A 53,223-nucleotide genomic window follows, 5' to 3' on the forward strand; every position below is an offset into this window, starting at 1 on the left:
CGAAATTTTTTTAGTTTTCATTTGATTGTTACTCTTTCTTAAATTGTCACAAGTGAAGCAAACAGTTCATAAAGAGCAAAATAAACATGTTGATGTAGTATATGATCTAAAAAGCTCTGTTTGAGCAGCCATCCAAGCATGAGAGGATAAAATGAAGGCGAATACGGAGTACATAACAGTGAACTTTTCTCTAGTCCCATAATATCTTCTACTCTCATACATGGGCATATGAACGTGAGTTGGTCACTGGTAAGAAATCACCAGTCTCAATTGGCTCGCTTAGCGTTTCACGTATTGGATTTGTTTCAGTTGCTTAGAAATTTCAATTTTATGGTTTTCAAGTTAGTTTGATCCGTCATGTCTTGCATCTGTTGTCAAAACCACGGGAATTTCTGCAAGAAGATGGTGTCCTTGTAATCAAGACTTGGAAAAAAACTTGAGAGTAGTTACTAAGTTGGTCAATTTTTTAGGCGTGTTTGCCAACATTATAAAATTCATCTTTGAAAAATTTACATTGAGACGAATGTTTTGTATAGCTATATTTTTCGCCAAGTATACTTCACAAAAGGAAGCTAAAATAAGTTATATTGGAAGTGTTCAAAGGCAAAACATATCAATTAATATAGAGGAATGTTTTGTGTTATTGAGTTACTCGTATTTCTTATCTGTTGTAAGTTTCAAAACAATACGAGAATTAGCATTATAAACTCTATACCAATGTTATTAAAATCGCGATTCGGATCGTAGAATCGTACGATTCTACGATCCTAATCCACCTAAACGATGTAAATCGCTGGTAGAATCGTTATGCTGTAGAATCGCTCGTAGAATCGATTAGAATCGGTGGAATCGGTACCGATTCTACGATTCTACGATTCTAACTGATTCTACCGATTCCACTCCTGCAAAAAACCTGATTTTTCGAAACCCATAACTTTTGATTCCGAAGTCGGAATTAGGCTTATAATATGTCATTGGAAAGCTCTTGAAGTCTACTTTCTAATAGAATTGGGTTCGGTACCTATATCATTTATATATTTTATGTTATAGATTAAAGAGTGTAAGGGTGTCATAGTTGAACCTAACTTTAGTCAATGACTTACATATTATTCAATCTAAATTATAATAAAGCTTATAAAACATCAATTTAAATAATTTTTAAGATTCTATCCAACCATTTAAATTTTGTGGGCATAAGAATGTATTCATGAGTCTCATGCACTCAACTTTGGGCATATAAAAAACACTTTTATAACATAAGTTTGTTGTAGTTGTCATTCTTTAGCTATCTCGTTAAATGAACTAACTTGACACTTAGTTTTCTATCATTATTGGATTTTTTTTTTTTTTTTTTTTTTTTTTTTTTTTTTTTTTAAATCATGCATGGGTCTAGGGAAAACAACTTTACGAGTCAACAACGTTATTTTTTTCATAATTTAACAACAATTGTCGTGTACTCTCATGGTTAAGAATGTGTACCAATAATCCGACTTTATAGTTTATAGTGTATTATTTGAGTTATGCGCGTGCGAAATTACTTGAAAAACTATTTTATGTTTGTATGTCAATATTATGTTATTAACAATATATATTATTATCATTCTCATTGCTATAAAATTATGTATGTAGTCATTTGTTACATTTTGAAGCCCAATTTTACATTTTGGTAGAATCGTACGATTCGATTTTACCGATTCGATTCTACCCCACTCACCGATTCAAAGTAGAATCCCGATTCTGATAACTTTGCTCTATACTGAAATAGAACGACGAATGATGTGCTATCTTGTTTGAGTGCCAAAATATCTTTCCTATTTGAGCCTTCAAGAATAAGCGTAAATGGGTAATCAACAGTAACTTGGATAACCCAAGTCAAGTTGGGTCTCGTTACATTAAGTGACACACAAAGGGCTCATTAAGTCATTATGTCTAAAGCTCTAGACCCACTCGTCAAAAGACATTTATGATTACTTTAAATCGTTATCAATAGGGCAATTCCTAGATACATTCAATTTAATTTAATTTCATCGGTGTGCAGGTTAAATGTAAAGTCTTTCAAAGACATTGTGAAATACCCCCTAATTTGGTGACTGTTTTTATACGCAAAACAATGTGGAATGTCAAGCCATAAGATACATTATATGATCACTATTATCCGCTAAGATTTGCTTTCACAATAAGACGCAAAACAATGTGGAATGTCAAGCCATAATATACATTATATGATCACTATTATCGGCTAAGATTTGCTTTCACAATAAGTGCCAGTGGACAAGTAACATCAATCTTTAGAGTTATAGATATACGTAGTATAAATCATGTTATATTGTTATGAAGTACGACTCTAAAGCCATGATACCAAGTGGACAAGTGGCTAGTGCTCACCCAATTTGCTTATATTTAGTTAGTGTATTTGTCATTGCACTGAATTTATGGTTAAAATGCCGAAAAATCAATTATTAAAGCTGATAGTCTGAAGGAGAATGTATTGAGGTAGGCAAAGCATAAAACAAAAAAAAAAACAAGAACAAGCTAAGTCAAAGGAGCTCATTTCACGCACGTTTCCATGTAACATTGTCACATAAATTAGGGCTAGACCTAATAAATTTGTGTGGGATAAGCGAATGACTAGCATGTTACTCAAACTCGGATACTTGTGTTATAGATAATTAAGTGTGCAAGTACGTAAATAAAACTTTACCCTTTTTGTTTACAAGTGTTAATTGAATGTCATGTAGTAAATTATCAAGAATTCGACATAGATACTTGGAATAAAGTTGGACCAACGTTGGAGCCTACATCCTAATCTTCAACATAGAATGCTTTAACCCAAAAAAGAAATGCTGATGGGAATCAGAGCAAAAGAAACATTGCTTTACACATGTTGGGAAATATGGTAATTGAAATGATGAAGTGTGATTTATTTTCATATTTCACACCCACCATTCCACCAAATTAAAGGAGGCCCCCTTTGTTTTGGCAGGCACGTCTTTAACGTTATTACACTTAGACAAATAGTACTGTAGTTAGTCCTAGATATACATAAAGAGTCCTACTGGCTACTGCACATAATATTTTGGCCCATAACATGTTATAATGTGGTACCTTCTGCTCTTACTTTGGCAGCATCCACTGCCCACTGCTTTATCAACCGTAGCTTGTTTATGAATGACTGTGCTACATTTTAATGCATTATAGCCTGTACTTCCTTAAGCTTACGGAAAACCCTAATTCCTCAGAGAAGAATTTATTTATTTTTTGTTCTGATAACAAAAGGGTGTGGAATGGATGAAGCTAAATATAGTTGTGGGCTCTGGTGGGTCATGTCTCATGTCAAGCCTACATGCCTTATGTCCGGTTAGGCTGGGCCCATAGCTAAGTTTACTCGCTATGTGCCCTTTGTTTGGCTTAGATCCGACTCAGGACCTAATAATAACGTGACATGCTTTTTTCATGCTGATCTGGCTCATGTCATCTTGAAGCTTGGACATTATTGATGATAGTGTAGATAGTAAAATAAACATAAGAGATATGATCGTTGCATGTGTGATATTGACATTTTAGTTTAGTATTGGCGGTGTTTAGATCATAATGATAAGTTTTTAAGTGCATTAAAGATTGTGGAATGATGTTATTAATATAAATCATCAATGTGTATAAAAGATGATTAGTATAAATTTGATATTAGATTTTAGCTTGCTATTAATTAGTGGTACTACTAATCATTTTTTATTTGCAATTCAATTTTATACTTCGTATGTGTTTTGAGAAAATCAAAAACCGGTAAAAGTAGAGATCTATTAAGATGTTTGGAGGTGCAATTCAACATTCCATATGCACTTAAACTTCCTCATGACTTTTTTTGATATCATATCTTGTTTTTTAAAGGTAACATTAGTAATATCTTTTTTTAGGCTTTCTCCAAGTTTCAATTGTTTAAACCTTTTAATAAATTAAGTTTGTTTCAAAAAAATAAAAAAATAAAAAAATTAAGTTTGTTATCAGAAATTACTTTCAATAATGAATTTCCTTGAATTTAATACTCTTTCAACCAAATTATATTTTTGAGAACCAAAAAGAGGGCTATTAGTCATAATATTTTACATGTAAATATGAATATCACGACGAAATTGACATTATGTTAATAAAAGGCCACATAAAAAGCAAAGGGAAATTGTTCCGTGTACTCCTGAGGTTTTGAAAAATACACCGTGCACCCTTGAAAACTTTCAAATGCACCATGTACCATTGAGGTTTGTAAAAAAATACACCACATACCCTGATCGTCTTACAAATGCACATATCATTGACTTATATTATGCCTACGTACACACTGACTCATTTTTAGTACTTAAACTTATGGAGTAAAACCGTCAAAAAGCAAAAATTACATCAAAATTTGAAATCCATCGATCATTCTAAATCCTAAAGTTTAAGGTGTTAGACTTTGATTTATCAATTAAGTTTGCTTGATAATTAAATGCTTTAGAATTATATACTAGCTTTACATTGTAACAATTTAATAGAATTTGATGCTTATAGCCTATATGGGGTCTCAATTTAACAGATTTATCATTTGTTATATGAGTCTAGGGGTATTTGGTACACGTTCTTACAAACCTTAGGGGTACACGGTGCATTTGAAAGTTTTCAGGGGTACACGGTGCATTTTTTAAAACCTTAATGCTACACGAAATAATAGAATAATAAAGTCTACCATGTTAAATGATCTAGCATAGAAAAGGAAACCTTTATCTTTCTAAGCCCAAAAAAAAAAAAAGTTGTGATTAGACATTGGTCGGTTCCTTTATTTCTATTAATTCTATAGCTACTCAATTATTTTTTTGAAGATTTAATTCACATAGCTATCAATAGAAATATAGATTATAGGCAGACTAATGAAGCATCAATAATTGATATCTTTTCTATTGCATTTTAAATTTATATTCCAGAAAACCAAGAATGTTATATTTTGGATATTAATAAATAATTTTTTTTACAAGATTGATTAAAAAGGTTTTTAAAATAAAAAATTATGGCATTGGAAGCAACTCTATATCAGAGCCAGGTTTCGATCCTGGGACCTGTGGGTTATGGGCCCACCACGCTTCCGCTGCGCCACTCTGATGTTGTTAGTAATTACCTTGAACTTTGAATATAAACCTTAACGAAAGTGCATTGAAAATATTTGGGCCGAGAACTAGTGTAATCTTGACTCCTTGGGCTTTTTTTTTTTTTTTTTTTTTTTTTTTTTTTTTTTTTTTTTTTTGAGGGAAACTCCTTGGGCTTTTGTATTCCTTTTGTCTTTTATCCTTTGTGAACATCAGTTCTAATAGACATCAGAATTTCAATTTGTATCATTTGAATTTAACATTACTTCTAATTTTCTGAACCCTCCAATAAAATTGATACTCATTAGTCATTACTCATTACTAAAGTTGGTATTTTCCGTACATAAAAGTTCTAGATGGAATTTAATATTTAAAGTGTTTATGAATTAAGATTGTAAAAAGGATGAATAAATAAATTGTCTAAAAAAAAAAAAACACAGAAGCCTTAGTCCCAAAATAATTCAAGGTCGATTAACATGAATCATCATAAGGAACAATACAAATTCAATTATTTATATAATTTTGTTATTACTGTTGGGGATTTTGTGATTACAAGGGCAACAAAGAAAATTACAAATGAAATTAACAAAAAAAATTTCGAGGCGTGAACGAGATCACTTTCCCAAAAGTATAATTGCGACCCTATACTACAACCGGGTATCACAGAAATTTACTCTAGAGATACAACGAAGAACAATTGCAATCACAAGTAGGATGATTAAAATACAATGTAGATAAGCTTTTGTGATTTGTGATGATGAACAATAACTTGCAAAAGGTTTCAAGAGAATGAGAATAAAACTCATTTCTTGAAGTTTTTTATCATCAATATAAACTCTCATATTTATATTAAGAGCAATAAACCAAGCATAATTGAAGAATAATCGTCAATATTGCCTCCCGCGCCCTGCTCGGCGAGAGAAATCAAGCAACCCAGAAAAATTTGGGTGCTCTCGCGCCCTATTGGGCGAGACTGGCTTGACTGGGCGGTGGCTCTTGCCCTGCCGGGCGACGATGGCCCTACCGGGCGGTGACAACGCTTAATTTGTCTTTGCTCTCGCGCCCTACCGGGCGGAGACCCGCCCGACCAGGCGGTGGCGAGCCCATTTAGAGTATTAAACTTGACTCATTGCAAAACATCATCATCACAAAACAATCTCATGCATAAATGAAAGTGTACAAAGACTTGAACTCCCACTTAGTGCAACATACAATTTAAGAATTTGTATCCATTCGGTATCGTAAAACGTTTGAACCAAAAGCAACACATATTGGATACTTGAAGATATTACACACACAAGATTAATTACTTAAATACAAATTTACTTGACACTTAAGCCATGTGTCCATATCTATTCATAAGTACATCAAAGCTATGCCCCTAATAGCTTCTTGAAGCGGCTAAACCTCGTACTTATATAGGTAGAATCCCAAACATGCTCCTGTGACAAAGCACAATATCAGGAATTCTATTAAGTTAAACAACCTCTTATACATCACAGTAAATCCGGAACTTTACCTTGGATGATTAAACAAGTTCCCAATTAGCAAATGAGGAAGTTAATCTTATTGAACTTAAGACCCAATGTCTTATTGGGCGTTAAGTTAAGACTCCCTCATTTGTAATTATTTAGGGCTCTAATCCGAAACCGATTGCCATCCTATTATTAACATCTCTTGCCAATGCCTTTGTGAAGCAATCGGCGAGATTAAGATTTATTCGAACATAATCAATAGTGATCACATTATCCTTGATAAGCCCTTGGATATAACTATGCCGTACTCCAATGTGCCTTGACTTACCATTATAAACTTGGCTGTAAGCCCTTGCCAATGTAGCATTGTTATCACAATGTATCACTATTGGTGATATTGGTTTTTGCAACAAAGGAATCTCAAACATGAGAAACTTCAACCATTTGGCTTCTTTACTTGCCGACTGCAAAGCAATGAATTCCGATGTCATTGTAGAGTTCGCAATACAAGTTTTCTTCTTAGAAGACCATGAAATGGCACCTCCCCCATATAGGAAAATCCATCCACTTGTGAAAGAATGATCTTTGTTAGAGATCCAACTTGCATCCGAATACCCTTCTACAACCGAAGGATATCCACTATAAGACAAACCAAACTCCTTGGTTTTCTTCAAGTACTTCAACAAGCGTCCAATCGCTTGCCAACAATTTTTTTCAATCAAAGGTCAAAGTCATTTGACAGTTGCCAAAAAGTCAAAATAATTCCCTTTATTTATTTATTTATTTTTTTATATATGAGGAAATGATACATTTATTGAAAAATAACGAAATAAGAAAATTTATTGTTCATTATTTTTAATAGCAATGTTCTCCATTGTCAATGTGGTAGTTCTGGTATACAACCCTCTTTATCTTATTTTGCAACAAGCTACTCAAAATCAAATTGGAACTGAACTTTATTGAACATGATACTAGAGTTGAGAATTGGACTTGGAACTACCGGTGACAGGTTCTAGTTTAGAATAACCTTGTCATCTTATGTAGTTAAATACTTCATAAATTGTTGTAAATTTATAATCACAAAAAGTGTGATTTGGGCTTAGATTGTTGTATGATTTGGGTGTAAATGGTTTTTCTATATATTTATTCAATTATTCTTCCATAAATGAACTTGGATTGATTTCTGATTTTGACTCGAATAACATTATTATACTTTGTGGGTCCACTAACTCGATATTAGAGCTGACGTTAACAAGGTATTCTAAAGTTTTCAATTTCAAAAATTGAAAATTGATACTGGAACATTGTAACAACCTATACATGTTTTGATTTTTGTTGCTCGAAATTATAAATTTCTAACAAATTCTGTTCCAATTACAAGTACATAGTATACATTTCACAAATCCTCTAATAAAATACAAGTACTATATTACTAGGGATGGCAATTTAATCCGAGTTCGATTCGAATCCGATCAGATCAGATCCGAAGAAAGAAATCCGATCTGAATCCGTTAAAAATTAGTCCGAATCCAAATCTAATAAAATAGATCCGAATCCGAGTAGGAGGCGGATCGGACTTGGACCCACGCAAAGTCCGATTGAGTCCGATCCGAGTCCGAAACCGAGAGTATGAGCATATGCTTTATAACTTGAGACAATTGTTTGCTTGTTTTGTAGCAAAATTTTGTTATGTAACTTAGTTTATAATTCAAATATGTTATGTTTATACTTTACTTGGTATGACAATACAAGCAATTATAGGTATAAAATGTCATTGCAAATGAAAAAAATAAAAAAAATTTCGGATTATTTCGAAGGTCCGTATAAACGGACTGGATTCGGATCCGAAAATTACGAGTCGGATCGGATTCGGATCGGACTTTTCGGATTCGGACTCGGATTCCGATCCAAGTCCAGGGTCCGTTTACTAAACGGATCGGATTCGAATTTAGCCATATCCGACCCGAATCCGATCCGTTACCATTCCTATATATTACTTTTGATAATCGATTCATTTAACTTTAACTATGTAATTGTTTAATTATTAAGAGTATTGGTGAAAAATATTCATGTGTTTGATTGAATTTCTTAGGTTAAGGTGTTGAAATTCAATTGAACAAGTAAATGAGAAATTTGTATCTTGGTTTAGAGAAATGTTCCTCCGCCCTGTAGTCCGCCCAGTGGCGCGCCCTGCAGGGCGAGCCACGGACAGTGTGTACAAGGCCCGGGAACGAATTCACCGCCGTATGGCTGACCGACGATTATTAGCGATTCCGACTTCATGCAGGCGAGTTGCAACCTGCAATCCGAATTGAGGACGGGTTTTTGGGGATAGCTCACCCTCGCGGGATCACGGCCCTTTGTCCCGGCCATTGTAGCACGTGTGTCACCCAGGGCATAAGGGGCATGATGAATACCTCCCGGTAGGGTGCGAGAGCAAAGGAAAATTAAGCGTTGTCACCGCCCAGTAGGGCCATCGTCGCCCGGCAGGGCGAGAGCCACCGCCCGGTAGGGCGCGAGAGCACCCAAATTTTTCTGGGTTGCTTGATTTCTTTCGCCCGACAGGTCGTGGGAGGCAATATTGACGGTTATTCTTCAGTTATGCTTGGTTTATTGCTCTTGATATAAATATTAGAGTTCATATTGATGATAAAAAAAAAACTTCAAGAAATGAGTTTTATTCTCATTCTCTTGAAACCTTTTGCAAGTTATTGTTCATCATCACAAATCACTAAAGCTTATCTACATTGTATTGTAATCATCCTATTTGTGATTGCAATTATTCTTCGTGGTATCTCTTGAGTAAATTTCCGTGATACTCGGTTCTAGTATAGGGTCGGAATTATACTTTTGGGAAAGTGCTCCTGTTCACGCCTCGAAGATTTTTCTGTTAATTTCATTTGCAATTTTCTTTGTGGCCCTTGTAATCACAAAATTCCCAACAATCCAAAAGTATAATCTTTACAAATATGGAAAATGTGAAGGAAATGATGACAAATTTCCAGAAATTGGACAAGTTCGAGGGTGTGGATTTTCGAAGATGGCAAAAGAAGATGCATTTTTTGTTGACATCACTCGGTGTGACTTACGTTCTCACATCTCCAAAGCCATTGGTTGAGGAAAATGAGACATTGGAGGCTCTACTAGAATGAAGAATAAATGGGACAATGACAATTACATATGTTGTGGTCATATCCTAAACGGTATGTCTAATGAATTGTTTGATGTTTATATCAATTTCATGAGTCCGCTAAATGTCTTTGGGATGACCTAGAGTCTAAGTACATGGCCGAGGATGCATCTAGCATGAAATTTCTTGTTAGTAAGTTTAATAATTTCAAAATGATTGATAGTAGGCCGGTTATGGAACAATTTCTTGAAATCCAAAGAATTTTAGGGAGTTTTAGACAACACAATATCAACCTTGATGAGACCTTTATTGTTTCTTCTATAATTGATAAACTACCATAATCTTGGAAGACTTTTAGAGATTCAATAAGAAATTAAAGATGACATTACTCTTGAGAGCTTGGCTTCTCATATTCGGATTGAGGAAGAAATCCGGGTGCAAGAGGGATAAAAGGATGTTAATCCTAGTTCTACTACGATAAATGTGGTGGAGGATGCTAAACCTAATGAGAGGAAGAGAGGAAATGACTCAAACAAGAACAAAGGCAAAAAGTCTAAAGTGGGAAGTGGTGGTCAAACATCATGAGCTTGTTGGGTTTGTGGAAAACTTGGGCATTTTAAGAAAGATTGTACCATTTAGAAGAAAAAGATGAGCAACAAGAAAGCTCAAGGTAGGAAAGGCGGTTCTAGCCAATCCCAAGAAAAGCAAGGTAATTCTTGTGCAAAAATTTCATCTAATTCTTCAATGAATTATTTGTGTGTGATTTCTGAAATCCTATGTGTGCATGGTGATACTTCTTGGTACATCAATTTGGGTGCATCGAGGCATGTTTGCAAGGATCGTTCGTTGTTTAAATTCTTCATTGAGGAGACCAATGGAGAGATTCTTTACATGGGGAACGATTCTACCGCAAAAGTGTTAGGCAAGGGGCAAGTTGAGTTAATATTTAGCTCGGGCAAATCTCTTATTTTAAGGGATGTGTTGTATGCTCCCGAGCTTAGGAGGAATTTAGTGTCCGGTGCAATCTTGAATCGTTTAGGTTTTAAAATGGTGTTTGAGTCGGATAAATTTGTACTGTCTAAAGGTGGTTTATTTGTAGGACTGGGTTACTTGTATGGAATGTTTAAGCTTAGTATTTCTAATGCTTTGAAAGACAACGTGTATGTTGTTAATGATTGCTCTTTTTTATGGCATGTAAGACTTGGACATGTGAATTATAAAAAGTTGTATTTTATGTCAAAGCATGATTTAATTCCGTCTTTTGATCCAAGGATAGAGAAGTGCAGGACATGCATGCTAACAAAAATCACATGGAAACCATTTTCTAAAGTTGTAGAAAAGAATAATACATTGCTTGATTTAGTGCATAGTGATCTATGTGATTTTCATAGCACACCTTCCTTAAGCAACAAAAAGTATTTAGCAACTTTCATTGATGATTATTCAAGATTTTTCTATGTTTATTTATTGCATTCTAAGGATGAGGACCTTGACAAATTTAAAATCTACAAGAATGAAGTAGAATTGCAAACAAACAGTAAAATCAAAAGATTAAGAACCGATAAAGGTGGTGAATATTTTAATCCAAGTTATTTCCAATCGATATGTATAGTACATGAAACTACCGCGGCATATACACCACAACAAAATGGTGTAGCGGAAAGGAAGAATAGGACTCTTGAAAAAATGGTAAATTCCATGTTGTCCTATTCGGGCTTGAGTGATGGATTTGGGGGGAAGCGGTATTAACCATTTGTTACATTTTAAACCAAGTTCCAATGAAAAGGAATGAGGTAACCCCATATGAGCTATGGTATAAAAGGAAACCAAACTTGAGTTATCTCAAAGTTTGGGGTTGTAGGGCAATTGTAAAAGTGCCGGAACCTAAACGTAAAAAGTTAGGTGAAAGAGGAGTGGAATGCATCTTTATAGGATATGCGGAACATAGCAAATCCTATAGGTTCTACGTGATTGAACAAAATGACTATTGGTCGGTTCATACCGCCATTGAGTCTAGAGATGCATTGTTTGATGAAAATAGATATTCATCAATTCCTAGACCAAAGGATATAACTCTAAATACCAATGCTCAAAGTTTTGACCAAATTGAATTTGATAAAGAAATTGATGACCAAACTCATTTAGAGGAGGCATCAATATCATCATCTCAACCTAGGAGAAGTAAGAGGGCAAGGAAAGAAAAATCTTTTGGCCGGACTTTCATGTGTACTTAATTTGAAGGATCAAGGGATTATGTTTCGACACAATTTTCATACATTTTTAATGTGAAAGATGATCCTTTGACCTATGATGAGGCTATGAGGTCTCGTGATGCTTCATTTTGGAAGGAAGCTATTAATGATGAGATGGAATCCATCATGGGAAACAACACTTGGGTGTTGGCTAACTTACTACCAAAATGTAAACCAATTGGGTGCAAATGGATCTTCAAAAAGAAATTGAAGATTGATGGAATGGTTGAAAAGTTCAAAGCCCGGTTAGTGGCACAATGCTTTACACAAAAGCCTGGTATCGATTATTTCGATACATATGCACTTGTTGCTAGAATCTCAACTATAAGGTTGTTGATTGCACTTGCGGCAATCCACAATCTTGTGATCCATCAAACGGATGTCAAGACATCATTCTTAAATGGAGATCTAGAGGAAGAAGTTTACATGCGACAACCGAAAAGGTTTGAAGTGGAAGGTCAAGAAGGAAAAGTTTGCAAGTTGATTAAGTCTTTGTATAGGCTAAAACAGGCACCTAAACAATGACATCAAAAGTTTGATGAGGTTGTGTTGTCTGATAGTTTCAAATTGAACAATTCAGACAAGTGTATTTATAGCAAATTTGATGACAACGGTCAAGGTGTCATAATTTGTCTATATGTAGATTACATGTCGATATTTGGAACGAATTTGTCACAAGTTGAAATGATTAAGTCTTTTCTTAGTTCAAAGTTTTCCATGAAAGACATGGGAGAAGCGGATGTCATCTCGGACATAAGGATAAAGAGGGAAAAAGTAAAGTTGATCTTGTCACAATCTCACTACATTGAGAAAGTGTCCAAGAAATTCAATGTGAGTGAAGACTCTACTTCTCTTTATTCAACACCTATGGATCCTAACATAAAATTAATACCTAATGAAGGTAATGCAATTTCACAACTTGAATATGCTAAAGTAATAGGTTTTTTGATGATATCATAGTCCAACTCAAGTTGCAAAGGTAGACATAAAAAAATAGTGTTTTATGCGAGAATAATAGTTGTCAGTTAGGACTTTAGAAGGGAAAACAAATCCACGAATTTTTCAGCAGCTTAAAAGATACTAATCAGATGGTCTCAGCAGCAACAGTTCTAAATCTTCAGTCGATTAAACCTATATTTCATGTATTGTTATACGATGTAAAATTTACAAATATTTTGAAAAGCTACGTATATAAATAATTGCAGGACAACTATCCACAAGACCTGCAGGGAACCTACATTTCTGCTTCCATCTGGATTACAGCCTACAACAGGGAAGAGAATACGACGGCAGAAAAGCTATTACAAAATACATGTTTACAAACATAGATCCACCAAGATTCCAATGATAGACCAAAAAAAATGCATTTCTACAGGCATATTTACAAGGCAGCAAAAGCTGCAGGTGTTCATTCTCTTAACGGACCAATAGCAAGCATGGGTAGCGGCCAAAAATTGTCTTTAAAAACTCATCTATCAAGCTCGCATCATCTGCACACCAGAAGCAAAACATAGGATTATGAGCGCGCTGACTAAACAAATTGTTTGGCGAGCACCATCCACAAGACCACCACTGTAGGAAAATGATCCTTAACCCAAATATAAAATGATGGGGCCATTAGGGCAACAAAACAGAGAGCGATGATAAAGTTAAAAATTCTTTCTAGATGCCTAGCTTATTTTGAATATGGTGATGGTATAATCAATCTACAATTAAACATCTTTGTGGAGTACAGAGGATTAATCACACCAACTGTTTAATTCAAAGCATGTGTTTCTACCATTTGGATCCAAATATGTTTGAAGAACTTTATTAATCAAATTCTACAAAGTGGGGCCTTCAGTTTCAATTAACCACTAAATCTACTTAAAATCTTCACTCCATTTAGTGTGGCCAAGTTTTAAGTCTAGTTTAACACTCCAACTGTGGTTTCAACAGCAGATTGGTAAGCCTTATGAAATATCACCGACCACAACTGATACATTCCACATAAAAGTGGTGAGAGTTCCACAATGAAAGGAAGACAAATGATTTCCTCAGCAGGCAGTTCTTACCACCTTAGGAGCGTTCCTTCCTCTAAGCATCTTTGCTGCTGCACTGGCAAGTGCTTGAGCTGCTTCCGCATCTGCTTCTGCTTCATCAGCTTCCCTTTCAGCATCTTCAGCTTCTGCTAAAGCAGTTTCAGCCTCAGTAACAGCACGAGAAGCAGCAGCTGCAGCATCTTGTGGGGTCATACTTCTCATCTTAGCAAGCTCTAGATCAATCTGAGATTTAAGCATAGATAGATCATCCCTATCCATTTTGGGTAAATTCACCTGCCTGATTTCTTGAGCCAACATAGGAAGATTTCTCCTCTTTTCCGGAAATGCAAAGGATGGCGATATTTGGTAATTCCGTTTAACCTGAAAGAGGTAGCTTAACATTGAAGAGTTCTAGGTACGTCTCAAATAAAAAACAAAGATGTGATGCAACACAATAGGCTTCCAAACATACATAAGTGTAGATAAAAAAGTAACATAGTATTCCAAATATAATCTCATACCAATTACATGTGTGTGCATGTGCAGTGTGTGTGTGTGTGGGTGTTATAACAAAAACTAATACCATGTGATCAACTATCCACAGAGAAGAAAAAAACAACTAGATCTTCACAGATGTAAGCTACTTAATGGGCACATGACTCAGTTGAGGGGGAATTTCTAAACAACTTCAAATGGATCTAGGTTCTCATAGTATATTCATGATTGGATTATGTTGTGTCACAACTCACAAGCTCACAGAGTCACAGCTGTCAGCTACTCAGTACTCAATATATGACAATGGTAAGAGGAAAAAAAAAAAAATCTGAGCCTTCCCTGCTAAAGTCTGAAACAAGGGGATCTATGTCCACTCTTTTGTTTGCTTTAGGCATGGATACCTTTATAAATGTATTTAATAAGTGTCAATGGGAAAAAGATAATGTTTACAGATATTCTCCTATATGTGCTAAAGTGCATCACACATAACAAATTTGCAGATGATTTTAGAATGTTTACAAAAAAAGAATATATTTTTGTTACAGTTTTTTCAAGTGTTTCTGAAGTTTTGTGAAGAACCAGGTTAGAGAGTGAATCCTTCAAAATCTAGGAGATTTAAAAGAATTTGGGTTTTCAGAAAGGTGATCTTCAAATTAGATACTTGGAGAGTGCGTCCATTGTTGATTGCAGATTATTGGTGGAGAAAATTACACATCAAAAACAAGTTCTGGTCATCCAGGCTGTAATACACTTATATGCAGTGTGCACAATGTATCAAATCTACATTGTTTGCCATTCAAGCAATTTAGGCTCATAATTTTGTAAATTTGTCAGTATTATAGCTCAATATTTTGTTTATTTTATTTTAGTATTTACTTTAATTATTTACTCAACTCGTATTTTGCAAACTTTACTTATGTCCTTTGATAATGTTTTCTCAAACCTTTTGTTATAGACTAAGTTTGCTGCTGTAAATATTGTGATTTGATTGTAAGATTAATAAGAAAGCTGAGTCTTTTTTTTTTTTTTTTTTTTTTTTGAAACTAGCAAATGCGTTACAAAGATAAATATAGCTTTAGGCTATAACTCTTGGTGGTAGCTTAATAAGGCTATGAATCTCACATTCAAAATGTCACTCAATTTCTGCCTACTCAATACATATATAACCCTACTTGCCTTATATACTCAAGCAACTACAATAACCCTAACATATATGTATTTTGGGCCCATTATACTGGAGTATCTCAGGTCTGCTAATTCACGTTGTTTTCTCTCCTAGTGGAATGTTAAATGCATTTGTCCCCTAGTGCATAGCTGTCTCCTAGAGGAATGTTAAAGCAGTTTGTCTTTCATTGTTGGTTCATCATACCTTTATGTTTTTACTCACATGTTTTCCCTCTCCTTTTCATCCCCTTACAACTCTTAAAACTCTTGTAATTTTTTTATTTTTATTTTTATTTTTTTATTTATTATTAACATTATTATATACTTCCTCTGTTTTTTTTTTTAATTGACACCTTTCTATCATCATGTTTGCCAACGCAAGTTTTTAACGATTAATATCTCTAATTATCAACATTGTAAAATCATAAAAAGTGAATATTAATAAAATATACATTGAAATGATTCAAACAAGATCCCACATGAATATGTTTTATCGTATCTATCAACCACAAAAGCGAGTCAAAGCATGTTGTGTAAATAGTGTAAAAATCTAACGGTGTCAACTAAAAAAAAACGGAGAAAGTATATATATACTCCTGCTTTTCATTTTACACACTTTTTTCCAACTTTTATTCAATTGATTATTATTTCTATGATTTATTCTCTTTTCGGGCGGTTCCTCATGACAATCCATGTTAGCCTGACCCTAAATCATTTTAAGACTAAGGCTTTGTTGTTGTTGTCATCACACATAAGACATTGAAAATATAGTAGCTTACTAAGGATGCATTCTAAATTTCTAACCAAAAGTTGGAGGGGGGGGGGGGGGGGGGAATAAAAGCAGTCTAGCGCATCTTTCTGCAGAGGCCAAAGAGCTGACAGCATCAAGAGCACACCCATCCAGATTGAAAAAAGAGTATTGAAAATGTGACAAAAGGGGATGATGAAGACAGAGACAAAGAGGAGCTGATCGAAGAGAGCAAAAGAGAGAACTGACTTGACCAGCAATCAGACATAATTGGCAAGTTGATGACCACAATTGCAAACCAATTTACAAATTAGTTGTTTTTATGGTTTTTGACATAAGGTTGAAATAGAAAATAAAACATGTTAATGATTGAGGTCATTTGCTCACACCGTAATTGGAAAGCCTGGATAATAATTAATATGATAAAATTATGCAGTTAGTAATTTTTTTTCCTTTGAATTAAACTCACATCTACTCTTCCCACATATCTCTATAGAAGAGGGCCCAGGCACATAGCCTTCCACCTTGGCTGGCCTTCTGGATAGAGGTGTCAAAAACTCACCTGGTCGACCCAATTCGAAAGTAACCAGATTCAGATTTCGGCTTGTATTTGCATCACGATTTAGCGTAACTCAATTTCAATCTAGACTTGACCCGATCCGACGCAACCGAACCTGACCCAGACACCCGAATTGACACCACTACATCTGGATTTTGCTACACCTTCCACTACCAAGGTGATTAAGCCTTGGATCACATTTTTAAACTAAGCCTAAAACAAAGTTCAGCTGGTTAACGACTAAAAGTTAATTGTGATCTCATAACCTCTAATGGCAGTTGGTCCAAAAGATGAAATGGCACAAAACCAACAGATAGCAGTACATACAATATACTTGTCCAAATCACACTAACATCTCAATATTCATTGTCATTTCATCACAACTTTAAGTCCATGGATTCACTATTCTGTAGAAAAACATATTAAAGGTACAATACACAAAAAAAAAAAAAAAAAAAAAAAAAAAAAAAAAAGCACAATACAATAATAAAAAAAAAATGTTAGACAACCAGATTAAAATCTTTCCAACCCAATAATTTTCAATAGCATGTCTAAACCAGCACATGCTTACACATTCAAAGGTACGATGGCTCAGTTCTCAAACATTAAGCAGCATTAAAAATAAACACTTTTTTATGTCAAATATGCACTTTTGTCATCAACTACCAGCTTTAAATATTTTTCGACAAAACTACCAAAATTTTAAGACTTTGAGTAGCACAACCTATTTGCGATTTCTGGCAAGAATCTCCGGTAAGAAGGGCCCACATTTTATTTTTCCTTCTAAATTTTGCTCTAACCCTTGTTTTTATAGCTGCCAACCTTCATTTCTCATCTTCTCTTAACAAAAACATCCACCATTTTTGGATGTTTGGTTTTTACTGTGAAGAGAAGATGAAAATGAAGGTTGGCAGGCATAAAGACGAGGGTTAGAACCAATTTTAAGAGAAAAATAAAAAGAGAGCCACACTTACCTGAGATTCTTGCCAAAATACAAATGGGTAGTGCTACTCATAGTTTTAAAAATTTTAGTGGCAGGTTTATTTGAATAAAATTTTAAGCAAGTAGTTGTGGCAAAAGTGCAAATTCAGTGGGTGGTTCCAGACAAATTTTCCCAAAAAAAAAAAGACAAAAAACCTCAGTTGGGGATGGGAGTATGGGAGAATGAAAAATAAGTATATGAGGTTTAATGGGCTCTAAAAGGGGTAATGCTGTGGTGGGTAAGTAGGATATATTAGTGGATATTTGTCCATCTGAAGGACGACCCATTTAAGGAGACATTGCGGTCATATTTTGAACTTAATAGATCGATTATACGAACAGACACAAAATCAAAGTTAGTCAAACATACTTCGTATAAAGCAATACATGGAATGCACTGCTTTTGTTATCCAACCAAATTAGGCTCTGCAGTAAATGCAATATTAATTTACCTTGATGAGCTTTCCACTTGATGTCAAAAACTTTAGTTTTGCAGACAGTACTCGTTTGAAATCTGGAGGTGCCCAATATTGATCCTACATATATATTAAACAATAATTATTAGAGCTTGTAATTTGAAGGTGGAAAACTGAAGATGGTTTCTAACAAAAAGAAGACACATGAATTGGAAAACATTCACCACACCAAGAAAGTGACAATAGCCTTCAAGTAGCAGTAAAATGCAAACACATATAATATTTCAGCTGCACATTATGTATATTAACGATGGAACTTTTTGCATTTCTGTTGAACTAAACTTAGGCCCTTGAATTTAGAAATTTCTGTATGTTTCCATAGCCATTTTAATAATACTCATAAAAATACTAACTAACTTAGTGCCACACAGAGTCCCACAGGGCTTACAACTGAGGGTTCAAGGATAGGGTTATAGGGGTGTCAGGCATACGCAGCCAAAATCCTTCATGAGCAGTTAAATGCTCATGGTCCACCCCTCCATATTTTTTTAAAAAAAAGGTAAGTCCATTTCCATCTAAAATGAACCCCAAATTCAATAATTCTTGCTCCTCACTGACATCACAATTTGTCATTTTATCACTCAACCATGTAAACCCACCACCTCCAACCAATGGCTACCACCACCAACCCAAACCCTACATGATAGGCAGTCCTACACCAGCAACCACCATGAATGGTTAAGGGAAAACAACAGCACCACATACTTTTAAACTCCCCGACATCCTTTCCCACCACTCTACCGTCTGATCTAAAATGAGGGGAAAAAAAATCTGAAGACATGAACACAACAGTGGCAGCAATGCCATTGTAACCAAGACCGCATGGTTAGTAAGGCTGTGATGATAGAAATTTCGGATTCTATTGGTGAGTTAGGTACACTTTATTTTATTTTTTGTTTGAATGCTACTCTCTCCATCCCTTATTTAGTGACATATTTGGGTTTTTTCACGGTGTGATGAATTTATTTTCTGATTTAATATTGCTAGTAAATAAAGATTAAAGCTTGAATATTGATTGAAAATGACAAAAGGTTTACAAAGGATAGGTTTAATAGCTTAAGGCTATCAATCTTCAATAGTGAGTTTAGCTCACAACTCTCCAAAATGGCTTTAGGCCATGACTCTCTCTAGGTTTCCCTAACAAATTTTTGCCTGCCTTCTTCTTTCTTCCCTCTCTCTATTTATACTAAGGTTACAAACCACTAACCTAATAATACTAGATTTCCCAAATTGCCCATACTACATTTGATAACTACTAACATACTAAACTGCCCATAATATCCTCCCCTAAGTCAGTTCATTACACACGAAAATTAAGAAAGTTGTATATAACTGAAGAGAAAGAGATAGGGAAAGTGTTAGAAAATGATGTCAAAAGTACCAAAAAAAAAAAACATGATGACAACTCATCAAAAAGAGTGCAGTCTTGTCAAAAAGTACTCTTTAAATAGAAATAGGCCACTAATTTTGGCTACCCAAAAATGAAATACAGGCCACTACATAAGGCACGGAGGGAGTATGTTGCATAGACTTGGATAAGGTTGCCGTCATTTCATAATATTTCCTATATGGCCACTATATATTTGGGTGTTGTATCGTGTCAAAGTGTGTGAACATCTGACACGCGACACCCTACATAGTTTGCGTGTGGTGGCTGCTAATGTTTTTAGGTTTAACAAAGGGAAGCAAGAGAGACAATGATGGTGGTGGTGAAAGCAAGAGAGACTAGTGGGTGGTCCAAACGCCTAAAGGTGGGGATGAGGGTAAAGGATGGACGAGTGGCAGAACTTGGACATAGCAGTGAATGCGATGCATTATGTGGATAGTCATTTTTTTCAACCAAATAATAAGCTTGGGAAACTGGAAAGAGACAGTGACAGTTGTGGTGGTGGTCCAAGTAGCTGCAAAGGAAGGGCATTAGGACAAAGAGAAAAGATTAAATATAGATCCCAGAGTATTTTCAAACGGACATGCAGGAGTGTACGATGGTGGGGGAAAGTGAAACTATTGATGGGGGCTGTAATGGAGGCGGTAGTGTCAGAAATTGAGAAGGGACAGGGTGATGGGAAGGGGATGACTCAAAGCCATCTCAAGCAATGACACCCAAGAATTTAGAGACAGTACTGACAAAAAAAGTAAAACGTTATCTTTTGTTGCACCAAATAGATGGTTGAAAGCGAGATGACATACTTTCCTATACATTTAAATCCCACTGAAGCTTCTCATAGGACTCATACAGCTCACTTGACCATGAATTATAATGATATAACAAGAAACCAGTCTCACGATAGTCAACCACCAGCAAGTTTTATTCAAGTTATTTCCATTTACTACTTTCCATACTATCTCATTCTTACTAAATAACATTTTTGACTTTCTTAAAACCAGCCTCCTCCTTCCTCGTGATTATCCAATAGCTATTACTCTTCTGTTCCCCCACTATCCTCTTAACAGCATGCTCCTCTCTCCACCCAAAAAGTGCAGATAGTAGCCTTGCCATGGCAAGTGACTAGCTCTAAATCATCATTCGTAAGAATTTTTATCATTGGAAAACTCTAACCCTGTATAAAGTTTTTTCACAACAATCACATCCATGAATGTTATTAATGAACTCATTTAAATTTAGTGTTGTTCCCCAATTAAACAAGGTGGGACACATGATGCATAATGACCTCAATTTCTAATAAGAGCCACTACATTGCAAATATTAAGACATCATCATAAATCTGTACTCCTACTTTGCTTTAGAAGCCTTACGCAAAAAATCGAGCACCATACAATATTGTTAAAGCGAGCATGCACACTCACACAATACAATTTTGGTGATTGATTACATTAACAAATATGATGTTAGTGATAAGAAGTGTATCACGTTGAAGAGATGTGTTTCACCAAGAATCCCAAATTTTAAAGCAAAGGGGAATGCTGAGTCATGGTTTATATATATATATATATATATATATATATATATATATATATATATGATAGGGGAAGACTCTCGTGAGAATTTTTCTTATGTGAGAACACTCTTTATGTTCTAAATTTTTAATCGTATGTTCTAAATTTTTCCACAAGTGTTCTAAATTGAATCAAATGTTCTAATTTAGTACTCACATGTTCTAAACCATAAATTAGTTAGGTTTGATATTATAAATTTTAAATAACTTGTTCCAAAACTTTAACTTATATGTTCAAAATTTTAAAAGGTGTGTTCTAAGATTTTTAATTATCTGTTTAGATTTTAAAGCATATGTTCTAATTTTTACTCGTATGTTCTAAATTTTTTTACTCACATTTTCTATATTTTATATTAGCTGTTCTAAATTTTTATTCACATGTTCATAATCTTAAATCATATGTTTTAAATTTTTTTATAAATTTTTAATCACTTGTTCTAATTCTTAAATTAGATGCTCTAAATTATTACTCATATGTTCTAAATTTTAGATCAGTTCTCATATAAGTGTGAATTCTCACATATGGACCTATTCTCACCGGATCCCTCCCTATATATATATATATATATATATATATATATATATATATATATATATATATATATATATATAACCTACAAATTATTACTCATATGTTCCTTCTCATTTTAATCCCAACTATAATATAACCTACAATAATCCCAATTCCCAACTATTAGGTGACCCTTCTCAAAATAGTCTTACTCATTTGTTAAACTACTGTTTAAGTAAAACAGTGATGTGTGAAGTTGGTATTGGTTAGTTCTTTTTTAATAATAATAAAAAAATTAAAAAAAAAAAACCCACCCTCTCTTTCTTCTTCTCTAATCACTACCCCCACATGGCCACATCTACTATCTCACGACAACTTCATTCCTTGCCATCAAAACCACTTTTTAGCCACCACAACCACCAAACCCACCATTTTATCCAAACCCAGCCATCGAAACCACCATTCTAGCAAAACCCAGCCACCGAAACCACCATTCTAGCCAAGCCTTGCCACCGGAGCATCGGAAACCACTGTTCATTATGCCCTACCGTTGAGAAACACCAGTCCATCCATACATGTCTAGCCACCGAAAAAGCAACCCAACCACTATTAGCCACTGTAACCACGGTTAAATCTTGAGACAAGGAGCATCAACAATTATCCAATTAAGGCTTAGAATTATTTAGAAGCAACCTAACCAATTAAATTATAAAAGTGATAACTTCTTTAATTATTTGTTTAATTTTGAAATGTAATTTATAAAAAAAAAAAAAAAAAAAAACGAGTACTCCATGGAGGAAAAGGTGCTATGGAGATAGTATGGATTGGGGAGTATTGAGAAAGGGAAAGTTACCTATTAAGGTCCATTAGTGATAGTAGGGAGATAAAGAAAGGTGAAAGATAAAAAGAGAAGAATGAAAAAAAAAGTACAACTAGTAACAGAGGTAATAGGTAAAAGAGAGTATTTTAAGAAGGATCACCTAATAATAGAGATTATTTTAAGTTAAATTGTAGTTGGGATTAAAATGAGAAGAAAGTCAATAGTTGGAATTATTTTTGTTAATTAATTAATTATATATATATATATATATATATATATATATATATATATATATATATATATATATATGAATTTTGTATGTTTTGTTTTATACTTTGCAGCTAATCATCCTAATTAATAAGGTTTGTGTTCACTATTCTATACTGGCAAAAGGATGTTCGAAACTAGAAACATGATCTGAAATTAAAAAATATTTAGACTCAAACTCTAGTTTTAAAACAAAAATTACCAAAAGAATACATTCAAATGGTGCAAGAAGCACTTTACTAAGGCTTTTAAACCTTGTCCCCAATGAACCGGTCAATCTTCCACTCCATTACTCAACAAGTTATCAACTTATTTTATTCAAGTCAACCCCACACAAGATTTCTTTTATTTCCATGTTTGCGATGGAAACCTGAACTTCATCTAAATTTTTGATAAAGCAAACGTAGTTGAGCAATGTTGCCTCGATGCTTGCGGAGACAAGTCACAATCAAGAGGATCATGGCCTTTTGCTAGCATCAGTGCAAATACTTCGTAGCTGGTCTAGACTAATTTATTTACATTTTCAAAAACTGGAAAAAACTTGCTGAAAGGCTCTTGGGTTATTCTTGTGAAGGACAACAGCTCGGCCCTTAGTCGGCAAGAACGTCCTAATGATCGCAATCATGGAAATATAAGATATCTCGTGCGAGATTAACTTGATTGAAATAGGTTAAAAACTTGTTGAGTAATGGAGTTGGAAGCTTGGCTGGTTCATTAGGGACAAGGTTTAAAAGCCTTAGTAAAATGCTTCCCGTAGCATTTGAATGTATTCTTTCAGTATTTTTTGTTTTAAAACTAAAGCCTGAGTCTAAATATTTTTTAATTTCAGACAATGTTTCTAGTTTCAAACATCTTTTTGTCCGTGCCATTCATGCAGAATAGTGAACACTGACCTTATTAATTAGGATGAATATTGTAAAACAAAACATAAAACATACAAAATTCATAAGTTATATATTCACATCTATTTTAAATTGGTTGCAAATATTATTTTTCTGTTTCCGGGATTCATTAGTAGAAGTTAGTGTATTCTATAGTGAATAACTTGTATTTAGTTGGAGAAGTGGTGTAGGTTAGTGGCCCATGTTTCCTAGCATTAGGTTATCAAGTGGCAATCCTATATATCAACAAACATAAGAACACACACCTTTGTTGAACAAAATGCCTGATGTCACCATAATAAGTTAGTAACTTAAATAAAATAGGTCAAAAACTTGTTGAGTAATGGAGTTGGAAGGTTGGCTGTACATTAGGGACAAGGTTTAAAAGCCTTAGTAAAGTGCTTCCCGCACCATTTGAATGTGCTCTCTTGGTAATTTTTGTTTTAAAACTAAAGTCTGAGTATAAATATTTTTTAATTTCAGACAATGTTTCTAGTTACGAACATCCTTTTGCCGGTGCCATTTCATGCAGAATAGTGAACACAAACCTTATTAAATAGGATGATTTGTTGTAAAACAAAACAAACAAAATTCATAAGTTATATATTGACATCTATTTTAAATTGATTTCAAATATTATTTTTCTGTTTCCAGGATTCATTAGTAGAAGTTTGTGTATTCTATAGTGAATAAATTGTATTTAGTTGGAGAAGTGGTGTAAGTTAGTGGCCAATGTTTCCCACACTAGCATTAAGTTATCAAGTGGCAAGCCTACATCTCAACAAACATAAGAACAGTCGCCTTTGTTGAACAAAATGACCATAAAAAGTTAGTAACTAACATATGACCTTACATAGGCTTACAATATCAATTTATATTAGCTAGGAAACAATCCCTTGATAATAAACAAAGATAGTATTACTGCATTAGTAATGGCCCTCTATCTCTCCCAATAACAGGGCTATAAATTGACCCACTACTTACTAGTTAATCCTTAAAATAAGTCTAACTACCAGAATTAGACCTCGTACATAGAATTACTACTAACTCAATAACGTTGTACTTCATAAACTAAAATTTTAAATATCCATTCCATCGAAAAAATTTGAAGCTAATCCCACATCTATTATGGACACATAGCTCAATCCACCCTCTTACTTCAAAAGTGAGCGGATTGTAACCATTAAAGCACAAGATTCGAGAGTCTAGCTCCTAATATGTATGATTAGCAGCCAATAATGGTGTAGATAGTGTTTAGGCTTTCTAACATAATTGTTTTAGATGTACTTGATGTGGATTTTAAAACTTGTTTTATGCCTACAAATAGTCACTAGTGACTTCTTAGCAGAAGAGATAGTGGGCCATTACTTCCCAGTTTCCACATTCTTTGTTATGCAGTTGTTTTCGGCTATTATCAATTGCATTGTGAGAATATTCAAAATCATTCATAGGTTCAAATAGTAAGATCATGACAAATTATTTATTTAACACGCCTTCATTGATGTTGCTAATGTTATACAGCAAAATAGGCAAAGAAGCACATTTCAAAAGAACGATTGCAATGCCCCATCTTGAATGAAATAGGAAAGGCAAACAAAAAAAAGGGGTGCATACACCATTACTCCCCTACAACTTTTTAAACATGTGCTCCCAGAAAAATAAAAAAGCCACTACTAAATACATTTATTGTTTTAACTCAACGCTACCTCCTAGTTAAAAATTTGTGAAAATTTCATGACGCACTTCTCTACAAGATAGAAACCCCTCAGCCATTAATAGGTGTCTGGAAACACGTTTCCAGCAAAACTTCATTGCAATACTGCAATAAAAAATAACTATCCTAGTTGTCTGCATTTGGATAATTCCACATTCATTTCTACTTTGCTACATCTACAATGCAATCTTGGACCATGACCTTGACCCACTTTAAGCAGCAATGCCTAGATATTCAGCTCAGTTGTTATTGTTAAATTACTCAATTTGGGAATAAGTACGAATAATGAATATACTCTAAAATACTTGTATACATCATGATTTAAAAATAAGGGCAGCTTATCTGATTGCTTCTTTTGGTTCTCAAGAAAAGCATTACCAACTATAAAAGGATACTGATTTGAAAACTCTGCTCAAATGTACAATTGGTTTAGGCTATTCAAGAATATAGAAAGAAAGTCTTTAATTAACAAGCTCGGTAAGTAGTATAATAAAATCAATTTTTAAGATCAAACAATCATCAACAAACTACATTTGAGGTCACGTACAAAGCCACAAATTCAAAGAATCCATATAAATATCCTAATAATGATATCTAATATCCTGGTAAGTTCCTGTATAAATACATCAATATGGACCTTACCCAAGAAGCTCTTAACCAGCATCCATCTTCATTGATCATATGCCTTAGTCCAGCTACATAGTAAATTGCTTGTTCAATTTCATAGATGCTAATTGTCCCCAGCACATAACTGAAAAGATCTTTCCAGCAGAACCACAAGAAATAGAATGAAAAACCATCTCAGATAGATTACTATGTTAGCATCCTTATCAACATACCATTTTTATACTCAGCCCTTTAAGTTTCCTCTGAATTCCATTGCTCTATTTGTACTTTCACCAAAATATCAAGTGATAAAGTTCTTATCATAAATCTACCATGCAGTTCTGGTGGCAGCAATCAGAAACAACAAAATGATCAGATGAGTGTCCGTTACTGACCCAAAAATCATTATAACCATGCACATCACCTCCTTAAACACATAAGCTGCCTACAAATCCAACTCCATAGAGTAAGCTATATCATCCAACCCAAGTCCATCTGTCCCTGCACCATCTTCCTGGTAACTGCTACATCCTCCAAGCCATAGCACATCCTTGACTAGGAAACCAGACTGCTGTTATAGCTTTTAAGCACAACAAAAGCATTTATGTTAAAAGCCTAGCCTTTGTCCCTTTTTTCAAACCTCAACCAAAGATCAAACTATACACAAGTACGAAGTATGAGGAATCCTAACCCGAGAAATTCAAAAAGCTCCATCACGAATTCATTACAAAAATGAGATGAAAAAACTTCCACTAAAGTACATACCTACCTAATGCTTATATGTCCTTGCATCACCGTCGTAACAATTGCTACATCCTCCAAGCAAAAGCACTTGTCTAGGTTACCAGAACGCTTTGATTATAGTTAAGCACAACAAAGCATTTATGTTAAAAGCCTAGCCTTTGTCCCCTTTTCAAACCTCAACCAAAGATCATCAAGCAATATATGAGCTCCAACATAAATTCATTTTAATAAATGAGATTAAAAAAAAAAAAAAAAAACCCTTCCACTTAAGTAAATAGCTAGCTAATGCCTATGCATCCTTGCATCATCTTCCTAGTGTTTGAGAAGGCACGCCTAGACGCAAGGCATAGGGTTCATGCGCTTTTTGTGGTCTATAGGTGAGGCAATTTTGATGAGGCGTGCGTGAGGCACACAAAGATTTTTTCAGAATCTTTTTTACTTATTTTATATTTCAATACGGCATACTGAGGCGCAAGGAACTCTGAAATGGCTTTTAATACATTGCATCTTCCTAATAATGGCTACATCCATTAAGAAAAAGCAGATCCTAGACTAGGTTACCAGAAAACTGTTAATGCATTTAAGCACAATGAAAGCATCTCTATCCAAAGTCTAGCCTTTGCTCCTTTTTCAAACCTCTACCACAGAGGCACAGATTGTGATACAATATATGAAAAATCCAAACTTAGATATAATTTGGAAAGCTTCAACAAAAATTATTATAAAGATGAGATTAAAAAAAAGCATCCACTCAAGTCAATAGCTACCTAATGCAACCCTTTATGGCTTTATGCGATACGGTATCTTGTAAAATGAGTCTTAATCACAACACACTCAACCCCCCCCCCCCCCCCCCCCTCTTTATTTTTAGAATTCCAAAGTAGAATTCTTCATTTGTTTGGCATGGTCTCCTTGGGATAATACACAAGCCAAAGGAAGTTAAATGCCACTAAATGAAATCAGCTATGCTAAAGTGCTAAACCCTCATCAGCATCGTATCAAGGGCATCATCATCTTAATCTTAGAAAAACAAACCTGAAAGCTACCACTATCAATATAAATTCAAGCAAGAGACATCTTAGACATGAGTAGGGGCCTCCCTTAAGATTGTACGTACCTGAGTACGAAATGTTGAATGACTAAGTAATTTGAAGTTTATTATTTGACTTTCCTATATTTAAGCATTTATCATTAGTGGGTATCTTGTTAAAAACCCTAGAATGTTTTCCTATTTGTCAAGAGTAAGTTGTGTAAATAAGTAGGTCATTATATTTGCCCACATTCCTTCCATTATATTAGCTTAAATAAATTGTAATGCTTGCCTTATCTAAGGCTTATTCAACCCTAGTATATAAGTGAAGGGAGGAAGGAGGAATAAAACATTGGTGTCCAAATTGCAAATGGCCAAAATAACCAAATGAGGACAGGGAGACAATTCAACACTATCCAACTGCAATCCCACATCACCAATAACTCCAAAACTTGTTTTCTTCAAATAGGTCATTTATGCCTAGGATTTCCTCATTAGGTTCAAAAAATACCTAGTCAAAATGCATTTCTTAGAAAAGTCACGGCTTCCGTCTTTTCAATTGGACCCTTTAAAGCCTGCTAGGATGAGTTCCATAGTCTCTTTTTCCAGAATCATTCAATGATGACCTTTATTCCGAAATCCTCTATGTTATCCAAACCTGCTCCATTCCTAATAATCAACATAAAGTCATAAGAGTAGCACCACTTCTTACAAAATCATCTCAAAAAGAATTGAATCCATGCTTCACTCCATGTTTTATCCAAATAAGAATAGCTTCCGTGAGAGGAACTGAGGTAAACTATTATCTCTTAAATTCTCAACTCCATGAGAGTGAAAGGAAAGTGAAGTTAGTTTGCAATCACAATTGACCTAGAAAAAGATTATGATTGCTTGGGATTTTATTAACAAAGTCTTATGCCACTATGGGTTAATGCCAACAACATCAAGCTAATAATGAGTTACATCTCCAGTATCTCCACATCTTTCATTTTCAGTGGGAACTTAAGTCCACCTTTAAGCCCTCAAAAGGAATTAGACAGCCCATATCTCTTCATCCTTTGCACGGAGCTATTCTCTAAAATGATTAATTACTCGTGCTTCAAAGGTTAGTGGACCCTTTCTCCCTTCCCATATCATCCCTCCAAATACCTCATTTGCTTTTTGATGATGACATTATGTTGTTTGGAGACGCTTCACCACACACTACTGACTACTCAAGTCATTCAATCCACACTCATCAGTCTCTTTTCATCCCCTAGTCTCAAAATGAGCCCATCCAAATGCAAAATCTATTTACCAAAAACACCAATCAACCTATCAATATTCTAGCGACAATAGCACCTATTTGGTTATATCTTCGATAGAAGACTACTAAATCAACCTTACATGGAGTTATATAGAAAGTGCAATCCAGACTTTCCAAATGGAAAACAAAATATCTTTCCAAAGCTGGAAGACTTGTGCTAATCAAATCCAAACTTAACTTTATCTCTCTCTTTTTTTTTTTAATAAACTTTCTCTCTCTTTATACTATGCAATGTATCCTTTTCCTAAGGCTATCCTTTATCCCTTCATAAAATTGCTAGGGATATTATTTGGAGATCAAATAAGGCCAAAAAAAAAAAAAAAAAAAAAAAAAGTAGAACCTGTATGGTCTCTTGGAATATGAAGTGTGGACCAAAGAGCATGGGGAAATTAGGGATAAAATCAAACACCATTTCTAACAAGATCTTTATGGTAAAACTAGGATGGAAATTCCTACAATATTGCATTGAGAACAGAATAATTCCAAATAAAAACTTCTTTAGGTTCCTATGTTTGGCAAAACTTGGGGAAAGCATTAGACTCTTTCATCTGCTGCTCCTTAGACCATGGAAGAGGATACTCGAGTCTCCTTTGGTCCACATTTTTTCATCTACTATTGCTTGGACCATTGCAAAAGACACCCATGGACCCCATTTGGGCCTCTAAGAAATGTTGAGCATGTGGCTAAAAAAAAGTCTCAAATCAAACTCCGTGGCAATTGAAATTTTTTATCTTTTACCCTCCTTCATCCCCCAAATATATTACCTTGGATCCTTTTAAACAAAATATTTCCATCTTTCTTCGATTAGCTCATATGTTGCTATGCATCTGGTGTTTCCATTTAACTCCTCAATGATCTATGGATCAAATCCGACCTATCTTCACCCTAATGGGATTGGTCCATCAATCCTCTCTAACGAAGGAATCCAACTCCTACTTCTAATTTGAGAATTCTATCCATTTTGTACTTTGTAGGGATGACCCACCACATGTCCTAAGTAATTATGTAAGGGCCTTACAAAAATGGAACCTTCTCACCATTCCCCAATATACTTGGACCAATTCCAACTCAAAATCTCTCAAACTTATCCCTTAATTTCATCGGGAAAGGAGGAATGAGAGGATTAAACAGATATAACACCAACTCAAACACTATCCAAAGATCAATCTCTTGGCTAGCCATGGAGTTCCACCATTCCCCTCCTTTAACCACTCAACCAGTCCAACCTGAAGACACCTTAGAGCCACACTATCCTCCCTCCAATATTCCCATTAATGCCTTTATAACCACTGCAACAAAAGGAGTAGCCTGTCTCTCCTCTACAAAGCATTGGGTTAAAGGGTTTGTCTTTAAAACATGTCAAGCTATTTTACTTGCTATATCTTGAACAAGATGGAATCAATGGGAAAATTTTTCCATCTTCTCATCAACAACAATTATAGCGGTGAATGGCCAACTAAGCATTAAAGTGAAATATTTTATCACAGGCAATTGGGATAAGGAGCATGCAGTGGTCCCTGACCATATGACTTTATAAAATTATACTTTTTATATAAATTATTAAACATGCATCACATGCATAAACACTAGTCTTTATTAATCAGACAAGTAAAAGTAATTCACTTCAATAATTTAATCATGGTATCCATAGGGGTTTTTTGTTATATTTTGAGAAAGTAGCAGTAAAAAACACCGCACCTTAGATAAACTTATAAATAATAAAATAGAATTGTTTTTACTTTATTGCATTGATAAGTGAAGATAAATAAGTCTTATATAAGGCAAGCAATACAACTCCTATAAGCTAAGATAATGGAAAGGGAAAAGGGTAGAGATCATAATAACAATAACAAAATCCACCCCCTAACCCTAAAAAATAAAGCACAAATAATTTGAAAATACCGCATCACATTATGTCCTTATCTGTGACCAAAACTAGGACAATATCATCGATTCCTAGGATTGTTGTACCTAACACTGCTATTTGACAAGTGAACCTCATAATCGTGTTAGGCCCCGTTCTTTAGAGCTACTCTGCTGTGCACACCTCAGATCAAATCTGCTCTGCTCTATTTTCAAATAATAATTAATAATAACAATAATAATTAATATTCAATAATAATAATTAATATTGTATTGATGATAATAATTAATTATTTTAAACAATTATAATAATTATTTATATTAAAAATAATTATAATAATTATTAATATTAATAATAATTAATATTTATTAATCATAATAATAATTATCAATAATAATATTTAATAATTCAAACTATTAAGAATTAATATTTAATAATATTATTAATTAATAATTTCTAATAATTATAACAAATCTTTCAAAAAAGTAAATAATAATAATAACAATTTCTTTTTATAAACATTTGATATTAGAATCACAATGTATAGAAACATTTTATGTGGGTATTGACTGTTTATTCATTGAGTTGAATTATTTTTCAAATTTTTCCATACAATTTAAGAATTAAAATAAAAAGAGGTTGTTTTCAAGTAGTACTTTGTATATCATTATTATTTTGAGGGTTAAAAATATATGATTAAGACATATTTATAAGTAAAATCATTATTACTCATTAAATCATTTTATTTTAAAATTTTTGTGAAATAAATATAAGTAAATTGTTCTCTTTTATCTTTATACTATTAACATATATTAAATAAGTACACATTTATTTATGTTTTCACTCACCTAAATCAATGGTATATGCACTTATAATAGTAATAGTAATAATAATAGTAATAATAATAATAATAATAGTAATAATAATAATAATAGTAATAACATTAATAATAGTATTAATAATAATGTTGAAATCTGCTCTGCTAGGCTCGACTCTCCTCTCCTCTCCTGAAATCTGCTCTGCTTTGCTGAAATTTAATCTGTTGTGCTGACCCTGCTCCAGAGCTCAAAAGAACGGGGCCTTAATGTAACATTGGGCTAAAGCCGTCTTGGTGCCACAAACAAGTTGGACACATGTAACGGTACCCTAAAGTTTTGTCCACTTTTTGACTAAGTACAACATCGCTATCTAAGCTTTTCCAATTAACTTTAAGCTTTATGCACAATGTCATATCATCGAATAAATAAATTTTTAAAACTTTATAAGGCTAAAGGCGAGGTGGTCCTAAGCCTAGAAAGACGGCAAGCATGAGTCAACCCTATTGAAAACACTTAATCACCCTTCCAAGGGAAGCAAGAATCATTTCGCCTAACAAAACTTGTCCAAAAAGGGGGGGGGGGGGGGGGGGGGGGGGTTCACTTTTCACCTTAATCTATTTTTTATTCACTTTAAATAACCATTGTCATATGTTCTTATTGACTTTTAATTAGCCAAACTGCACTATAACATTTTTACTTACCAACTTTGATATTTTTTATTCACCTTTCCTAAATTTGTATGCAAAAGGCAAATGAGACTTTTATTTAGCGACAAAGAGAGTATAACATATACTTCCTTCATTTGTATTTACTTACCCATAACCTTTGGCATAATATTTAAGAAGAGGAGAGAGAAATTGTATTTGGTGCACATGGTTCACCTTATTAGCCTCGAAAGTTGTCTCCAAATGCACTTTATAAGGATATTTTAGAAAATTTGTCTACCAAAAGCTTACCAAATATACTATAGGTCAAGTAATATAACATTTTCATTTTAGGAATGTTAGTCAAGTAAATAGAAACAAAAAAAGTATCATCTTAGATTCTTAGCAAGCTCGATACACATTCCGTGAGCATGTTGCTTGACTAACGTAGATCAAAACTTACACGACATTTATTACCTCTAATCACGACTCACCATCGTGTTTTTTTCTTCTAAGTTAGCCAAGATATCCTAAAAATCATGGTCATTTAATAGCTTGGGAAATCAATATCCAATCCTTGTTGCTAAATATTCAAGCCGTCTATTAATTTATCTGTGGCTGTTTACTTGCTTACTATGAAAAAACTTATTGCATAACTCCAAAATAGTATCATTTTGTTGGGAGTCATCTACCAATACTACCATAAAAAATCCATTTTAAAAACAAAAACCAAATGTACTACTTCCTCCATTATTCTTAAATTGCACTAGAAAGACTTTTGCACCATTCACATAATCTTATTTGACCATCATTTGGATTTATCTAAAAGGAAAAACATAATCATGTGGAACCTACTTAGATTCGCCTCAAAATCTACTTTTCAAATATCAACTTTTTATAATTTTTACAAAAATATAATTAAAGATATTAATAATCAAAGTAATGCATTGGCATGGTGCAATAAATGAAAAACGGAGGAAGTATATGTTTAGGCAAGTAAGTAATGACATGAAATTGAATCACTGGCGTACACAATAAATCATACAAACTATTCTTCTACAAACATATGCTTGCAAAAAAAAAAAAAAAAATTAATCCAACACTTGATAAGTAAATTTATCAGTACTTCGCATTTTAATGGTTCATGTATGCTCCCTGAAAACCAATTGACAGTTTACCTCTATGTATGAAGCAATAGCAATTTTGTTAGAACCACCAGATTCCTTCAAATTGGTTATAGCTTCCAGTATCAAATTGTCCAACCTACATATACCCAAAAGAATTGATAGTGGCGTTACTAAATACATTGAGGAACATAACAACTTAAAACTTCTCCGCAGTTTACAACAGTACAGCAATGGGATTCAAGTATCTAGCACAAATCAACATAGTGAATATCTTACCTCACAATGGATCTTTTGGGGGCAGTCGAAATCTCGACAGGTGCACTTGAAGTAGCAACATTCTTGACGTCTGGCATCTCTTCATCACTTTGAGGATCACTAACACTAGTAGTGTTCTCTTCTTGCTTAACAGGAGATGAATGCATTGGAACTCTTTTAAGAGCGACTTTTGACTTCTCCCTGGACCCAAATCCAGTTGTCATCACACTCATGTTTCTCCACTTGTCCTAATCAACCAACCGTGAAAAGCCTTAGCACAACGACATCACCAGCACCGCATTTAAAATTACAGCTCAAACCATTTCACTAATAAAAACAACAGCCCTAACTATATATGAAAGACCTCCAAAAAAAACAACTCAATTATTCAGTAATAAACTAATACACTCCAATCTAGATTAAAAAATATATGAAAGGCTCTAGAATATAGCAGAATTTGACCTTTTAACATGTACACTTTCCTAAATGAGAAAATCCTAGCAATTTCAAGCAAACACAGGTGAAATCAAATCCTCGTATAACGAAGAAATGCAGTACCTTCAGATCCACATTCGATCGTAAATACAACACTCCACTAAATTCAGGGTCTTTAAGTATAGTGCGCCACTTCCCGGCCCCGTGTTTAAGAACCCCGGCTTTAAGGGCCGCTTCTTCTTCCGCAGTCCACTTCTGCTTCGGAGCACCCATTGCCACTGACACAGTACATTATGTGTGATCAGTTCCTCACCCAAAAAAAATGCCCCAAATAATATCATAGAATTACAATTGACACAAATTCTTCAGCAACAACCAAAAACAAATAATCACACTATCATCCAAATACCCAATTTATACACTCGCTTTTTTCAAACCCAAATTAAAAAAAAAAAAAAAAAAAAAAAAAAAAAAAAAAAAAAAAAATTCCAATTAAAAAAAAATAAAGAAATTACAGGGAAAATCTAAATCAATTACCAATTCATGAAACCCTAATACACAAACATAGGAATAATTCAAATTACAAAAACAAAGAAAGAAATTGCCAAATTCCCAAATGATAAAACATGAAAATGTAACAAAAAACAACAAATTAACAATAATCAGAAGATTGAGACAAAGAGATATACCAAAAGATTGAGATTAGGGTTCACGCATGTAGAGACGAGAAGAAGGGCAGAAGGGTAGGGATAAAAGCGGTAATTTGGGAGAATGAATTTGCAGTAAGAACTAAGGAAGGTGGCAAATGCAGACAATGTGTTTTAAGACTTGAAAATTTGAGATAGAGGAGAAAAATGGATTATGATGAATCATGACATTTTTTTTTTTTTTTTTTTTTTTAAAGAAGTAACTCAATTATTGGTGATCAATCTCAAAACCTAGCTTTTGTTATTTTTCCCTTTGTTAAGCCGGTTCGCGAAAGAATGTTGAGTTCATAATGGTTATAAATTCTTCATTATAATTTTATTAGATTTACCTTTATTACAAAATTTGTAAGGAAATTGCCGTTTGAAATATGAAATATTAGAAGTTTAATTATTACCTTTCACCAGATTAAAAAAAGGTAATGTTTGGCGAAAAAAAATTCTAATTAGCAAAGATTGTTGTATGATAATTGTCGTAATGGAAACAATATATAGAACTAGTTTAGGATCTGTGTAACATAAAGATGTTACTGAATTATTATTGTTTCAACAATAATTAGAAATGTTAAAAGTTTTCTATTGGGGATAATCTTAAATTATTTTTCACGTGAGAACGTGAAAATAAGAGGGAAATAATGAGAAATAAATAAAAACTAAATAAAAAAAAGCAAGTACATGCAGAGCTTTATAAAGTTAAACTTGTATAAACACAAAAAAAAAAAAAAAAAAAAAAAAAAAAAAAAAAAGAAGGAGAAGTTGGAATTACGCTTTTATGTTTAGATTTCTTCTTAAAAAATGACTTATTAAAAAAAAAATTCAAAGAATGGATTGAGATAGTAGCAAAAAACATGTCAAAGTTCCACAAATCATGCCTTTAAAAAAATTACAAATTATAACTCAAATCATGCACATTTCTCTTATAAATTTGTATTTGATTTCTTGATTTTTTTTTATTGGTGTTTAGCGAGCCACAAGTGCGACAATTGATGAGAATCGATTCCAGAATCCCTTGAATCCGGGAAAAAAGCTCTAATCACTTAGCTTGAGCTATTCATCACTCTTTTTAATGGTAGCACTCCTTTGTAAGATTTAGGTTAAAGGGTTAACTTATTTATTTATAAAAGCTATCAAGCTAAGCATTAGTGGGAAAGATTACACCTTCTAACCATGAGGTTAATCGTAAATACCTAACCAAAAAAAAATCGTGAGAGTTGAGGTACTGTCGGGGTCTTACCTTACCTTTAAAAAAAATTGATTAAAAATATTAGATTAGGATTGATTTTTTACTTGTTTGATTATAAGCTAGGTTTGGATCAAGGTACTTTCAAACCATTTATCATTAACACGACACTAAACCCAAACAAACCTTATATATTAATCTACCAAATGAGGTTGTAACTTGTGTAACAAAGACAATTTAATTATACGAACTAATAACTTGCATCCTATCACCTTTATACAAAAAATAGTAAATTAATAATATAATTTCATATTAAAATTCTCTCAAAAATGATTGTTCAATTCAATTAAATAAGATTTATGAATAAATAAAAAATTGTCAATGGTAATATGGTATTACACAGTTAGTTCAAAATAATCTAACTTTTTGATTAACTAAGAATAAATTAAGGGGAATTTCTTTTATTAGGTCAAAAATGACCTACAACCTATCAAACAAGTCACTTTCTTTCAATTTTTTTAAATATAATTATTTATTTTAATTAGTTCTAAAAAAAAAAAAAATTAAAATTCACCCCCACTGCTAACCTCCCCTACCCAGCCGGCCACCAGATGAACCATCCCCACCATTATCTCTTTCTTTCTCTAGCTCCCATTGTCAACTCTCCCATACCCTAACCCCCTTCTCTGCCCCCTACCAAAACACCAGCCGATCAACTGTTTGAATTTTTTTTTTTACTAAATTTTATTTGAATAAGGTTAAGAAAACATGATCTAAATCGACTTGTTTTTAATTATAGGTATTTAAAAATATAAATATAAATAAAAAAATCTTAAAGGCATTATATACAAATAGTTTTATTATATAATTATGTATATGATTTTATTCCTAAGAAATTCCTTTTTTTATTCTTTCTAAAATTTCAGATTTGGGATATATTATGTAATTAATGTGGTGATTGGGAAATGATTTTAACGATTTGATTCCTCTTATGTAAGCAAAGAAATCTCTTCATATATAAGAGAGTTACAATTGTTGTATAGCTCATATAATTGTGTTTTGGATGATATTTGTAAACCCTAGAAATTCCTTTCTTTTAAAATACTTGTTTTGCCCTGTTTAAAACTTTAAATAAGAACATCTAAGATATTACCGCCACCGTGAAAACGGCTAAGGCTACTATCAAAGACACATAGCGGAAGACTCTTCTTTTCATGAAAGTAAAGTCAAACCAAAGTAAAACAAAGTCAAACCTACAACTTGGAACCATAGTAGGCCCTTAACAAACCAATTCAATTTAAAACCTTTACGTTAGTCTCGCAATAGAAATATCATAAAATAAATAAAAGCAATAACACATCGATTACTTATGGAAACTAGCATGATTCGCTCTTCACTCATGCCCATCATGAATATGTTTCATCATCTGAAAAGCTTCTCTCTACTTGTTTCCACTACTCTCCATTAAAAATAGGTTATCATAGGGCCAAGGTAAAGACAAGGCCAACAAACACACAAACACACAATCAGCAAAGCTGAGTACATAAGCATAATTAAACACACTAACATGCATTTACCTATCAACACACAACTTACCTTGTTGCACCTGTTTTTCAAGCATACAACATACAACAAAACTTCTCAGCTAAGTAACCAAATAATTTATTTAGTTTTGATTATGCATCGAACGGGTTTCCCCCTAACCTGCCCCAATAAAGGGGTACTAACACGGGAGCTAACCGTGCCAGTATAAAAGAACCACTCGTAAGTGGCAGAATTCCTGCGCATAATAATAAAAAGGAATATGCAGCGTCCTGTACTCCAGTAGAAGTTATGGTCAAATATAAAGTCGCATAACTCCCTCCATATGTTCATACTCAAGGTATATATGTTCCAAGACTTTTGGTGCGTAATCTCTTTCACTTTACGTTCTTTACCATTTATTAAACTTGGTGATGACTCTCAAATCATAACAACATCAAACATCATGATTATTCAAACAATTAAACACTTTAATTTAATTCTTGAATAATTAGTGACCGCATAATATTTAATGTTGAACCCTTTTTAAATCTACCTCGGTGTCAAAGACACCTTAAACGCTTAATGCGCCAAAAATCCTATCCCTCGGTGTTAAAAACACCTTAAGTGCACTAAGGCACCAACATACAATTTATTCCTCGTGTACATAAACACTTACATAGCTCCTTTTCCATGCTTATAGCATCAATAAAAATTATATGAACCATAATAAAATTCTCTTTTAATATTCCAAACCAAATTAAACATTTAGTTTAATTAAACATGCTTTCTATCATGCCATGAATAAAAGTGTGGTTCATATTCAACATTCCAAACTATTATTTTCCAATCATTAATCCATCACAAATAAATCATGCTTCATAATTCAATCACTAATAACAACCAAATCAAAATTTTCATTCCAAATCTAGCATGATACTACTTGTAATCAATTAAACACATTTAGCATGCTACTACATCATAAAAATTATGCTAAGTACGCGAACGTACCTTGAATACGATCTTAATATCGCCAAGACTAATAGAAATCACTCACTTCGAAGTCTCCTACAATTTAAAATCATAGAAGAGTATTAAAATCCTCTCTACATAAATTTCCAGCAATATATACCATTATTAAACCCCTCATAATTTAATTAAAATAAGCTGAAATTATATTTAAAACATCATACTTTAATCCCAAATTAATGGGTAATTAAAATTCCTTAAAGAAACTTGATTTTTAATGCACTACCAAAAATTCCAGCATTATATTTTAATGAAAACTTGTTGTAATTAGGCTTTAAAACACTTAAATCAAAGGTTTAAACCATCCTACATCATAATCCTTCAATAATTAATAATTTATGAATCTAGGGTTTCAAAAATTGGGGCTTTTTAATTAGAATTAAAATCTGAAAGTTAAATTACATACTACTTGTAATCAAATATCATAATTTTAATCACAAAACTCATATTTAATAATTAGATCTAGGATTAAATCAATTTTTAAAACAAAAGATTAATTTTTTTTTTTTGTGTTCGAAGAAGAGTAGCCAGATAGTTGGCCGGCCACCACCGCCGGCTGCCGGCTGGTGCTGCTGGTGGCCAGCGGTGGTGAGGCCAAAAAAGGGGAATGGGAAAAAGAAAGAAAAAGAAAAGAAAAATATAGGAGAAGGGAGAGAAAATTTAGCTTGGGTTTTCTCCACTCTGGAAAAAGTTTAATTTGCCCCAAGTGTTGAATATTTATACCACTTCTCTAAAAACCCTTCTTCCTAAACTTTTCCTTTTTAATCTTTCCTAATACCTTTCCTAATAAAACTTTACTAAAATAAAACTTTCTTAAATTAATCCCCAACTTAAATAAAATAATTAATTAAACAAACTTTCCTTTTATAAAATATTTCCAAACTTATTAAAATAAATAATTAAAATACTATAAATAAAACATTTTAAATTATTTAAATACTTCACAAAATACTTATTTTAAATAAAATACGAGGTATTACAATATTCCCATTTTTTTCCACTTAATTTTGTACATCAATTTTTTGAACTTTTGATACCGTATTATATTGTACATTACTTCAAATAAGGTTTTTACCTTTTTATCCTTCGTATGGTCATAGGAAAGGTGAGATATTTTTAATAAGTTACTAATTTGGGATTAGAAGGGACTTGGATACTGACCTTTTTTTTTTTAGCTCATTTGAACCTAACATAGAAAAGACCAAAACAAAATGACGCTTGTATATAATACGAGAATAAATACATAATTGTGTCTCCCCAACTCCCAACCCGATGATGAATAACCTTTCATTATCGTTATTGCTCGAGTTACGTAACAAATTGTTGGAGTGCTTGGATTGTACCCATAGCCTGACCTACTTTCACCTAATCCACCTAAACCAATCTTTAGTCCAAACATCTAGCCAAGCTCCTTATCTTTATTCCTAGCCTAAACCCGCAACTAAGCCTTTACCCTAATTTTACCAAAGCCCAAAACTTAAAAAAAAATCTAAACATAACCCTAAGCCTTAGAACAGTCTAGAATGGTAAAACTGTGCTTAAAGATTACATATTTTGTGAAAATCGGGCAAGAATCTAATTTAAAGGAAATTATCGAAAATTGGAGCACCACAACACGGCATGTGTACCGTGCTATGTCACACAATTTAACATGACATGGTACATGCATGTATTGTGACACAATACATTGATTTTAAATATTTTCTATTTTCATTTCATGCGTAAAAATTATATTTTCAGATCAAAAATGACTTTTTCACCGTGCCACAAAACTACACACAACGACAAAGCGCGGCGCGCCTTTAGCGTTGCATGACGCCATTTACCATTTTGGGTACCAATCCAACATCCTAGCCTATTAATGCCAGATTCATTCTTCGAGTTTCGGACACACACAAAAAATCTTACACACTCCCTAATATGCACTAAGCATGATCATCGTAATTCCACTATACTTCCTCTAGGTACTCTAAGAAGTCTGTACCATAATACTTAAAGTTCTCTATTTAAACCAAGACATGAAGTTATAGCGATTGAAGGGTTTGGAGTTAGGGAGACACAATTGGGTGTCTACAATAAGAAATATGTTATTCTTGAAAAGCTTGGCTCAAACATTCTAATCCCTCTAAAAACAACTCATAAGTTTTATTCACCTTAGTGTGCACCATTATAGGATTTTATTGTTCGTTTACCTTAAATTTGTGAGAAAGCATTTATGAGAGAGAAAAAGAGTATCTTGTATGTGGCTAGGTCACAAGGATTGATTTTCGTGATCTATTAGAATTTGTCAATTCAAACACAAGTGCATGATTGTGCAGTCAAGTACGAATGTTACACATCCAGAATTATGAGTGGGAGATTGTCCATCTCATGTTTAGATTTACAATCATTATATTTGCTTTTGTTATTCGGAGCAGATTCATTAGAGTAATTAGGGTAGAAAGGACTTAGGCTTTGAGTTGACTCTAATTTTATGGTAAATATACGTGTATGTGTGTGCGTGCGTGTGTGTGTGTGTGTTTATTAATTTTCATTGTTTAAGTATTTCCACTACACAGATCCAAAATCTATTAGTTCCTCTTAAACAACTTTTTTAAAAGGATACTAATTGTCACAATACTAAATGTAACCCCGCTTATATTATACAAGTAGCAATTACCGTAATACCCTGTATTTTGATACGTATTTTCCTAATTAATTAATTAATTATTATTCCCTAAAAAGGGTATTTTAGTAATTTAACTTACTAATTGAATTTTGGCGCCAAAAGTATTTTGAAAGCTAATTATTATTTTTAGGTTTTGGATAAGATTTATTATCCATTTAACTTATTTTAAAAACCGGATTATTTATATATATTTCGGATATGTTAATTAAATAAAATTACACTTTCTAATTTATTTTATTTATTTAAGATGGCCAAAAATTCCTAAACTAATGTGTATGAATTTCGGATTTTCTATGTATAGAAAATCTGATTTGCTTAGTTATTTTATTTTGTGAATAATTGGTATTATTAATTAATTATTTTATAATAAATATTTTTTACACAATTATTTTAATTCCTTAAATCTAGCAAAATAACTTCCTAAAATACACTAATAGGGCCAGAAAATTTAAGCTATGGAAGCTCAATATTTTCGGCTCTCTTGAGTGATTTTTGGGAGAATTTTTTTGGTGATTTGTATTTTTAATTTATCTTCCTCAAAATTATTATTTTCCTTAATTTTATTTCTCCATCTCCTAAATATTTGATCATCATATTTTCCTACCTTATATCTTCCTTAATTATTCACCAAGTAATCTATTTTGCCATGTTATTTTTCATGACAACACACTTTCCTTATTTTTATTATTCTTAATCACCTTAATATCAAAACTTTCCACATTTCTTTATTCTCTTCTCCAAATAATTCCTTAATTCTTCTTGCCATAATTATTCCTACATTTTCCTACCATAATTCATGAATGAGCTAGCATATAAATACCCTTTAATTCATGAACAAACACTCACACCAATTCTCTTAATTCTCTCTTAATTCCTCTCTAATTCTCTTTTCTTTTTCTTCACTTTCTTGTGCCAACCACCACCACCAAACACCACCTTCCACCCTCGGCGCTAGGGTTGGCAATCCCTGACTCGACCCGATAACCCAACCCGAAGTTACTGAGAGAAACCCGACCCCGAACCCGACCCGAACCGAGCCCGAATTCGACCCGATTTGACCTAAATTCATATTTCATAATAATATTAAGGTTTACACTATTTTTAATAGTTTCTAAGCATAACCCGAAATCGACCCGAAATCTGACCCGAACCCGACTTGCTAACCCGAATTGCCACCCCTAACCGGTGCCACCTGCCGGCAGCCACCGGCCGTCGGCCTTGCCACCACCTCTTCTTCTCTTTTTCCTGTGGATTTCCATCTTTTCTTCTTCTCTCTTATTTAATTAATTATTATTATTATAGGGATTTATAAAAATTATTATGAGTAGTTTTAATTAAATAAAATCAGATTTTAATTATTTTTATGAGAAAATAATTCAAAAGGTTCATGTACATATAGTTGGGGGTTTTAAATGTAATTGTTGTGATTATTTGTTAACCTTATATTAATTAAAGTTATATTTATTTGTAGGGTGTGTTCAATCAAGGTTCTTGAAGTTTATTTTTGTGATTGCTAGCAAGGATCAAAGGTACGTTTAGGTGACTAAATACCTTCGAAAGGGATTGGTTTGAATAACATGTTTTATATGATTTTATTAGTGATTGAATTAAATTGATTTGAATTATGATTTATGAAATAAATTATGTTTGGAGGTATTGATTTTAATATTTGTTTTAATAAATGTATTTTTGAAGGATTGATTTTCATATCATATTTTGAATGGTTTGAATTACTTATCATGTTTAAATAAAGGAATTGAATTGAAAAGTTTGTTGAATTAAATAAAAGGATTTTCAAAGGTAGAGTTATTAATTTTGAAAAGTTATTAATATGAGATTTAGTTCTCAAGTATTTATTAAAAGGCTGATTTTAAAAGAATGTTAAATTGAATATAAAGGAGTTTTGAGTTATTCTATTATTATAAAGTTCGATTTTATTCAAAGAGGAATTTCATGAGAATAATTGAATTAATTATTAAAGCTTTACAAGCATGATTATATTAATCCCACTATGCGGTTTGGTTGATAAGACTATGGACTTTGTATGACCTAGTCTTTCCTCAAGGATCGCCTTCTACATAAGGACACTAACTTGGGGGGTGTGCACGTTTGGGTGAGGAATTGGATTCAAAAAGGAATTGGTTTTATTAATTATTATTTGAATATTGAATCATTGGAATTGGTTTTGGAATAATGAGTTTGGAATTATTGGATTAATTATTGGAATTGGATTCAAAAGCATGTTTGCTAATAAACTGGATGTAATTATCTTGCACTTATTGTACTTAGCATATTTTGCTAATCCATATTTCTTATTTGGTTTGGTTCGCTCTATTTGCCTTAATGGTAAGCAGTGTTGACTAGCGTTGACTAATTTCAGGTGGAGTCAATATATGAGCATGTGAAATCTCGGAAATGTCTTCATCTAGATTAGGAATGTTGGTCCTTGTTTTTAATTATGAGTACTCATGACAATGGTTACTATTTAAGGTTTTTATTAATAAATAAGTATTGAAGTTTCCCACTGCAAAGTATTGGTTTTGGTCAAGTAGTTTGGTAGCCTTGCGTAATCACGCGGCGGTAGTGCGCCTAAGTCTATCTCTACGGTATAATTATATAAATTTTACTGGTATTTCCGTAGAAGGAGATTTAGGGGTGTTACAATTACCCTTTCTATGATCATCATGGTCATCCTATATATAGGTCAAGGTGAGCATGGGTCGGGTATCCATCAATGCCTGGTTCGTATAGGTGTATATATCATGCGCATGGTACATACATTTCATTATATATATTTCATTACAAAACAACTATATGTTTCTTTATAAATCAACTATTATGTTCATTCATTCCGTTTTTTTTTTCTTTTTTAAAAAAAGTAAAAGGTTGGATGTACCATGCTTGATACATACGCCTCCACGAAGAAAATTTCAGGTATTCATACCATTATCGTGACCGAATCTGGTATCCTATAATTAACATCACTAAAAATAAATAATGTCAATAATGAATCAAACCAATAAGAACGATACTTTAAGTTTGGGTTCTCGAAGTTTTGAAGCGAATAATGTATACTTGAATCATATCCATATATGAAAACTAAGACTTTAAAGTTTAATAATTTTGATATAATCAAACAAAAATAACAACATTGCCACACATGTTCCCGACTAATTAACTATTAACATTAATATGTATTCCATTTATAAATTAATTATGAAATAATGTAGGAGTTTAGGTTTTGGATAAATATATATAAGTAGAAATAAGAATAAATGACCGTCATATCGTTGTCTCATTTGGTTTTTGTTACATTTAAAATATTATCGGTAATCATACCCGATAGGAAAACATTGGATCGAGAGAACTTGAATCTCTATGCATAGTTATCAGTTAGGAACCCTAATTTTTAGATCAAATATGAGATCTAGTTTTTGGTTTTTCAAAAACATTTCTAAACCTACCTAAATACTTAGTGAAAGCAAGATTATTTTTTAATGCTCATTATCAAATTGAACTTCTTCCAAACTATTTCTCAAAACCTTAAAAATTCAATAAAAAACTGATTCCATATAGTAGCAAAAAATCCGCATCTAAGAAATAAATGCACATAATCACCATCCATAATTAATATCAGAAAAATCAACTACTGAAACTAACACATAGAGTATTTAGTTTCTTTAGACGTGGTAAAACCTGTGCTCCGCTTAATTATATATAATATAATTGCTTCAATTATATAAGTTATTGTGATTGATTATTTCTTTATCATTTTAACAACAATTAAATGTGTATTTTTAGTTATTGATATGAAATTTTATTTTAATAGTGTGAAATGTTTGTAGTTGAATTACAAATAATGGACTTCATAATTTTAGGAGTTCTTAGCTTATTAATGCAAAGCGCGAGTGACATGTTTTGGAGACATCATTCTCTTTAGTGTGTGGAGACATATATATTTATATTATCAAAATATAATTGACAAACCGTATTCATTATTGATGGTTTTATATATAGTTAAATACACCTCACATGATATTCAATATTTCTCTCTAATTATTATATTTTTGATAGTTAAGTTTGTATTGATCTTTTGTAGATGGCTAGAGAATATGAAAATTTTAAGCAATTAGTCACTAGCCTGAGCGATGCCTTGGGTCCTTACTTGTTAGTTGAGATTAGTTTTTATTATGTTGAATTATATCTAAGTTTAATTTTATATAATTTGATAATAAAATTAGTTAGTTGCATATGACTTAAGATTAATATTTCAAGGAAAACGATAAAAATTTAACGAACGAACAATTAAGAGATTTTGTTTTTTTCTTTAAAGTTTGTTACCAAACTATCACATTATTGTAGTTGTGGATGACAACCTGAATAATGTGTCAATAAACAAAGAGTATATATATTCAAACTATATGTACTTTACATATTTTTTTTATAAGGAGATTATAGGATAAATTTCAAAATATTCGAGGTACGTAGATTAATTTGATGGGTTCCAAAACTAATAACAATATTATTGTAGGTGATTAATTTAGTTTGGAATGAAAGTTAGGCCCTGTTCTTTAGTGCTGTTGTGCTCTGCTTTGTCATGCTCAGCTCTGCTCTGCTCTGCACTGCTGAAATCTATTCTGCTGTGCTCTGCTCTGCCCTTCTCTGCTATCTAAAATCTACTCTACCCTGCTCCGCGATATGTGGAAGCCCAACCCTGCTTTGCTCTACTCTGCTTTGTCCTACTCTGCTCTACCCAAAATCTAAAAAGAACAAGGCCTCAATTAGTTTGAAATGAAAGTTAGAAATTAAGGCCGTATTCTTTAGAGTTAATCTGCTCTACTCTGCTCTGTCCTCCTATACCCTGCTCTGCTCTACTGAAATCTTCTCTGCTCTACAGTGTGTGGTCCGTAATTTCTCCATTCCATAAAATAGAAATAGAAGGAGAAGTGATACAACTTAAGATTAATTTGACAAGGGACTCCGGAAATTAAGGCCAAGAAGAGTTTCCCTAATGAATCCCCATTCTAAACTATCATAAGCCTAAGAAATGTGAATTTTGAAGGCCATTGAATGTCTTTTACTAGAACTTTTGAAAAGGTGAGCAATCTCTTTAATTACTAAAACATTTTTGTCAATGGATCTACCCTCAATGAAGCTTGACTGAACCGGGTTAATGAGGTCGCCTAAAAGGGGTCTAATTCTATTAGCGATGATCTTAGTGATAAGCTTATAAATAGAATTACACAACCCTATAGGTCTAAATTCATTAATAGTCTCCAGTTTCTCCGATTTAGGAATAAGACAAATAAAGGACTCATTAATATAAGCCGGAATATTGCCTTCGGTAAAACATCTCGAAACAAGGTTAGTAATAGACTCACCCACCACGTCCCAATATTTTTGATAAAATTTTGATTGAATACCATCAGGGCTGGGGCTCTTCATTGGAGCCGTCATCATTAGGGAATTTTTTTTATCTCTAAAGTACTTATATTACTAATTAAGAAGGCAAAGTCATCAAAATTAACTACTGCATTCGAGGTGAAGGTCACGACTTTAGGTTGACTTAATTGCTTGGACTCGAAGACACCCTTGAAGTGATTAACATACAAAGTTTTTAACTCTTTTTTATCATTAATCCCATTTCCCGACTCATCTTTTAGACAAAGAATCTTACCTCTACTGTTTTTAATTTTTGCCCGAATGTGAAAATATTTAGTGTTCCAATCCCCATATTTTCTCCAATCTACCCCTGCCTTTTGAGCCCAAGTGATTCTTTCCAATTTAAGCACATCGTTAAGCTGTTTTAAGAGATCTTTTTCAAGATTAATAAGGAAGGAGGAAAAACTAGCAATTAATTGGTTTTTATGCTGCATGGTTTCATTAAACACTAATTTATTCCAAACCCTAATGTCAAAAGTAAAGTGACGTTAGGAGTCATTGAAGTTACCACCCTTATTCCAAGAATTAGCAGAAAAATTATCAAAATTAGGGTTTTCCAACCAAGCTTCCTTGCATCTAAATTGGAAGTTAATAATAGAGCCCGTATCAACCAAAATAGGACAATGATCAGAGTAAGTTTTAGCAAGATGATATACCTGAGTTTGAGGGTGTACTTTAATCCATTCCGCATTTTCTAGAGCTCATCAAGTCGTTCCCTAATTAGTTCCGTTCTATCCTGTCCATTGTCCCAAGTAAACGAAGGGCCATTAAAACTAAGATCAATCAAACCCATAGCATTGGTCCAATTCGAAAAAGAACAGCCTTGGGAGTTAGTAACATGCCTTCCTCCCATCTTCTCAGCTTAAGATGTGAATTCATTCATGTCACCCATCACAAGCCAAGTGGTCGAGGCTGGAGGCGGGTTATCTCCCAAATTATTCCACGGATCATCCTTTTCCCTTGCAAGAGAAGGGGCATGGATTCCGGTTATTAGAATTTCTGGTTCCGAAGGGAAGAATTTGAAAAGATAATGCACAACATGATGGCTATCAGTGACAAACTCCAGCAAAAACGCATGCTTTTGCCAAAGCACCCAAATCTCACCTTTTAACCCATCAGCAGCCTTAGATTTAAAATCATCAAATCCAAGTCTTTTATGGAGACTCTTGGCCACTTCGTCTGTTCATTTTATCTCAAGAAGAATAAGAATTTCAGGTTTGTGAATTCTTACGACTTCTTTTGCGTGAGCAGCAAATTCTTTACTCGTAGCTCCTCGAACATTCCAAATTATAGCTTTCATATTAGGATTTGGAAAGGAGTTCTAGGGAATATCCCTTTATTAAGGTAGCTTTGATTATTCTGATATGGGACCTTTGTCTCTCAATCCTTCCATAGGGGTAGCTTCCCCATTTCCCAAACATCCTCCATTAAATGGGGATGCCCACATTCAAATTTCCTAAATTATGTTCCCCGTTGGTTTGAAGTTGAGACTCAGTTCGAATCCCACTACATCCTTCTTTGATTCCAACACTACAAAGCGGTTTTGATGCTATATTACGTTTAAATTTGTGCTTGCTAATTGCAACGGGTAGATTGGAGGGTTTTTTGGTGGTTACTCGAGAGGAATGAAAAGATTGTCATAGTCTAGAAGAGCCGGGTGGATGAATTGATCCATTAAGACTCTCAGGTCTGCTTCCATGACTTCTAATTCTTAGAGTGGAATCGGATTTTGTTTCAAGATCGGCCACAGATAAGGGGTCGGGAAGGTTGGTGGAAGGTGAAGAATTTGTGATGAAGGTGAGGCTTGGGAGAGTAAGTATAGGGTTAAGGTCATGGCTGTCGGAGATGGTAGCAATAATCGGTGATAGCACTCGATGGCGCTGAAAGGGGTGGGAAGGAGAAAGGTGAATTAGGCATGTGTTTGGTGGTAAAGGCAGTTGGGGGGGGGGTAATGTTTGAGGTGTCAAAAGATCCTCGTTTTGTATTGCCATCTGTGCACTCTGATTCTCCAATAGAAGCTTTGTCGGACAAAACAATAGGTAACGACGAGGAGGAAACAGTAGGAAATATGAATTGTGACAGGGGAATTTCAGAGGCCAGGGTATTACTATGAATAAAGGAAGGTTTTGACAATAGAGCTGAATCTCCATTGGTGATGTCTATGCTATTGATTCTTGCGACTGAAGGATTTTTAATTCTATCTATTCCCGAAGCTAATGTTTTCTCTAGAAAGGATCTTTTTCAAAAAGTTCTCTTTTCATTTGCTTTCCTTTTATTGCTAGGGTTAATAATATTTAATTCACCTACTTTTCTTCTTTCAATGCTAACACCTCCCATTGTATTTTTTTATTATTATTAGGTTGGCGGCTATTGCCCTCCCTATGAAGCTTACCCTTATTCCATTCATTTGGATTTATCTGCTCTCCTTCTAACTTTCCCTCCTTTTTGAATTTTTCATCTTTTTTATAAACCTTTTTTTTCTTAAAACCACCAAAACCCAGGGACCATATCCTTCCTTTTCTTCCTGCTGCAACACAATCTTTTCTCCATTTTTTTCCTTCCTGGTTGCTAGTAGAAACTCTGTTTTTTGGTTGCACATTACTTTCCTTGGGTGAATCAATTATACTTGCATGTTGTTGTAAACTCGGCATGCTCTGTTCCCTTTCTTGCCCTTTCTCTTGTGCTTGCACCTCCTTTCCTTTGTTCCATTGGCATTGATTTTGTAAGTGGCCAATCCTACCACATTCGAAACAAAGAGTATGGATCTTTTCATATTCGATCCTCTGCCATGCCTTCCCCACCCAGACCTTGGTAATTAATGGTTGATCAAGGTTAATTTCAACGCATACTCTAGCATGTTTGAGTTGAATACACATTAGTAAAAACACATACTTTCCCCCATCAAGCCGTAAAATTTAAGATAAAAGCGAATAATAAAAACAAATAACTGCATGTTTATTCTTTCAAAACTTATAAAAGTCCTAAGTTCTATACGTTCACTGTAAAATCATTACTTTCAATTAAAAATTTGTAACGTATAAACTTAGGCCCTATTTTTTTGAGCTTCTGGGCAGAGCAAAGTAGGACAGAGTAGAGTGGAGTAGAGTAGAGCATAACAGATTTCAGCAGAGCAATGCTTCCACACACTGTAGAGCAGAGCAGATTTCAGTAGAGCAGGGTAGAGGAGGACAGAGCAAAGTAGAGCAGAACAACTCTAAAGAACAGGGCCTTAATTTCTAACTTTCATTTCAAACTAATTAAGGCCTTGTTCTTTTGAGCTTTTGGGCAGAGCAGAGTAGGACATAGCAGAGTAGAGCAGAGCAAGGCTAGGCTTCCACATACCACGGAGCAGAGGAAAGTAGATTTTAGATAGCAGAGAAGGGCGGAGCAGAGCACAACAGAATAGATTTTAGTAGTGCAGAGCAGAGTATAGCAGGACAAAGAAGAGGACATCAGCTCTAAAGAATAGGGCCCAACTTTCATTTCAAACTAAATTAATCACCTACAATAATATTGTTATTAGTTTTAGAACACATCTAATTAATCTACGTACCTTGAATATTTAGAAGTTTATTCTATAATCTTCTTATAAAAAAAAAATATGTAAAGTACATATAGTTTGAATATATATACTCTTTTTTTATTAACACATTATTCGGGTTGTCATCCACAACTACAATAATGTGATAGGTTGGTAACAAACTTCAAAAAAACCAAAATCTCTTAATTATTCGTTCATTAAATTTTTATTGTTTTCCTTGAAATATTAATCTTAAGTCATATGCAACCAACTAATTTTATTATCAAACTATATAAAATTAAACTTAGATATAATTCAACATAATAAAAACTAATCTCAACTAACAAGTAAGGACCCAAGGCATCGCTCAGGCTAGTGACTAATTGCTTAAAATTTTCATATTCTCTAGCCATCTACAAAAGTTCAGTTAAGCTTCATTGAGGGTAGATCCATTGATGAAAATATTTTAGTAATTAAAGAGATTGCTCACCTTTTCAAAAGTTCTAGTAAAAGACATTCAATGGCCTTTAAAATTGACATTTCTAAGGCTTATGATAGTTTAGAATGGTTATTCATTAGGGAAACTCTTCTTGGCCTTAATTTTCCGGAGTCCCTTGTCAAATTAATCTTAAGTTGTATCACTTCTCCTTCTGTTTCTATTTTATGGAATGGAGAAATTACGGAGAGTTTTACCTCCTCAAGAGGAATTAGACAAGGTGATCCTCTCTCTTCTTACATTTTTGTCCTTTGCCTCAAAAGATTATCTCTATTGATTGAACAACAAGTTGGTGAAGGCCATTGGAAACCAATCAAAATTGATAATGAGGTTAGTATTTCTCACCTTTTCTATGCCGATGATGTGTTCCTTTTTGCTAAGGCTTTGGTTGAAAATGTGGAAATTATTAAGGATACTCTTCTTGATTTTGGTACTAAGTCGGGATTATTTATAAGCCCTACTAAGTCTAAAGTCATTTTCCCTCCAAAATGTGTTTATCTCTTAAGAGGGCTATTCTTGATGCCTCTAACATCAATGGTTCCCCTTCCATTGGTAAGTATTTAGGTGTCAACATTAGTCTTAATAGATTAAAAAAAAAATCCGACTATATTGACCTCCTTGAGAAAACTAAGAATAGGATAAAAGGGTGGCAAGCTAAGCTTTTAAATTTAGCGGGGAGAAGCACTTTAATCAAGTCAGTTCTTAACTCTTATCCTCTCTATGCTATGAAAACCACTCTTTTACCTATTTCTATTCTTCAAGAGTTAGAAAAATGTAGTAGGCGTTTTCTTTGGAACAAGGTGGATAGATCCCATTACTTACCTAGGACTAGTTGGGAGAAAGTGTGTCTTCCTTCGGGAATGGGGGGGTCTTGGTTTTAGGATTTTAAGAAATTGGAACCTTGATTTTATGGCCAAGTTAGGATAGAGAATTATTAAAGAACCGGATAAACTTTGGGTTAAAATCCTAAAAGTTAGGTATTTCAAAAATTTCGATTTTCTTCATAGCATTTCCACCTCTCGTGATTCCTCTCTTTGGAAGGATATTTTGAAGGGTAAAGAGCTTTTGATGAAGGGTATTTCTTATAGGATTGGGAATGGCAAGGACATTTGTTTGTGGTATCACCATTGGGTCGTGGGGGATAAGCCTATATATCTTACCATTGATAATCCTATTCCGGACTCCATAGCACATTGGAGAGTTAGTGATATTATTGTTAATGGTTGTTGGAACACTAGGAAAATTAGCCATATTGTTCCTAATTTACTTTGTAATCTAATTGAATGCATTCCTCTTCCCAAGGTTGCTTCGGTTGATGATTCTCTTTGTTGGGAAATTGAAACTAGTGGTCAATTTAACATCCGAAGTGCTTATCACTTATGTTCTAACTTCTCAATTCATCATTCTTTCCCCTCCATTAAATGGAAAAAAATTTGGCATCTTCCCATCCCCTATAAGTACAAAATGCTAATTTGGAACATAAGTCATCAGATTCTCCCTATTGCTACTGTTTTGGCTGAAAGAATCAACAACTTTGATGCTATCTGTACTAGATGTAAACTTGATAATGAGAGTCATATGCACTTGTTTAGGGACTGCATTAACACTAGAACCTTGTGGTCTGGAATTTTTGGTCTTAGCAATATGGACAAAGAGTTTAACTATAATACTTTTTTCAATATTAATTGGGAAGGTTGGATAAATTATAACATGAACCTTAGCACTAATTGGAAGGCAAGGAATTACACAGTTTTTCAACTAGATGTCTACCACCCCTTATCCTTATTTAACAAATATATGCTCGACTTGGGTACTACATTATTTGTTTTCCAGGGAAAAGGAAGAATTCCTACTGTTTTAATTCGTGAAACCGGATGGTAAAGGCCAGCAAGTGGAGCTGTTAAAATCAACACAGACGCAGCATGGAGGAAAAATGGAAATGCAGGGGCTGGAGCCGTGGCCAGGATGGATTATGAAACTTGGTTATTTGGGAAAGCTTGGCGTTTTAATCCAAGGACTGCTGCTGAGGCTAAACTTTTGGCACTTCAAGGAGGAATGCAAATGTTGTCGATGCAGACCTGAAGGAAGTTGTTATGGAAACTGATGCAACGTCCCTGAAGAGAACCATTGAAGAGGTGGATAAGTACAATACTCATGAAGATGCTGTTATCTTGAAGGATATGGAGGTCTTGCTCAGTAAGGGTTGCTCCTTTTCTTTCAATTATGTGCCAAGGGAGGCAAATAGAGTTGCTCACTATTTAGCTCAGATAGG

At 33.6% G+C, this 53,223-nt stretch overlaps 1 protein-coding gene and 1 non-coding gene across 4 annotated transcripts; both read right to left on the reverse strand.

The window, feature by feature from the left end:
• Nucleotides 1-5,056: 5,056 nt before the first annotated feature.
• Nucleotides 5,057-5,128, reverse strand: TRNAM-CAU (transfer RNA methionine (anticodon CAU)). Its single transcript has one exon. It is a non-coding gene; the product is annotated as a tRNA-Met (tRNA).
• Nucleotides 5,129-12,999: 7,871 nt separating this feature from the next.
• Nucleotides 13,000-35,287, reverse strand: LOC145582337 (telomere repeat-binding factor 1-like). 3 transcript variants are annotated; one of them, XM_081639344.1, is made up of 7 exons: nt 35,081-35,287; nt 34,515-34,669; nt 33,978-34,204; nt 33,753-33,837; nt 18,389-18,472; nt 14,026-14,370; nt 13,000-13,458 (listed from the first exon to the last, which is right to left on the reverse strand). In XM_081639344.1, exons 2-7 carry the CDS (start codon nt 34,662-34,664, stop codon nt 13,444-13,446), a joined length of 906 nt encoding a protein of 301 aa, XP_081495470.1. In that variant the 5' UTR covers nt 34,665-34,669; nt 35,081-35,287; the 3' UTR covers nt 13,000-13,443. The 3 variants fall into 3 exon arrangements, with proteins under 3 accessions (XP_081495470.1, XP_081495469.1, XP_081495468.1); XM_081639343.1 differs by having other exon boundaries at nt 14,023-14,370; nt 35,081-35,285; XM_081639342.1 differs by lacking the exon at nt 13,000-13,458 and having other exon boundaries at nt 13,613-14,370; nt 35,081-35,286.
• Between the last annotated feature and the right edge of the window lie 17,936 nt (nt 35,288-53,223).

This window comes from Chenopodium album, chromosome 15, assembly GCF_948465745.1.
Source record: "Chenopodium album chromosome 15, dcCheAlbu1.1, whole genome shotgun sequence".
Lineage (NCBI taxonomy): Eukaryota > Viridiplantae > Streptophyta > Magnoliopsida > Caryophyllales > Amaranthaceae > Chenopodium > Chenopodium album.

Excerpts from the sequence above, each read along its gene's own strand:
- LOC145582337 (XM_081639342.1), bottom strand. The coding sequence starts at position 34,664 with ATGGGTGCTCCGAAGCAGAAGTGGACTGCGGAAGAAGAAGCGGCCCTT. Across the intron at positions 34,205-34,514 it reads GATCGAATGTGGATCTGAAG|GACAAGTGGAGAAACATGAG; the intron begins GTACTGCATTTC and ends TTGGTTGATTAG. Across the intron at positions 18,473-33,752 it reads CTATTGCTTCATACATAGAG|GATCAATATTGGGCACCTCC; the intron begins GTAAACTGTCAA and ends ATATATATGTAG.